The sequence below is a fragment of the Gobio gobio genome (genome assembly GCF_949357685.1).
Source record: "Gobio gobio genome assembly, chromosome: 10".
In the NCBI taxonomy this organism is placed as follows: domain Eukaryota; kingdom Metazoa; phylum Chordata; class Actinopteri; order Cypriniformes; family Gobionidae; genus Gobio; species Gobio gobio.
In genome coordinates, this window is record NC_137116.1 from 29,638,027 (window position 1) to 29,704,504 (window position 66,478).

Genomic DNA, 66,478 nt, shown 5'->3' on the forward strand with positions numbered 1-66,478 from the left:
GGAGGCCTGTCGAGGAGAGACACTAGATCGGGAAACCATACTCGGCCCGGCCACCGTGGGGCTATCAAAGTAAGGCGCACTTGGTCCCTGCAGACTATCTCCAAAACTCTCGGGAGCAGAGCGATCGGGGGGAAACGCATAGAGATGTAGTCTCAGCCAAGTCTGTACCATCGCATCCAACCCCAGGAGAGCTGGATGCATGAGGGAGAACCAGAGTGGACAGTGAGACGTCTCTCACTTTCAGCACCCGAAGATCCAAAATGGATTTTTTTGGATGGCACGGTGGAAGGAGCTGGTTTTTTTATGTTTGGGGCTGCCCCCTTTGCTCGGCAGCCCCAGAGATATGTGAGCGGCGGGGGAGGAGTTTCTGGAATGCAACCGTCTGCTTAGCTGCCTTAGATTTTTGTGCACTGTACACTCTCAGAAATTGGTTTCTCCTATGATCTCGCCACCTCTGTGTGGAGATCAGGGGAAAACGGTGCGCCCCGACGTTGAGGTTGTGACCAAGATGGCAGGAAGCGTTCATCTAGTTTGCTTTTAGAATGAACGTCCTGCCTATCTGCTGGCCAATCAATGTGTTATTTTCAACCACTCTGGTCACAACCTCAACCAGCTCTTCATATGCATGAGACTGAGGTGGCGAATCCTCAGTCTCTCTCACACTCACAGTCTCCAGCTCCTCAGAACTGGAGAACTGCACCACTGGTGCCTCAATCGGCGACGGGATCGGAAAGGAAAGGCAAGGCACTTCACTTCCTGCCCTCGAGCGCTGACCGTGCATGCTCCTCACCCAAACAAGCTACACAAAGAGAATGTGGGTGCACACACACTCTAAACTGCTGCTTGCTCACCATAACGGTACAATACAACACCAAACAAGACCGACAGATTCACATAAAGCGCTACTGAAGACACAGAAGCTAGCACGGCTTTGTTTTGGGCTGGCTTTATAGCTTCCTGGTTAGTGCTTCAAGCCTCTTGTGCTTTGTGCTAAGTGCTCGTGTGCTTATTAGCTAATGCCTTCCACATGTTTTTATAAACATGGTTGCACATGCACGCACTCAATAATTCTGAAATTAAAATATAATGACAAATTAATTTCATGTCTGTTTGTATATCAAAAGTTCATAGACCAAAAAGTTTAAATTTGAAAAAAGGAAAGAGGGTTTCGAAAAAGAAGTCCACATTTCACTCTGCTGCCACCTTTGAACCATTGCACCATGAAAAGAAGATTCAAGCTGTTTAACAAATTTTTTTTAAATCTAAAAGTAAGTTTATGCAAGTAAAATAAATATATATATATATTGATGGCCAATAAAATCTTGGCCAATTTTTCCAGTAGTGAGGATGTGAGATTATAAAGACTTTATTATTTTATCAAATATTTTTTGATTTTGTGTTTGAAAAATAACAGATTTGAGGGTTAGATCCACTTCCCTTGAACCAGTACCAGATAGGACAAAGGTTTACATAATCGTCCTTCAGGAATATCAGTTAAAGCAATACGATAAGGTTCAGATTGATGATAAGATTAAACATGCAACTCGATAAACTGATATGCAAAAATTAAAGCCACAATATGTAATTTTCCACCGCTAGAATTCGCTTATTCAAAAAGGCGTAGCTTGATGACACCTAGATTTCGCAGAGCTTTTATTATGCCGCAGATGCCGGTCATGCGTATGTGGGGTAACACATCATGTACCCCGTTAGCTTTCCTGTAGCTCATACAATAGAGAGTGGCGCTAGCAACACCAAGGTCATGGGTTCGATTCCCAGGGAAAGCAAGAACTAACAATGTAAATGTGTACCTTGAATGCAATGTAAGTCGCTTTGGATAAAAGCGTCTACTAAATGCATAAATGTAAACACAGCGCTGTTTTATCATATTAGATACATTATTTGTGTGCTAAAAGTTGTTATAATGCTACTCTGTGCATTTACACACTGCAGTAAGCTAGATCGATATTAACATGGTAAAACATGATAAATCAAGAAAACAAGATTTAAAGGGTTAATTCAGTGATTTAGCATTAAGCTTTGTATTTAAACTGGGTCATTTATGTAGTAGAAATGTAAAATTATTTTTGAATTTGGTGCCTTCTAGACTGAGAAAAGACAGAAAATGTATTTTTGTCTCATGCTGATGAAAGACAACAACTCCCAGAATGCACTTGCTTCGCTGCCCTACGAGGCCACTCCGTACACCGTCGTTTTGATCTTCATAGTAATGCAATAATTTTCATTTGCAGTTAGAGAATAAACACTACAATTAAAAACTGAGCGTGTCTTTTCACTAAAGTGTGAGTGAGCCGAACGAAAGTCACGGCACAGACGCAGCAGTGTCAGATTTCATTCATCACGAAGAGCAGAGCAGAGCTGAGGTAAGCGCCAGTCTGGCACGTTTTCTGATCGCATATGGAAGCTAAACTATCACAGGAATTCATTGAAAAGTTGAAACACTCACTTTGCTCTGCATTGCTCCGTTATGAATGTCCGTGCGGTTAAATTTTTGCTGTTGTTATCGCCTGTGTCTTACATTCTGTGCGTGAGATCTCTCCTCTGTGGGCGGGTTGATAACATGCAGAACAGCTCTATCTAGTGGCTGTAGTCTTTAGCCTCTGGCCAAAAAATCCTCCGATGACGCAAAATGACGATATTTGCATCATCGGAGGATTTTTTCCAGAAATAAAATGCATAATTCTCTAGTCTCAGGGGGATATGAGGGGGAAAAGTACCATAATTTGAATATACTACCGGGTTTCTACTGATACAAAGCCTAATGCTAAATCACTGAAGTTACCCTTTAAACAATAAGACTGTGTTGAGCTATATAACAATGACTTTTCTGTCGATGAATGTATCCAAACAGTCCCTCACCTGTCTAATAAAACACATAATATATTAAAGAAAAAAATCTTACATATTGTGCCTTTTAAGCTTGCAAACAAATCAATTACCCCTTAAAAAAACTGTATGCTTCTGTTGCATTCCTGGGTCTGTTTGGACCCAGACATAAGCTTATAAAACAAAACTTAATATGTTTTCAGCTAAAATCATATTGTAACTTCTCATTAATGAGTGAATGCACAATTTAGTTTTTACCATGCTATTGTTTAATTTACCTCATTTTAATAAAAAAAAGTGAAGTGAAGTTATTTGAAGTTTAAAAGGTCTGCTAATGGATTCCTTCCAAACACCTGCGATACAGATCACATGTTGCACACTGTAGTGAACTACTGCATACTTGTGCTCTCTGTTCCTCCAGTTTTGCTAGATCGTTTCTGCCTATTTCTGCTTTCTCTCTTTGTTGTTGTCATTTATTGATTTTTTAAATCTATTTGGTTTATATTGCGATAAAGACTGTTTTCTTAATACTTTTTACATTTACATTTATTTAGCAAACACTTTCATTTGAAGGCCACGTACTTACAATTGAGGAATGTTACAAACAAAAGTGATAATTTCAAGCTTCTTATAAATCTGAACTATTGCTAAAATAATTATATTAGCTTACTTTTAGATTATATTCAACCTATTATATTAAACCTATTAAACCTTATATTAAACCTTCTGCTAAGAGACATGTCATATCAATAATTCAATTAAAATTATTGTCCATTTAAAAGTTTGTGGTCAGTTAAAATTCGAAGAAATTAATACAATTTTGTTCAGCAAGGATGTATTAAATTGGTCAAAAGTGACAGTAAATAGTATACATTTACGGAACATTTATTTTTCTAATAAATGCTGTTCTTTTCAACTTTATATTCATCAAAGAATCCTGAAAAAAGTATAACGGTTTACAAAAGAGCAGCATATTAGAATGATTTCTGAAGGATCATGTGACACTGAAAACTGGAGTAATGCTGCTGAAAATTCAGCTTCGCCACCACAGGAATAAATTACATTTTATAATATATTAAAATAGAAAACATTTATTGTATTTTTCCCTGTATTTTTTTTACAGACTCCAAACATTTGAATAGTGGACAATATGATAAGATACAAATGTGACTAATTTGTCTCCTGATTTCATAGCCAAACAAAACCTACAAGTTTCATTAGTGTTAAGAATCGTAACGTACCTTTTTCAGCACTGATGAATCTCCTCCGGAGGTCTTGATTGAATGTCTTTTAATAGATCATTTACCAATAAACGGAATTGATTTTACTGCAAGAATTTTTATTTTTTTTTGCAAATTATTATTATACTTTATTATTATTAGAGCAAGCACTGGAGGGACAGAATTTTGTTATGTCACACATTGTGTACAAATACGATCCATCCCACTGAAAAATGAAAATAAAATTGTAGTTGTTTTGCAGTTGTGCAGATCATAATTTTATGCACTTTTTATTAATGATAGTCATCGGGTGTTATCAGGTTTTGGTGGGTGTGTTTTGTTCTTTCGAAGTTCCATAGTGTCTGTAACACACCTATGGTTTAGTCTGCCCAACTAGTTAATGATCAGTGAGCTGGATTGGCTTTTGTCCATTCTGGTTGGTGGTGGAAACATCAGGCCAGATAAGACTCTGGTCATCATCAGTATCACTAATGTTCATCCAATGAGAGTGAGAAAGCCTTTCATTTCCTCCTGTCTTTCCCTACACTATCAGCAGAGGCAGAGCAGGGATTGCTCTGCTACCTGAAGCTACTGACGTCCTCCTGCCTTCATCTCTCCACTGGAACTAACACTCCACATGCACAGAAGAGCAAAGACTTGAGCAAAGAAGAGAAATGCATTTCCGGAGAAAGAGCTGGACATGGTCCGTTACATTGTTGTCAGTTGCTGTTTGCGTGGTAAGTCTTCACTTGACGTATTTTGTCTAAATGATGGAATCATCCTACAAAATATCTGAAACGGCTGTTTTACATGTTGAAATAGCAAAGTGAAGAGTTTTGGCTTCGACAAGTCTTTATATGCAGGATGTAAAGCATTTCATAATAAAGAGATATTAAAATATTTATGGAATTTTGACCATACAATATCTTCTGTCAGCATGTGAAGAATGAATATTGTCTATAAATGAAAAATACACATTCATGTCTACACTCTCAGGAAAAAAAGGTACAGTGGAGGTACAATTTTGTTCCTTGAAGAACAAAACGTATAACTGTACCTTTAAAGGTACACAATTGGTCCTTAGGGTACAATTAAACCATTGGCAGGCAAGTTCGGTCCTAGTGAGTCACTGTCCTGCAGAGTTTGACTCCAACCCTAAAAAGATATCTATAGAAGCTCTTATTGAGAATTAACAGAGGTTTAGATGTTGGTTTTATTGAAAATATTTGGTCACCATTGCGGTGATGAGTATTTTCTTTAGTTGGGCAATTTGACTTGATTTGATTTGTATGCGAGTTTGTGGTTTTTGTTACAGTGTTAACAAAACACAAAATCAGTTCAAATCAAAATAAGCCATAAACAAAAATTGTCATGAAGAAGAATGGTTGACTAAACTCATCGCTGACTAAAAATATCAATAAATAATATTCACCAACAATACTTTCTTGCCACAGATCGGGCATTCTGAGTTTTGATTTTTAAATACATTCTAGGGAGAAAAAAGTTTAGACGCACACAGATATCAAGAATCAGCATATGAATCTCAACAATGGTGACATACTTAATGCTGCAATGCATGCTGGGAGCCATGAGTTTTATACTGTGGTGGATTATAGGGTTGGAGCTAAACTCTGCAGGACATCAGCTCTCTAGGACCGAACTTGCCTACCCCTGACTTAGAGGTACAACAATGTACCCTTAAGGGTACCATACCACCCCAGTGACGGACACTTTTTTGTACTCTTTTTTTTGAGAGTGTATGTTTTTGCTGAAGCCCTTACGAAAATTAACCATGGTTTTACTATTGTAAAAGTAGTAACCATGTTTTTTTTAACTATTTGATTATCATTTATATAACCACAGTTTTACCACAAATACCATGGTTAAACTACAGGGAGTGCAGAATTATTAGGCACGTTGATTTTCTGATCATATTTTTTTTCCAGGCACATTTGACCAATTCCAAACCACAGCAATCCTAATAACTACTATTGATTTAGTATTTAATAATGTATAAGTGATATATAATTGTTCATGAAGGCTGGAAATGAAAATCACCTTATATTCAGGTGTGCAGAATTATTAGGCATGTTTTCTTTTACAGATAAATTGAGCCAAAAAAGAGATTTAACTCAGACTGAAAAGTCAAAAAGTATTAAATGCCCATGAGAAGGATGCAATACTAATGCAATACTAGACATTGCAGTTAAGGCGTGACCATTGGACAGTGAAATGCTCGTTGGGTCAGCAGGATCTGACAAAAACATGTGGCGGAGAAAAGACACCTGTTAACTGCAAAAGAATTAAGAATTAAGGTGAAGAATTAAGGGTGAAACCATCAGGAACCCTTTAGTCTCCAGCGCCACCATTTTCCAGAGCTGCAACCTACCTGGAGTCTCCAGAAGTGCAAGGTGTCAGGATCTCAGAGACTTCAGTTAGGTAAAGAATCCTAAAAAATGACCCCCACTAGATAAGAATCACAAGCTGAAGTGTTGTAAAATACATGAAGAAGGTTTTTTTATAGGCTTTATGGACAGATAGGTTGAGAGTGACTCTTGAAGGACCAGCACCACATCCTCTAGTACCACTGTTTGAAGAATTCATCTTCCAGAATCTGGCAGTACGTTTTGGGAGTTCATTTTTAGTCCATCCTGAAGTCCGTTTTGCAGAGATGGACTAAAAATGAAAATCAACGTGCCTAATAATTCTGCACTCCCTGTATGGTTAGAGTAGCAAAGCCATGGTTAATCTGTGGTTTGGGTTTTATTTGTAGTAAAACCTTGGTTCATTTTCGTAAGGGTGGATTTTGGTTGTCATTAAATTCAGAACATTTCAGCAAAATCAGTTGACGTTATGCTTTTTCCAAAGATACCCATCCAGACTTTGCCACCTCTAGCTTTATTATAAAATGTCTGGCTATAATTGTGGTAGAGAATATGTTTGGTTGATTGGTCAGAGGCATTAGCAAAAGATTAAACTAAATAATGTATGCTTGCTTAACTCATTTATTTGTATATTTGTTTGTTATTTTTGTGAATCACTTTAAATTTATTTGTGGCTCTAATTTTGTGAATATGAAACACATATTACCTCATTTGATAACATCCACACTTTTTCTCGCTGTGGAATGCGTGTGAGCCAGAGTGTAGAAAAAATCTGAAAATTATTTGTTACAAATTGTAAAGAAAACATTTAATTTTCTTTTCATTTTGTAAAACATATATTTCCACAAAATGTTAAGCAAAACTGTTTCCAACAATGATAAAAATAAGAAATGTTTCTTGAGCAGCAAATCAGCATATTAGAATGATTTCTGAAGGATCATGTGACACTGAAAACTGGAGAAATGATGCTGAAGCTTTGCCATCACAGGAATAAATTATATTTTTAAATATTTATTTATTTTAAATTGTAATAATATTCCACAGTATTACAGTAATTTTGATCAAATAAATGCAGCATTAGAGACTTCTTTCAAAAACATTGAAAAATCTTACGGTCCCCAAAGCTTTGATGTAAATGCAGGCAAACTGAATCTGAACTCAGGAGGAAGAATCCTTATTGTTGAGTTCTGAGTGCTAAAGAGTCAGTAATACAGATCTATTGTTTAAGACACTTGACTAAACTATAGAGATGGTTGCATCCGTATCTATGTTACATCTCTGTCTATTGCAGGTTCTCACTGGAGCTCAGCATGAACCGGGCTACTGCTTATTTTATGAGGACTGTGGCTTAAACCCTGCTGTGGAGGGGGCTCTTATTCCCCCTAGGGTACCCTGTAAGGACTACAGAAAAGCCGTGAATGTGACCGGAGACCATTATGAACTTTTCAAATCTGTGTGCCCAATGTTTGCCAACGGTGATGGTGAAACACTCGGCTGCTGCTCCATCAGGCAGCTCACAGCTCTACAGGGCAGCTTGACACTATCCAAAGCCGTGTTGATCCGGTGCCCATCCTGCGCCGACAACTTTGCACATCTCCACTGCGCCACCACCTGCAGTCCCAACCAAAGTCAGATGTTAACAATCACCAAAACCGCGAATATCACGCAACCCGGTGGCAGTGTCAAGGAAGCTGTGGTAGGTTACGAGGCTTACATATCCACCAACTTCTCAGATGCTTCGTTTAAATCCTGCAGAAACGTTCGAATCCCAGCCACCGGAGGGTTCGCTATTGCCACTATGTGCGGCCGCTATGGTTCGACTCTGTGTACACCGCAACGCTGGTATGATTTCCAGGGTGACTCGAGCAATGGATTGGCTCCTCTGGATATTAATTTCAAGCTCTTGCCAGAAGGCCAGACAGCTGGACTCCCACCAGGAGCATTTCCGTTTGCCGGAAGAGCATTGAATTGCAACGAGATGACACCTACAGGTGGTGAGGCCTGTTCATGTCAGGATTGTGAACAATCCTGTCCAGCTGTACCACCGCCACCGCCTTTACCAAAACCATTCATGATTGGTAGACTAGATGGTGTCCTTGTCATCTGCATCATAGTCTGCGCCTGCATCCTTTCCCTTTTTATGTGTTACGCCGTTTTCGAGTGCACTACCTACTACCTAAAGTCAAGGAGCGTTCGGAAGGGCAAGAGCAGCAAGGACCAAAACGAAAATGAGATTGAACATAAAGTCAGTCCTAAAGATGTTACGTGCTCTGACAAAGCCAGTCTCGCCACTCAGGACTTCCTAGGATCTCTTTTCCAGACCTGGGGAACCCTAATGGCACGATATCCTCTGATTGTGCTTCCGGTCTGCTTTGTGGTTGTATTAGTATTCACAGTAGGAATCAAAGACATAAAACTGACCACAGATCCTGTCCAGCTCTGGTCAGCACCCGAAAGTCGTGCCATGCGTGAGAAAACCTTTCACGATGCACATTTCGATCCATTTTATCGCACCAATCAGCTGATCTTGACCGCTCCAGACCGGCCCGGCCACTACTATGACTCCTTACTCTTTGGCGAACAGAACTTCAGTGGCATCATCTCTAAAGGTAATACTTCCTATTGTTTCACTTGTTGGTCAAAATAATTAGTTAGATGGCTCAAAATCAATCAATCAAAAAAAAAAGTATTATTATAAATATGGTTGGCACGATTAACTCATCGTGAAATGCCAAAAGTATTACGGCATACTATTTAGATCTAATCCCACTGCGTTAAAGTTATGGACGTAACGGAAGTAGCGACAGGTCTTTTCTTCCGTACTGTAATGTACAATTGATTATCGAAAAAGAAAAAAAATGTAAGATGGGTTCTATCTTGGCTCTATCCATCAGTTGTTGATTTAATGGAGATAGATCTGAATGCGAGCTTGCAGTCCATTGAAAGAAAGGGTTTAAGCTGGCTACATGACTGTAGAAGTCCAGCCAGTCACCGGTGAGAAGTCTATTGTTTCACTGGAAAATGTTTTGCTTGTAGCTTTCTGTATATAATCCATTCATAATTTGAATAACCACTGTGAAGTTTGGATGTGTAGCCTCATGCAGTCCTATTCTGTTAGGTATGTTTTAAAGCATGGCAGCTGGTTTGAGCTGGTTTATGCTGGTCCTTAGTTGGTCCTGAGCTGGTTATAAACTGGCCCCAAGCTAGTTTCTTAGGACCAGCACTTAACCAGCTCATGACCAACTAAGGACCAGCTTAAACCAGCTGCCATGATTCAAAACATCCTAACCAGCATATGCTGTTTTTTTAACTGGGTAATCAGTGTTTTATGTTGCAATGCTTTAATTTTTGAGAATGTTCTGTTCCCCTGAATCGTAGGTTTCAGTCATTCAAATATAGGCCTGCTGAGTATGTTTCTTTCTCACAGATTTGATTATAGAGCTGTTGGAGCTTCAGCAGAGAATCCAGGCAATTGAATTCTGGTCAGATGATCTAAACCGAACTGCAAGCCTTAAAGATGTTTGCTATGCGCCACTCAATCCAGACAACCCCTCTTTAACAGACTGTGCAGTCAACAGTCTACCACAGTACTTCCAAAATAGCATCGACAACCTAAACGCCAAAGCAAACATGACAGAGCTCGGCGTGACTAAGGAGGTGGATTGGAGGGACCATTTCATCTACTGTGTAAAGTAAGTCACATATCCATATCTGTAGTTGTTATATTACCTTTTGAAAATTTCCAGAAGTTCCACTGAACAAGTTGTTGTTTCAAGCAATGGGACTTTTCATTGTTTAGATTGCTTGTCCGTGTTTGCATGCAGGGTATTTCTGCAGTTTATATCATCACTTCAGTAGGTGGCATCAAGTGACTCTTTATGAGTCAGTCATTTAATCATTTGCTCACTGATTGATTCAAATACATGATTCATTCAGGAACAAAATAACAACTGGTTCAATTCAGAATTCTGTAGCATACTCTTCTCTTAAACTAATATACATACTACTAATACAATATAAAATATTTTACAGTAATATAACTAATATATGCTAGTCTTTATGGCATACTCACATACTCTGAGTCATGGGCGTCGGAACCATTGTATGTGGGTGGGACCAGTGACCAATGATTTTGGATTTTTATGACCAATGATATTGGACCCACTCACTTTAATCGTCTCTAATTCAGTGCATGTCTGTTCACCTATCCCTAACCGATAAACACTTATTATTACACACATTAGACAATTTATTTCCATTTTTCTAATATTTTCTCTATTTTTATTGCAAATTTCCGATCTGATATGTGATGGGAAAAGGGAGTAGAGCAAGTTCGGCAAAAGGCAGTTTAGTAAACAAGGCAGTATATTTGTACTTAATGTAAATGGCATCTATTCCAGTAAAGATTTTCTGAGAGAGGACCCACCCACATTTTTTTTGCTTCTGACAACCATGCTCTGAGTAGGTACTTCTTTTGAATAAAAGCTGTGTATGAATGTAATCTGGAAATACTACTTTCCTCATATCGTCATTGTCATCTGACCTACCAGCATTAGTTGCGTCGCTACATGACCATTCACAAATCCTCTTCCATGGCCTCATGGCATAGCAAATTATCCATAGGATGCGCATGTCAGGAGCATCTGGGTACTTTGTGCATACTGTTTTATAAATACTTGGAATTTGAACATAATCCTCTTTTCATATACTGGGAAGCATGCATATTCGTTGAAGCCAGTGACTGGCTCCTATATAGCATACTACTACTATAATCTAAAAGAAAAAAGAAATATTAAGAGTACTATGCTATTTCGAATGAAGTCTTTATGAGAGAGTCATTGAATCATTCACTCAACCAATTTTATCATTAAAAATCACTGAATCATTCAGGAATGAAACAGCAGCTATTGAGCTTCGTTTTAGAACTATTTTTGTTCTTGGCGCAAAAATAGACAAAGTAACTGGCAATATTGTATCTAAAATGTACGTTTATACAAACAATATCACAGATAACATAATTGCCTTCTGCTTGCCCACAGCTCTCCATTATCATTTAAAGACATCACAGCTCTTGGCATGAGTTGCATGGCAGACTATGGAGGCCCTGTCTTCCCCTTTCTGGCTGTAGGAGGATATGAGAGTAAGGCACAAAACTATCTGCTAGCACCTCATCTTTGTCTTTAAAGATTTACTGAGCTGACTTTCAGCTTTCCATTCCATTTTCAGATGAGGGATACACCATTGCTGAGGCCCTGATCCTCACCTTCTCCCTGAACAATTACGCACGATCTGACGTTAAATTTAAGGTGGTTGAACAGTGGGAAAGCATGTTCCTTAAAATTGTCCAGGAATATCAGAAAAACCCTAACACGAACTTCACATTTGCCTACATGGCTGAGGTGAGATTCTGGTTGACCATAATGCTGTATAGATCAAAGATGTTCAGCGTTTAACACTGTCATAATCGAATGGTCTGGTGCTCCGCAGAGGTCTCTGGAGGATGAGATTAACAGAACGACTGCAGAGGATATCCCCATATTCATGATAAGCTATGCTGTCATCTTCCTCTACATTGCTGTGGCTCTTGGGGAATATTCATCCTGCAAGCGTATCCTGGTGAGTGAGTAACGGAGTGCTTAATGGCTTACTGGGAATTTCCTTATTTCTCGTAACAGGGAATAAAGGAAGAAGCATTTCTTTTCGCAAGTCCAAATAAAGGCCTAATGGAAACTCCAGCACTGTTCTGAGCAATTGAAATGATACATTCTGGATATCAAAAATAAAATTTATATAGATGTATATTTTATATAATATTTTATTTTTATACAATAGATAATATTATTTAAAATTAATGTATATATATATATATATATATATATATATATATATCCTATCCTATATAATATATATATCTCCTAAGTCATATACTAATTTTTTGGTATTCTATTCCACATTTGTTTCTCAGTTTATATAGTATGGAGTTTGGAAAAAATAATTAATAATAATTGTAAAAGCTTATGTTTAAAATAGATTTAGATTACACTAGCATGTCACACCTCAGGACATGTCGACTTCCCAAAAGTATTGCATATGAACTATCTATTGGCCTAGTTTGACAAGTAAATCTATTTTTTTGCTGCTTCAACAAACCATGGTTGTATGATTGTTTTCTTAGGTGGACTCAAAGTTCTTGGTCGGACTGGGTGGTATTCTGGTCGTCGGCTGCTCTGTCTTAGCCTCAATGGGTTTCTATGCCTGGATTGGGTTACCGTCCTCACTGGTCATTCTGCAGGTGGTGCCCTTCCTCGTGCTTGCTGTGGGAGCTGATAACATCTTCATTCTTGTTCTAGAATATCAGGTATGTTGAGTTTATTGAGTAATTCTTGTTTCTTCATTCTGTTTTTCTTTGTTGCTTATCTTTCTAATATTGTTTCTAGGGTGAGCTTTAAATGGTCACTCTAATCACTTTTTTTCACAGTTCGTAGCTTTATACAGTATCAAATGTTGGGTTTAAACAAACAAGACATGTATACTTTTATTTCGCAAGGATGCATTGCATTAAAATAAATGTTCAAATAAAGTATGTTCTTTTGAACAGTTTCCACAAAAAATAAGCAGTACAACAGTTTTAAACTGTGATGATAATATAAAATATTTCTTGAGCATTAAATCAGCATATTAGAATGATTTTTCAAGGATCATGTGACACTGAAGACTGGAGTTCACAGGAATAAATTACATTTTACATTTACAAAACAGTTATTTTGAATTTTAATAATATTTCACAATATGTCTTTTACTGTTTTTGAGCAAATAAACGCAGCCTTTGTGAGCATGAAACAAAATCTTTTTTTTGTTTTATGTAGTAACCCCAACATTTTGAATGGTAGTATATATCTATCTATCCATCCATCCATCCATATACACATACATATACACTGTAAACCTGAATAAGTTTGCGAAAATATTGAGCTAATTAGTTACAAAATCAACATTTTTAAGTTAAATACAAAGTTTAAGTAAGTAGAACTAGCAGATTTTTATTTTGTACTTATTTTAATTGCTCTTAATTCGAACTATTTGAGTAAGCAAATTCATACATTTAACTTTATCGTGTAATCTCAATTTAAATATTTTAAAAAGTGGAAACATGGCTAGCTTTTGCTAACTAATTCAGTGAATGCTAACTTGCTCATTGGTAACACAATGCTTTGATAGCATTAGCATAGCTGAATAAGTATAGCAATATAGAACATTCAACATGTTCTCAAACTAAGCTCATGCTCCACTCAACCCCCTCAAAAAACCCAACATAACAGAAACTCTTGTGAATTAGCATAGCAAAACATTAAACACTACTTAACTTAACATTAGTCTTGCACAAAAAAACTACTCTCCCTTTTGAGCACCATGGTAAACCATGCTGGGAGATAGAAATACCAGCCCAGTTTGAGTTAAATTTAAGTTTGTCTAAATTAAAAGAAACAAGTTCATAAAACTCAAAACAATGAAAAATCAGATTACTTAAAATTTATCAATTTGGTGAACTCAAAAGAAAAAGAAAGTTCTAAATACTCATAAAAGTTAATTTGATTGAATTAATTTGTTTAACTCAAGTTTACTCTCAAACCAATTCATTATTTTGAGCATTAGGGTTTATATACATACAAATGCATACACATACATGCATAGATATTACTTTATGTCTCCACTACTGACTTTAACTTTATAAAACATGCTTTCTTTCTGTCTTCTCCATGTCAAATCTTAATCAGAGAGATATGCGCAGACCAGGAGAGCAGAGGGAGGAACAGATCGGGAGAGTTCTTGGAAATGTGGCTCCCAGCATGCTGCTTTGCAGTTTGTCTGAATCTGTTTGTTTCTTCCTGGGTGAGAATCTCCCACTGATCTTAAACTTTACCCCATAAAACACAAGTAAAAATATTTACAATTGTGGATATAAATGAGGAACATGTATTATATTGCCTGACCTTTACTCACTTGTGGATGTCAGTGAAAAATAAAGCATGAGATATGTACCACCCTAATTAAAGACAGATATGATTGATGTATAGTGGCAATAATGTAGCTCCAGAATGAGTCATATATAATGCAGTCAATGGGTTCAGATTAATTCCATCTATGAGTAAACATCTACAGCTGACTAAAAACACCCTCCTTGTTTTTTTGCAGGTGCTTTGAGCACTATGCCGGCCGTGAAGTCGTTTGCTCTATATGCGGCATTGGCTGTGCTCATGGACTTCATTCTACAGATGACTGCCTTTGTGGCTCTGCTCTCACTTGACGCTCGACGACAAGATTCAAACCGTTGTGAGATAGCTTGCTGCGTTACTGTGACAACTCCACGCCCATCCAAACCCAACCAGGGCATCCTGCTCCCATTAATGAAAAAATACTACGCCCCTGCACTGCTCAACCCTGTCAGCAGGGTAATAGTGGTACGTTCCTACTTTACAGTATTATGGTTTCTTTAACTACAGGCATTTTATGACTTTTATTACAATTGCTACTTTTCAAATGTCTTTTATTTATTGATTCAATGGATTTACTTTTATCCCAGTTCTAGACTTTCAGACATGAAATATGAAAATCCATCATAAAGCTATAAAATAATACATTTTAAAAGCTATAGTAATAAAAACAAAAAAGCATTTACATTTTTTATTGTGTTAACTTTTATGGTAACACTTGAAGCCTTTGTGTATAATGCATTATAAGGGTATTCATAATGTTCTTTTTTAATGCATTAAACCTTTTCATTAAAAAATGCATTATAATTATAATATTTGCAGATTCATTGTCATGTGTTTTAATGCTAAAGGTGTAACAATGAATATGTACATATTATACTGTATTATAACTTGGTTACAGTTATTCATGAGACCATACAAGGCAAAATTAATGCATTCAACATACTTTTATAATGAATTATGTATATATAAAGGCTTTAACTGTTACCATTTATATACATTTGACTAATTCCTCCACTGTCCTCCAACAATTTTGCCACTAATAAAGTTATTTAAAAGCTTTCATTTTCTTAAAATAATCATTCATTTAATTTTAGTTTATAAGATAATATGAAATCAACCTTAACATAATAAAGGAATCAGATATTTTATTACAGTATACAAAAGTAAAAGTATGTGTATGTGACTAAAAGTGCCCATTGTTGAATCCCCCAACCATGCTAGAATTTCAGGCATATCTTTCTAAAAAATGTGTGTGATTTTCTGTCCTTTACATGATTTTATATAATAAAATGAGTAATAGGTTAATATTTTGGCCTTGTTCTCTTAGATGGTGGTGTTCCTTGTGATGTTCTGTGCCTCTGTGTTCCTCTTGTTCCATGTAAAAGTGGGCTTAGATCAGGAACTGGCCATGCCATCTGTAAGTACCGAATTTTATTTAACACTCTTGTAGCCTGCTAATAAAAATGTATGCTAAATTATGCCAAAATGCCAATTAAAAACCTTTCAGTTATTCAATAATAAGTTACAGTGTTTTCTCTCTCTTCCTCTGTGTGTAAATATTACCAGGACTCCTACATGTTGAACTACTTCGCATACCTCAATAAGTATTTTGAGGTCGGTGTGCCAACATATTTTATCACGACCAAAGGGTTCAATTTCACCAGTGCAGAGGGCCTAAATGCAGTGTGTTCTAGTGTGGGATGTGACCAGTTCTCTTTTACCCAGAAGATCCGATATGCCACTGAGTACCCTGAACGGTGAGTACTATATATCTCCCCTATCATCTCAAGATATGTCTTTTCGCTTTCAATAAACTAAAAATGTAATTTCGTGTTCTGGTAGCACTTCTCTACTCTTTACCTCATTTTGCATCACATCAGACCTTGAACTTACATTATCGATCCTGAAAGTCCACAGTGACACGGTCCTGTCAAGATACCAGCGTTTATGTTTGAGAGTTATACAATGAAATGACAATGACAAAAAAGCTTTTATTACTCCTGCCTCTTAGTCATCTTTGAATACAGTCTTTCTAAATATATTGGTAGAATAGTGACAAAGAATTGTATAATATTGGTAAACAGCCAGATAAATTATGAGCTATATGGTGTCATATTATGAACTGCAATGCAAAAGTTTGGGGTTGGAAAGATTTTTCAACATTTTTGAAAAAAGTCTCTTTGCTTACCAAGGCTGCGGTTATTTGACAGTAAAACATAACAGCTTTTTAAAAGTTTTCTATTTGAATATATTTTCAAAAGTAATTTATTTCTGTGATGTTAAAGCTGAATTTTCCAGATCATTTCTCCAGTCTTCAGTGTCACATGATTCATGCAGAAATCATTCTAATATACTGATTTGCTGCTCAAGAAACATTTCTTATTATTATCAATGTTGAACACAGTTGTGCTGCTTCATACTTCTTAATAGGAAGTATAGCATTTATTTGAAATTGTAAACATTTTTGTAACATCAATAAGTAACAATAAGGGCCCTATCATACACCCGGCACAATGCTACGCCAGGTGCGATGCAAGTGTTTTTTGCTAGTTTCAGGCCGAAGCAGTTATCATTTTCACGCTCAGTGACACAATGTTTAAATAGTAAATGCACTCATGCCCATCTGTTCACCCATGGGCGTGCTGGTCTGAAAACGAGGTGTGTTCAGGTGCATTGTTGGCGCTTCGCTATTTTAAGGCAACAGAAAACGACTGCGCCATTGACCAACAAAAACCTGGTCTAAAGTCAATAGCAAAATGCAGTAGCATCTTATTTTTGGCATAATTTATAACTTAAAGTGGTTTAAATATCCTCTCTGGAGAAATGTTCAGTCTTTCCGCTTTCAAATTCCGCCATGTAAATAGCGAATCCGCCATGGTGCAAGCGCAACTGGCTTTTAAAGGGAATGGGAGATGAGACTCTGATTGGTTTATTGCAGGTTAAGCCCAAAACACACCCATGACTCATTAATAGACTAGGTAAGACCCTTTTGGACCATGCGCCTGGCGCACTGACTGTTTCCGCCGTTAAACCAGCAAAAGTGGATTCGGATACGCCCTAAGTGCACCTGTGCCATGCGCTCAGATCGTTAAAATAGAGGCCTTAAAGTCTTAAGTGACATCCTTTCTGCATAAAAGTAATAATTTCTTTAAGAAAATGTACTGACCCCAAACCTTTAAACTGTAGTGTATATTTATACATGTCATATGTGAGAAAGTCTTCTCACAATAATATCATCAATTATTTGCTTGCAGACACCACTTCATTTGATATTTTGTCTTAAAACAAATAAATGTATAAATTTTTCGAGTTCAATATCACAAAATCACAATCTTGCTGATTGCTCTAGATCTTATTTGGCTATCCCAGCATCCTCCTGGGTGGATGACTATATTGACTGGCTGAACCCTGGATCCAAATGTTGTCGTCTCTATACGACCGGCCAAAACATAGGAGCATTTTGTCCTGCCAATGAGAGTAAGTCCTTATGTATAAATGATGAGTTAACTATTAAAGCCTTGTTCTTTGCTATGTAGATGGTTCAATGCAACATTTAGAGAACTAAATAAAAACATTTGTTTGACAGCGGGTATTTTTACGTGTACCAAGAAGTGTATGAAAACCCCCGAAGATGGGGTTCTGCGGCCTAGTGTTGAAGAGTTTAACAGATTCCTGCCAGACTTTCTGAGCAACAGACCTGACCTACAGTGTCCAAAAGGGTAAGAAAAGCTACTACATCTGGTAATCTAAAGAACTGAATACAAGACTTTTTTTTTAGAATAAAACATGTCCATGATCAGCTAAATAGTGTATTAACTAAAACATTTTTATTTCATTTCCAGTGGTTTGGGAGCGTATGATAAAGCTGTGATTAGAGACAAAGAAACTGGGGAAGTTATAGGTGAGATACATCATTTTTGTACATGTTACATTTTTCATTCACCTTCTATAGCAGTGGTTCTTAACCAAGGGTTCAGGGGGCCTCAGCAAACTTCCATTGGGGCTTCAAGATGACTAAAATGATTTAAAATGAGACAAAGCAAAAATATATTTCTAATTTTAATTCACCCTCTCAACAACCGTTTTTCTTTGAAGAACCAAGATTCCATGGTTTTAGAAAACCTGGACATATGAAGTAGCGTCATTTTAATAGTGTGATTTCTAGACCTGGAAATGGCTATGGTTATAATAAAACATTAAAACTAAATTGGCATTTTTAAAATGAATATATATTTTCCTAGTTATGCCAAGCTCTAAAATATTTTATCGGGTAGAAATTGTGAATAAAAATTTTATGTGCCCTTAAAGGCACAATACTGTGTGTAAGATTTTTAGATTAAAATCCAAAAACCACTAGAACAGTGTTACTTACATTATCGGGCACACAACTGAAGATGTGTCGCACTGGTAGCACCATGAGATCTGTGCCAAATTTCACCCCACACAAGATGACATCCCCATTCAATTGTTGTGCTGAAAGTTAGGGATCTTTAACAACCAGTCCTATTAAAAATCCCAAACGTTTCCAACCATTTTCCAACATCAATTTTAACCAGTGTTACGGACTGTGTCCTTGCATCACCTGTCGTCATATTCGTGCTACCCTTGATTTCCGTAGAAACCATGGAAACACCAAAGACGCTTTAGTATAGTATGCATTTTATTAGAGAGGCGAGCAACTGTTTGGATATACATTTATCAACAGAAAACTAATCATTGTTATACAGGGCAACACGGTTAGTCTTAAGGCCAAAGGTCTTACGTACGTACGCGAAGGTCAGCGTACAGTGCTCGTGATGTGAATTTCGTCATCAGAAGAGTATGCACATACTGAACGCGCACCGCTGGATTTTTGTACTGTACTTTATACATGCAGGTTTGCACATGCTCATTTAATTTTTTTGCAGTATTAACGTGGGTTGTAACTCGTGGCTCGAGATTGCTCAAAACTGCGCATGCATCGAACGCCTGTGTACGCGTACGAGTCAAAAGAAGTATACTTTTCAAGGCTGTGCGTTCGACTGTGCACATACTCACTTGTGCGTAAAAAATACTTATACTTTCAGCTTTATTGTTTGAATGGTTTGTTTTCTTGATTCACCGCAAGTGACGTTTTTACCATGCCTCAGAGACAACACTATTTTGTCAAGTGGATAACATAGCCTAATCAGAGAGTTTTCTGCATCATGCAATACATTTTTAAAAAATGTATTGCATGTCATTTAGTCATCCTGCTTTTATTAATATGATATTCTAATATCGATCTAGATTACTGCAAAGTGCAACAAGTCTCTCATACCAGCCACAGTGCGAACGCACAGAGTAACGTTATAACATAACTTTCAACACACTCATATGTAGTTAGTCTGATCGTTTTAACCATGTAAAACACCACTGCGTTACCCCACATACGCAGCAAAAAGATCGGAAGCGGCCGACTACAGCATAAGCATAATAAAAGCTCAGAGACCGGTGTTTCGCGCAGGTCTCTCTCATTAGCATTCTCTCAAAAGGGCTCTCGGTGCGTCCTGCTTCATACCACCGTAATGTTAATAAAACTTTAATACATTCACTCATTCATGAACATGATTTCTGTCAGATTCCTTTCCATTGGCTGTGGAGGTGAAGAGTCAAGACTACAACTCCCATGATAACATGCTCATTCGCGTCGTCATCATCAAGCTACGCATCTGTTTGAATAAGCGACCTCTAGCGGTGAAACTTACATACTGCACCTTTAATTTTGATCCGGTAAATCACAAACAACTGGAAAAGTCATGGGGCCTTCAAATATTGTTGTGGACATTGGGGGGCTTGGTTTCAAAATTATTGAGAATCACTGTTCTATGGAGCTAAGTCATACCGTCAGTCTGTTGGCTTAATCACAATTGGTTCCCTCAGAAATTAAGATCAGCAGTCTTCGATTTATGAGTAAATTTTTTTACTGCTATTACTGTTAGAGGCTTTAATGAATTACTGAATTACTCACTGTCAGGACTTCAAACGTGATTCTTTTTAAAAGCTAAGTTGCTAAAAAGTCGCTATGCTACAATGGCTGCTGTTGTCTCGGTTCGTTAAGCACGTCCACTCACATCAGTATGGTAGTTGTAGTCCTTATTTGGTGAATTGTTCAAAATATTTGCAATGTCTGCAATTTATGTTATAGAATAAAATGTGACAAAGCCACAGACCCTATTTTACTCATAAACTGAAAACCGCTAATCATTAAAATGCTAATTCTCTTCCAGGTTTTAAGGCCTACAAACAGCTCATTTTTTAGACATTTAAGTTTCAATCCACTCACAATTCATCATGACATCTCTATATTTTCAGCTTCTCGGTTCATGGCCTACCACACTCCTCTGGTCAACTCGCAGGAGTTCACAGCTGCGCTGCAGAAGGCCAGAGAACTGGCGCATAATATCACGCTGGCCATGAGGAAAATCCCCGGGACCGCTCCTGACTTTGAGGTCTTCCCTTACACGTAGGTGTCGTCTTCTAATCCTCCCTTATCTTTCTGGATTCTCATCCTCACCCTTGCTGTTTCTTCTCCGGGATAAGATAAGAAACAATAACCAGTAAAAGTAATATCATTGAATGATAACACGACCTTGAGCTATTTCATAAATTGCGACACTATATCACGAATCCTTGAGCTACTTAATACATTTCGTGCAATTGCAGGATAGAATCTGGTGTGTAGCAGGGATGTCACACATCTATTTTAAAGGGTCATGAAACCCTAAAACATGTTTTTTTGAGATGTTATCAGTTATGTACAGATGACACATCAATGAAAACAACAATATATGCGGAAATTCTTGAATGGTGGATCACTTGGTGCCCAAAAGAAGCGTACTTAATCGTAATAAAAATGTGCAATTGTAGAGTACTTCAGATCTTCAAAGTTTATTTTAATAACTCTACTTGATTTTAATATAATATTAATTAAATAAAAGGCCTCTTAAGTTTACTTTAAAGAGATTACATTTTCATGACTGTTTCTTAACACACTTAAATCAAGCTGGAAAGATGAATGTGTATTTAAACTGGGTAATTTATGTAGTAGAAATGTGAAATTATTTTAGAAGTTGGTGCCTTCTAGACTGAGAAAAGCCAGAAAATGTATTTTTGGCTCATGTGGATGAAAGACAACAACTCCCAGAATGCACTTGATTCGCTGCCCTACGAGGCCACTCCCAAGCCGGTTACATCACTTGCCCACCGCAGCACCGCCCCACCGTCGTTTTCATTTTTATTGTAATAAAATCATTTAGTTCAGTTAGAGAACAGACACTACAATTAAAATCTGAACGTGTCTGCTCAATACAGTGTGAGCTGAACGAGAGTCACAGCACAAACACAGCAAGAGTCAGATTTCATTCATCACGAGAGCGAAGAGCTGACAGACGGAGATGATCGAGGAAGATTTGGTTTCAAAGCGCCTATTTAAGGGAGTTTGTCATGGTACCGATTTGTTGTTGTGTTTTTCATTAAGAATTATAAGCTACTGAACCCACAATTCAAGCAACCCGCCCCCGAATTGGCGCTAATTCTAAACCGAAACTAAAATGAGCAAGGCCGCTTGCCATTCATTCATGGCCGCAGTCATTCATTCACGGTCGCACAGTCATTCTCGGTGCGTGTCCCATCTGGCGCGTTTTCTGTTCATGCCTATGGAAGCTTAACTTTCATAGGAATTCATTGAAAACACTCTCGTTGCTCCGCCCGCTCTGTTATCAATGCCCGAGCGGCTGTGCTCATTTTACATTCTGTGAGTGAGATCCCACCCCTATGGGCGGGTTGAAAACATGCGGAACTAGCTCCTACTACTGGCTGTAGTCTCTAGCCTCTGGCCAAAAAAGCCTCAGATGGCACAAAATTACGATTTTTTTTCCAGACAAAAAATTACAGAAATGTCTCGTCTCAGGGGGACATGAGGGAGGAAAGCACGGTCATTCGAATATTCTACTGGGTTTCTACTGATACAAAGCTTAATGCTAATCGGTGAAGTATCCCTTTAATCAATGTCATTCAACGCTCTGTTCTTTATGGGGGATTTACGCTGCCCTCACAGTTAAAAAAAATGGGAGTTTGTCCCTAGAAGCTGCTGCTGTTCCCAGTCTTGGCTTTTCATGGAGCTCATGAAAAGGATGGGGAATTTAGAACAGAGCCATATCGCCAAATGTAAATTTAGCTAAATATGCCAATAAAAAGTTAATTAAAAGTTTGTCTATGGTGTTTTTGACTTAAGTGGACCTGACTGAAGTACACTTTTAAAAAATGCACTTTGTAATAATGACAAATTAAAAGCTTAACTTTAAAGTACAATTGTTTATGATTTTGTTGTGCTTTAAAGAAGTACAGTACACTTATTTTGATAGGATTACAAACATAAATGAAAGCACGTTAAGTTCTTGATTTTAATTTTAACTGTAGTGTTATTCAATATTACATTTAAAGTAAATATATTTTAAATGTACTAAATTGCAACCTTATTATTACAAATGTGTATTTATAAAATACATGACATACATGTTTCAGTAGAAATGACATTAAAATATATTTTAGTTAGCATAAATGCTTGTCAGTACATTCGGCAGTACAGTTTAACCATATTTCTGAGACAATACAAGTCATTATTAAATACATATAAAGATGTTCTACTTAAGTCTTACTTAAGTGTAATTTAATATACATTTAAACTATGTTGCCATTAAGTAAATAACATGCAATTAAGTGTTAACTTGACTATATTCTTTTGAAGTATATCCATAATAGCAGCTTTTTTTTAAAGTATGCTAAATTGTACTTCTTTTTCACAAGGGTGTCCAAGATGAAATATGGCCAAAGACACAAAAAAAAAACGTAACAACTAAAATAATTATTTATACAAGTAAAAGACATGCTAGTCTAACCGTCGAGTTTTCATTAATTGCACAGGAAAACCGAGGTTCAAACTTCTCTGTGCCCTGACTCTGTGATCTTTCATTTCGCAGTGTGACGTACGTGTATTACGAACAGTACCTGACCATCGTGAATGAAGGTCTGTTCAACATCGCCATGTGTCTTCTCCCCACATTCGTTGTGTGTTGTATCCTGCTCGGCATGGACTTGAAATCAGGCTTTCTGAACCTGCTCACCATAGTGATGATCACTGTGGATACAGTTGGTGTCATGACGTTGTGGGGCATTGATTTCAACGCTGTGTCGCTTATTAACCTTGTGACGGTGAGTGTGTCAGAGAAACGCATATGCAAGTTTGTATTTCATAAAAGCAATGACTGTGTCATGAGCGATACCTGACATTAATAATGGATGGTTTGTTTTGCAGGCTGTAGGTATATCGGTGGAGTTTGTATCCCATATAACACGCTCATTTGCTCTCAGCGTTGGCCACACAAAGGTGGAAAGAGCAAAGGAAGCCACAGCTAACATGGGCAGTGCTGTGAGTACCAGAACAACAAAGATGCTAGACTTCATGAATTTTTAAGACCTGCTCAGCTATGCTATTGCAGTCTAGTTGTGGCGCCAATACATATGTCTATGTTCTCTTTCCTAGGTGTTTGCTGGAGTTGCAATGACCAACCTACCTGGAATCGTGGTTTTGGCATTTGCTAAAGCACAGCTCATCCAGATCTTCTTCTTCAGACTCAATCTGGTCATCACTCTACTCGGCATGGCCCACGGCCTCATATTTCTGCCTGTGCTGCTCAGTTACTTCGGTATGTTGCAAACATGACTGCAAGCGCAGAATTACATACTCAGTATTTATGTCAGTGGTGCTTAGTCTAGTTCAAAGAGACTAGTTCTAATTCTAAACAAAGGCTATGTTCAGACTCCCCTGCCTTCAAGAGGTGCGGTAGCAACTGATGCTTAGAGACGAGGGTCTTTAGCATCCTTGTAAATGCGCCCGCCTCCCATGTTGGAGATGGCGGTTCGAATCATGCTCAGAGCGGGTTGAGTAGGACCAGTTCCATTTGGTGCCGTGACCCGGATGGGAGTGAGGTTTAGGGTTGAGTGTAACAGAGGCCAGCTAGTAAGAGCTGAGACTCCCCTGGCCTCAAGGGGCCTGAAGTGATTAGTTCACTTCAAAATGAAAATTTCCGGATAATTTACTCACCCCCCCATCTCATCCAAGATGGTCATGTCTTTCTTTCTTCAATCGAAAAGAAATTAGGTTTTTTGAGGAAAATATTCCAGGATTTTTCTCCACATAATGGACTTCAATGGCAAACAACGGGTTAAAGGTCCAAATCAGTGCAGTTTCAGAAGGCTCTGCATGATCCCAGCCGAGGAATAGGGTCTTATCTAGCAAAAAAAAAAAAAAAAAAGTATATACTTTTTAACCACAACTGCTCAACTTCGGTGTTATGCTTCTTAACGACAAATAACGTCATCACGTTGCAAAGGTCACGTCCGTGACGTAGGTGGAAGTACCGACCCAGTGTTAAAACGAACGTGCAAAAGACTAAATCAAACGCCCTTTTTTTTCTTTTTCTTTTTTATGTAAGTTTAGTTTTTATGCAATTAGTTACTTTTTAGCGAGTAACGCAATATTGTAATGCTTTACATTTAAAAATAACTTTCCCCAACCCTGAGTACATACAGTGCTAGAGTGCTAGAGTACATACAAATAAAACAATTTTATGAAAACTAAATAGTGCAAATAAAGTATGCAAGAAAATAGAAAATACATAGTGTAACTGACAAAGAAATTTAAAAGGGATGTTAAAAAAATATATATAAATGATAGAAAAAATTATACCGTCTAAGCTATGCAGTACACTAGTATTCAATTCCAACTACCTGAATCAACCAAACAATTTTGTGTGCTTCTTTGTGTTAGAATTTGGAAACAGAGAAAATAATTTTATATAAATACTGTCAACACTTTACAATAAGGTCTCTTTGTTAACATTAGTTAACGTATTAACTAACATTAACTAACAATGAGCGATAGAGTAATTATTAATCTTTTTTAATGTTAGTTAATAAAAATGCAGTCGGCCATTGGTTTTTCATATTAATTCACAGTGCATTAACTAATCTTCACAAATACTTTTGATTTTAATAATGTATTAGTAAATGTTGAAGTTAAAATTAACTAAGATTATTTAAATGCTGTAGAAGTATTGTACATTTTTACTTCGTTAACTAAAGTAGTTAACTAATGAAGCCTTATTGTAAAGTGTTATCAATACTGTTATAAATCAAATATAAGTAACAACCAAACAACATCTGGTGTGTTGTGTTAGCAAACACACAGATAGGTTCATATTAAAATTAGCTGATGATAGTGTTAGTTTGCTGATTAAGGATGAGAATTGTCATGGTCCAATGGTGAATGATTTTATGACATGGTGTGACAGTGCCTTTTTGCAAGTAAACATAAAAAAGACCAGCGGTATGGGAATTGGTTTTGGATCTAGTCCTTCACTCCTCAACCAACTAGAGTGAAATGTTAGCAGTTACAGGTATCGTGGGCTTGTCATTGATAATAAGTTGGGTTTTGATACTCATGTTCAAGCAGTATGCAAAAACTCTACTCTCTACTTTTATAATGACCATATATATAATCCTATATTGAATATTGCTTCTCTATATGATGTTGGTATGGTAATGTAAAATATCTAACTATTTCAATTACTTTATTAAAGTAATGAAACTGATTACTTTTTGATTACTTTTATAAATGTCTAACTGATGTTTAATTTAAACCAGGCAGAGTTAACCTCTAAAAACAGATTGTTAAATGTAAGAGGAAACACACAATTCTAGATTCTAATGTAGTAAAAACATGTTTTTACAAATCTGCATACTATCCTTTTTACCAGTACACTCTAAAAAAACTGGTGCTATATGGCACTAAATGTGGGTCTTGGCTCGTAATCATAGGGGAACCACTTTTGGTGCTATGTAGTTATATGGTAGCGGTGCTATATGTAGCACCTCAGTCATCCCAAAGAATCAGTGAAGAACCGCTGAAGAACCACTGAAGCACCAAGATTTGGTGCTAGACAGCACTTAAAGTGGTTCCTCTATGATTACGATCCAAAGAACCACTTTTAGTGCTATATAGCACCATTTTTTAAGAGTGCATGTGTGTGTAAAGGGAAAACATTATACCATATAAGGGATAATATTGATTTCTCACTAAAAGCAAGAATAGATTCTATACTCACTGGCAACACAAACAGACAGGGCGTAGCTGTCATAACAGTATTTGTTATACAAGTTATATTCCACCTAAAATATTGTTTAGACTCAATGACCAATCGTTGTGTTAGTATTTAAAGATGCACTATTTTAAAAAAAATCAGTAAAATAAAAAAAACACTAGGCCAGTGTCATATATTTTGTTCAGTTGAGTACTCACAATATCCCAAATGTTTCCAACTATTTGTAAATCGTGAGAAATTGCCATTTTAACCGTGGAACCGGGACGTGAGGGAGTTGCCTGTCAATTGCGTCATATCTGCGTTACCCTCGGTTTCCTCAGATTTTGCAGAAACGCTTTACTCTTACTGCAGTGTGAACAAGTGTCATAGTAGCCGCCGAGCAAACGCACAGAGTAACGTCATAACATCATTTTCAACACACTCAGATGTGTCTATTATGGTAAACATGAAACATTATGGTCTATTATGGTAAGCTGCGTTACCTCATAATCGTGACCGGAAAACCGGAAGTAGCATCAGCGACTGTGTCAAAATAAAAGTCCCACCGGTCTTCTCATTAACAATCGCTCCAGCGGCCTTGCTCAGCTCCACAACAATCGGTCCTGCTCTGCTTCATACTACAGTAACGTTAATAATCGCATCCATGAATGTGATTTCTGCTTCCTATCCCGATTCTTTTCCACCGGCTGTGAGGTGAAGACCACGTGTCCCAAGATTCTGCGCTCAAACGTGGCGTCAACAAACTACGCCTTTGTTTTGAACAGGCGACCTCTAGAGGACAGAAAAGTTACATAGTGCACCTTTAAATAGCTATTTTTTGCAAGTCAAAACAGGACAAACTAATAGAGAGATTTGTCCACTAGGTGATGCTCGACACCCATCATAGGAGATGCTTCCTCAGGTCCGACATTGAAACTTTAGATGTCGATAGCATTTTAATAGTTGGCGAACATATTTTGCACTGAACTGTTATATTTGCGCCCTTTTTTAATTCCTGGATTAAATGATTTTTACATTTACAGCACTGGAACACATTTTTATCACTCGCCATTGTGGCAACTCTCAGGTTGTAGCCTAAAGCTTTCAGCGGCAATGTGGATTGATGTAATTGGCAGATATGGTGCACAGCAAATTCAAATAAGAGAACTAATAAAAACATCAGAATAGCATCACTTTACAAAACGGCCTTTAAATGCCAGGAGGCATCGTGCACATCAAAAACAGGAAAAGCAACAAATGAATATTATTCAACATATCCCAACTTTTTACAGAAAATATTCAGATGTAACTCCCTTTGAAATCCTTAATATTTTCATAAGTGACTGTAATTTAATTACATATTTACACTTTTTTTTAAGGTGTCATTGTTATAGTGTAATAAATACTGAGTAATATTAATGCTATTACTATAGGGTTAGGGTTTGGTTTAGGGTTTGTTGCATGTTACCAGCATAATTTACTGTTATTACTATGGTAAATGTAACATGTAACAAGGACACTGTAAAATAAAGTGTTACCCATTTATTTTGTAATTAAATTACGTAACTCCATTTGAACTTTTTTAGAACAGGTTTGGATTCAACAAAATTGAACAGTTTTATTCTGTGTTGCTCAGGTCCTGGTGTGAACAACGCGGTTCTGCTGCAGATTCAAGAGAAAACAGCCAAGGAGATGGAGCTCAAAAACAAAGCCACATATGACAATGTTAGCTTCGAAAACCACGAAAAGAGGAACGGCAAAATCCCCGTCGAGCCTTCATGTCCGGTAAAGGTCGACATCATCTCCAACAACACCCAAGAACCCCCCGGATTGGATGTTGCCAGGTTGTAGCCTAAGAGCTCTTCCTTCCCTGTTCATTTACCTATCACACTGAATTGGCAGACATGAAAGATTGCCATTACATAAACTACTGCATGTGAGCATTTGAGGGAAAATCAACCAACCACACTGAAACTTTCTAAGCAGAATCTCATCATGCTATCGCCTTCTGAAGATGTTCATGAGAGCACAACGATCTTTCGTCATCATCTTGCCCAGGTCAAACCTGAGACAAAGTGATATCGGATACAAATGAGGAGCTCAATTCCACCGTTTTAGAAATAAGGAAATTACTACAATAGTTCAGAATTATTTTACTTTTTTTATTGTGTAATATTTGTTGAATGTTATATTTAATTTTGTTGTTGTTTAGGTTTTATATTGTCATTTTTGCATGACGGTAATTGTCTTGTTCATGATAGAAACAACTCTGAAAAGAGGACAATGGGAAATGTAGCTCAAATAACACTCCAGTTTAAAGAGCGTCTGCTCGTGTATTATATGCATTATTATTAAATGCACTGTGTGTATTTCTACATTCTGCAAAAACTCGTTGAATTTTCAATATATTTCAACTTTGCATTCAAAGTTTACATTTACTGTTAAAGTAACTATAAAGCACTTTTACGGCAGTTTATGGACTGTATGATTGTAGGCTAACCAATTACAGAGGCAATCAAGGAACCCCCTTTTTTAAGGATATTTATTACAGAGTAAATATCTAAAAACATGATTTATTTCTGTTGCTGGAAATTATATGGATGAAATAATAAACGATACTGTTATATTGCCCTTCTCACGAATACAAAATTATCTATCGAGTATTAAAATGTTTAAGCTTGTCATCAAATAAAGCAAATATCCCACGAATCTGTGGTTTACCGAGAATTTAGACCGTTGTTAGGCACGCAGAGCGGTTAGTCCATAAAAATATTTTTGGTGTAGGCCTACGTTTATAGAGTAATTTACAATGGCTTTGAACGCGGCTCAACCAATCAGAATCAAGGACCAGAACTATCCGTTTTATAAATGATTTTAATGCGAGTCATCATATATCAAAAGTTCACATTTACAGGCACATATCAATCATAACATTCTAAACATTTGCGCGGTGGAAAAAGTTGTTTTATACAGCCACACTACAGAGTAGCCTACTCATACTGCATCGACTAGAAGGAATTTAACACATTCTAATCCAACATAAAAGGATATCCAACCTTAACAATGAAAACCATTAGAATTAATGACAAAAAAATAAAATACATAACAGGTAGCCTAATAGCTACGGCAATTGCGCAAAGCACCTGCCATAAAAATGTGCAATCTGCAACTTATGTTCACACATACACAATCGCACGTACCCAAAGACTTTAACCCAGAAATGCGCCGTTCTCTGGCCAATACAGCTGCATAAGGGAAATCTCTCTCACACACACGCACTCATTCACTGGTGCAGAGTTCACTGAAGTCAAAGGGGATATTTGGAGGAAAACAAGGGCCTCTCTTAATATGTATTATATCTTCCAAGTATTAATTAGCATAGCGCTATCAGCAATAAAATAAACGTCCCAAACACACAAGTCTATAAAGATAAACCTGTAAAGACTTCAAGGGATATAGGCTACAGTGATTTCCTTGTTTTATCAAGTGAAAAAACACAGAGCCCTCTGCCATCTTGTGGACATTTGTGGTGTTGTGCAGTAGTATCGCTACATCTACATTAGGGCAACTCTGGAATACTCAAACTATTCATACGTAGCTCAAGACAAGAGCACATATGAGCTTGTTATTTTCTATATACATAATTATTCAGTTGAATGACTAAATTCCACTTTAAGACTGGATAATATCTGGTGATCAGACAAGCAGACTGATGAAGAACCTGATAGATGACTTATGAAAGACAGCAGACATTGATCTGTTGATGACCATGTAGAACTGTAAAACAGAAGCATCTACTTCCCTCAAAATATTCCCTCAAATAGTTAAGACCTAAACACTGTTCATGAGGGTGGCGATGCAGAGCAGGAGAAGATCTGACCTAAAATCAGTAACTCCGAATACTCTGGTAGACGTCCCGTCTAGGGGTCAGCACATAAGAGACCGCTGTTCACGAGCCTTCAAACTTGTTCTTTTCTTCCTCCTAACAGAGACACTGAGACAAAATAAAAATGTGTTATTAAAATTATATGTGTTTTTTTGTATTTACAGTGGATCGGAAATTGCTTTTGCTTTACTTTTTTGACTAAATTGGTTTACTAAATTGAATGAAAAGTTGATGAACTGAAAAATTATGAATTTCAAGATGTCATAAACCCCCCCCCCCCCCTTTTTTTATGAGAATACAGTTTTTGAATGAATGTCACATTAATTTAATGTTAAATCGTTTATTAATTTTACTTTTTAACCCCACAAACTGCAGCACAAAATGAAACGAAACAAAATGTAAAACAAAGTCCAACAAAAAAGGCAACAAAACACAGCATTACACTTGCACCTTGTGAAAGGTTTGTTTGGTTCAAACCTTTTCGGTTGGGGTACTTTTGGATCCCCCCCCAAAAAAACGAAAAAAAAATTCAACAGAACACAGCATTGCACTTGCATCTTGTGAAGGGTTCTTTTGGTTAATACCTTTTAGGTTGCAAAAAAATCCAAACAATATGTAAAACAAAAAAGTAAAATGCTAAACAAAACAAAAATGCAGCATTGCACTTGCACCTTGTGAAAGGTTTGTTTGGTTTCATATCTTTTCCATTGGGGTACTTTTGGACCCCACAATATGCAAAACAAAAAAAACGACAACAAAACAAATCCAAACAAAAAAGTGCACAGCATTGCACTTACACCTTGAGAAGGGTTCTTTTGGTTCATACCTTTCGTTTGCAAAAAAAAAATGCAAACAATATGCAAAACAAAACTAAAAAGTAAAATGCTAAACAAAATGTTAAACAAAAAACTCAGCATTGCACTTGCACCTTATGAAAGATTTGCAAAATCTTGAGGACTTGAGGTACTTTTGGACCCCACAATATGCAAAACAAAATAAAGAAACAAAATAAAATTCTAAACTAACAGCAACAAAACACAGCCTTACACTTGCAACTTGTGAAAGGTTTGTTTGGTTCGTACCTTTTCGGTTAAAAAAAATATGCAAACAATATGCAAAACAAAAAAGTAAAATGCTAAACAAAAATCAACAAAACAGCATTGCACTTGCACCTTGTGAAGGGTTCTTTTGGTTCATACCTTTTCGGTTGCAAACAATATGTAAAACAAAAAAGTAAAATGCTAAACAAAACAAAACAAAAATGCAGCATTGCACTTGCACCTTGTGAAAGGTTTGTTTGGTTCATACCTTTTCGGTTGGGGTACTTTTGGACCCCACAATATGCAAAACAAAATAAAAACAACAACAAAACAAATCCAAACAAAAAAGTGAAATTCTAAACAAAATGCAACAAACATAGCATTGCACTTGCACCTTGGGAAGGGTTCTTTTGGTTTATATCTTTCGGTTGCAAAAAAAATGCTAACAATATGCAAAACAAAACTAAAAAGTAAAAATTCTAAACAAAATGTTAAACAAAAAAATGCAGCTTGGCACTTGCACCTTGTGAAAGATTTGTTTGGTTTCATACCTTTTCCGTTTGGGAACTTTTGGACCCCACAATATGCAAAACAAAATAAAATTCTAAACAAAATGCAATAAACACAGCATTGCACTTGCACCTGCACCTTGGGAAGGGTTCTTTTGGTTCATATCTTTCGGTTGCAAAAAAAATGCTAACAATATGCAAAACAAAACAAAAAAGTAAAATGCTAAACAAAACAAAACAAAAACGCAGCATTGCACTTGCACCTTGTGAAAGGTTTGTTTGGTTCATACCTTTTCGGTTGGGGTACTTTTGGACCCCACAATATGCAAAACAAAATAAAAAACAACAACAACAACAACCAAACAAAAATCCAAACAAAAAAAGTGAAATTCTAAACAAAATGCAACAAACACAGCATTGCACTTACACCTTGTGAAGGGTTCTTTTGGTTCATACCTTTCGGTTGCAAAAAAAAAAGGAAACAATATGCAAAACAAAACTAAAAAATAAATTGCTAAACAAAATGTAAAACTAAACAAAAAACGCAGCATTGCAATTGCAACTGGTGAAGGGTTTGTTTGGTTTCATACCTTTTCCATCGGGGTACTTTTGGACCCCACAGTATGCAAAACAAAATAAAGAAACAAAATAAAATGCTAAACAAAATGCAACAAAACACACCATTACACTTGCACCTTCTGAAAGGTTTGTTTGGTTCATACCTTTTCGGTTGGGGTACTTTTGGACCCCACAATATAAAAAATAAAATAAATAAATAAAATTCAACAAAACACAGCATTGCACTTGCAACTTGTGAAGGGTTTGTTTGGTTCATACCTTTTCGGTTGCAAAAAAAATGCAAACAATATGCAAAACAAAACAAGTTAAATGCTAAACAAAACAAAACAAAAACGCAGCATTGCACTTGCACCTTGTGAAAGGTTTGTTTGGTTCATACACCTTTTCGGTTGGTTTACTTTGGGACACCACAAAATGCAGAAAAAACTAAAACTTTAAATGCTAAACAAAATGTTACGAAATGCAGCATTGCACTTCCACTTTGTGAAATGTTTGTTTGGTTCATACCTTTTCGGGTGGGGTACTTTTGGACCCCACAATGTGCAAAACAAAATAAAGAAACAAAATAAAATGCTAAACAAAATGCTACGAAATGCAGCATTGCACTTGCACTTTCTGAAATGTTTGTTTGGTTCATACCTTTTCGGTTGGGTACTTTTGAACCCCACAATATGCAAAACAAAATAAAAAACAACAACAACAACAAAACAAAAATCCAAACAAAAAAGTGAAATTCTAAACAAAATGCAACAAACACAGCATTGCACTTACACCTTCTGAAAGGTTTGTTTGGTTCATACCTTTTCGGTTGGGGTACTTTTGGACCCCACAATATAAAAAATAAAATAAATAAATAAAATTCAACAAAACACAGCATTGCACTTGCAACTTGTGAAGGGTTTGTTTGGTTCATACCTTTTCGGTTGCAAAAAAAATGCAAACAATATGCAAAACAAAACAAGTTAAATGCTAAACAAAACAAAACAAAAACGCAGCATTGCACTTGCACCTTGTGAAAGGTTTGTTTGGTTCATACACCTTTTCGGTTGGTTTACTTTGGGACACCACAAAATGCAGAAAAAACTAAAACTTTAAATGCTAAACAAAATGTTACGAAATGCAGCATTGCACTTCCACTTTGTGAAATGTTTGTTTGGTTCATACCTTTTCGGTTGGGGTACTTTTGGACCCCACAATGTGCAAAACAAAATAAAGAAACAAAATAAAATGCTAAACAAAATGCTACGAAATGCAGCATTGCACTTGCACTTTCTGAAATGTTTGTTTGGTTCATACCTTTTCGGTTGGGTACTTTTGAACCCCACAATATGCAAAACAAAATAAAAAACAACAACAACAACAAAACAAAAATCCAAACAAAAAAGTGAAATTCTAAACAAAATGCAACAAACACAGCATTGCACTTACACCTTGTGAAGGGTTCTTTTGGTTGCAAAAAAATGCAAACAATATGTAAAACAAAACTAAAAAGTAAAATGCTAAACAAAATGTAAAACTAAACAAAAAACACAGCATTGCAATTGCAACTGGTGAAGGGTTTGTTTGGTTTCATACCTTTTCCATTGGGGTACTTTTGGACCCCACAGTATGCAAAACAAAATAAAGAAACAAAATAAAATGCTAAACAAAATGCAACAAAACACAGCATTACACTTGCACCTTGTGAAAGGTTTGTTTGGTTCATACCTTTTCGGTTGGGGTACTTTTGGACCCCACAATATAAAAAATAAAATAATAAATAAAATTCAACAAAACACAGCATTGCACTTGCAACTTGTGAAGGGTTTGTTTGGTTCATACCTTTTCGGTTGCAAAAAAAAGGCAAACAATATGCAAAACAAAACAAGTTAAATGCTAAACAAAACAAAAACGCAGCATTGCACTTGCACCTTGTGAAAGGTTTGTTTGGTTCATACACCTTTTCGGTTGGTTTACTTTGGGACACCACAAAATGCAGAAAAAAATAAAACTTTAAATGCTAAACAAAATGTTACGAAATGCAGCATTGCACCTCCACTTTGTGAAATGTTTGTTTGGTTCATACCTTTTCGGTTGGGGTACTTTTGGACCCCACAATGTGCAAAACGAAATAAAGAAACAAAATAAAATGCTAAACAAAATGCTACGAAATGCAGCATTGCACTTGCACTTTCTGAAATGTTTGTTTAGTTCATACCTTTTCGTTTGGGGTACTTTTGAACCCCACAATATGCAAAGCAAAATAAAGAAACAAAATAAAATGCTGAACAAAATGCAACAAAACAAAAAAAATAAGTAAAATTCTAAACAAAACACAGCATTGCACTTGCAACTTGTAAAGGGTTTGTTTGGTTCATACTTTGAGTGCAAAACAATATGCAAAACAAAACAAAAAGTGTCAAATGCTAAACAAAAACACAACAAAACAGCATTGCTTGTCTGGTTCATACCTTTTCGGTTGCGTAACCATGCATTTCCAAAGAACAGCATAGAGGGCTAACAGAAAGCCTATGAACACTGCTGCAGCGATCGCACCTGCAAACACACCAAACACCTGTTAAACCGCTGTCTGTAGTCTTGAAAACATTAGTCTTGAAAACATTTGTCTGAAGAGGCATATAATCTTCTGCACAGAGACGAGATAACACTGATATAGAGCATGACAGAATGAGAGGCCGCAGTCTCACTGTCTGCAATCCAAAATCACCTGTCATTCTAGTGAAAAATGCAACTTGGACACATTGGTACTGTTATTAAACATCTCCATATCATATAATCAGTTTATAAAACATCACAGCTGCTTTATACTGATCTTAGGCATGTAACAGGTCAAATGTCTCATTAAATTGTAAAGAACAGTCAATTAGTTTTCATTAGTGTTTTTCATTCCAGAATCAAGACATAAACACTGTGTTTAAAGAGATATATGCTCTAATGAAGAAGGGGGGGGGAGGAAAATTCCAGTGATGACATGGAAACCTGTTTGAGCCTGTGAGAAACTGAAAAGGAAAATCAGCCTTGAGCAATGATTTAACACTCCATATTCACTTTTTCTTCCACACACTTATTTTTAAATTTGGGGGAAAAAAAAATTATACATAAGAGGTGTAACGATACACCAATGCCACTGTTCGGTTCATATCATGTTTTTGGAGCCACGGTTTGGTTCTGTTTGCTGTGGAGTCATGGTTCATGGCAGGGCAACAGCAATAATAACACTAGATTCACTTTTAACTTAATAACAACAGCAATAATTTAGCTTATTGACTTTATATTTTTTAACTTTATACATTGGCTTCATGTTTTCTTTAGAGCAGTTAGCATACCCGACTAGTCAGAAATAATCTACTTTTTTTTACCATTAAACATGTTTGAAAAAAACAAGCACATTTATTTAATAAAACATTATGACACACAATTTTCCACTTAAGCCTACTTAACAAACACATAAATTGTATGAATATGACTAATACTGATGATAGTTAAAGCTATTAAATAGCAGTTTTTGTTAATACAATAAAGTCCACCACACTAATTTAAAAATAAACAAAATAAAGTGAAAATAAAGTGGCATTTTGGGATAATAGAAACAACAGTTACCATGGCGAATACACAATAGCCTCCATCAAAAACTGTTAATTAAACATGAAAACTGCTCCTGATTATCAGAATGAACATCATACCTGCATGCAAATCCTTCCCAGCTAACACACGTTGAACCAGTTACGTGATTTATTAGTACTTTGCTTTTATTTAATGACTTACGAATTTACATCCTAACGTTGCATGCTCAGTTTCTCTTGAGCTTTAAACGGTCCATGGCCTGAAATTTTCATTTTATGAGGTTTTTTAACATTAATATGAGTTCCCCTAGCCTGTATATGGTCCACAAGTGGCTAGAAATTTTGATAGGTGTAAACCGAGTTCTGAGTGTCCTGCTCTGCCTTTGAGAAAATGAGAGCTCAGACGAGCCGATCTGGAATCTTCCTTGTATGTCGTCATACGTTATACAGTGGTTACCTCCCCTTCCTCTGTTTTGCCCGCCCAGAGAATTTGGAGAAAATGGATTCGGTTTATCAGTCGCGATGTCAGCACAGGCTTTACAAACAGACTTTTACCATATGGATTCGACAGCACCGCCACAAACAGTGAGTAACAGTGTTCATTAATGCCCGATCTGTGATCAGTGATTTCTGATGTGTAGCTAATCATTCAAGTTCACACAGACTTTCTTTATAAATCATTTAATACTGTCAGTCCCGCCGCTGGCCATCTTGATGCCCTAAGCGTAATGCATCAGTGAATCAAGCCAGTGACTAAAACGATCAACTTCACATGGTTTCTCTTAGTAGCATGAAACAAATTTAAATTTTGATTAGCGATCAAAGAACACTCTCTTTATAATGTTCGGAGCTGTCAAATCACACGTTGCGAGTGTATCTGCACACTTATCCAAACTCCCGTTATAATGAATGACGCTGTTATGCTGCACAACAAAGCTCTTACTGTATTCCTGTCGATTTCCTGTTTGCTGTTAGTTGTCGTGAAAGCATTTTGTGAGAGAAAACACGCTGCAATGACAGGATCACTGCATTCACGTGATCTACAGACTGTCTGTGTACTCAATGCTCATCACTACAGCTTTTCATGTGATGAGAAAAGATCTAAAAATAATGCTATAATCAACACTTTGAAGATTCGTTCATCTCGACAGCGGTGATGGTAAAAAATCGTAGTAAAACTATCTCTCTCTGGCCCACATAATCTAATACTCATTTCAAATGCAAAGATGTCAGCCAATCACAACAGTGGGCGTTTTCACTGAAGTCTCAACACGCCCCTTCAAACAGAGCATTCAAGCCAGAGGGCTAATATCAGTATAGAAAAAAATGCTTTTATTTCTAAATTATGAAATTTTTTGATGTAAAAACCATACTAACAATATAAGTACACCTCAGGAAACATTATAAAATAATAAAAAAAATCCAAGCCATGAGACCTTTAAATATGAAGTGATATACAGTGTGCACTGCTGCATGCGCGTGTTTAACTAAAGAGTGACTACGAGCACAGTATAACGGCTGACAGGACAGGAAAGCAGGTGAGAGAGCTTTTTTTAATTTCGTAACAAGCTACAAAAATGATGATGTTGCTGGGAGCATTTTGCCTACCTGGCTAAATAGGGAAACTGTCTCTCTTTGTCCTTCGACTATTCAGCTTGAGCAATCACCCAAGTCAAGTGACATGCACTTGGAAGACAAAAGTTAGTGTTTAGTAAATAATATTATTAATATAATATTTAGTCAAAATACAGCTCTTATTGGTTGTTAAAAGTGTACTAATTTCCATTTAACACTAGAACCACCAGAGGTCGATGTATACCTAAAACCGCCAGCGGGTAAAATTTACCCATGCAACATGAGAGTATCGTGGTTCGAACCGTGGGTGGTGTATCGCGGCTTTTCTGTTCAGTTTGAATATCGTTACACCCCTAATATAAATATATATTATACATACACTCACCTAGAGGATTATTAGGAACATCATACTAATACTGTGTTTGACCCCCTTTCGCCTTCAGAACTGCCCCTACGTGCCATTGATTCAACAAGGTGCTGAAAGCATTCTTTAGAAATGTTGGCCCATATTAATAGGATAGCATCTTGCAGTTGATGCAGATTTGTGGGATGCACATCCAGGGCACGAAGCTCCCGTTCCACCACATCTCAAAGATGCTCTATTGAGTTGAGATCTGGTGACTGTGGGGGCCATTTTAGTACAGTGAACTCATTGTCATGTTCAAGAAACCAACTTGAAATGATTCGAGCTTTGTGACATGGTGCATTATCCTGCTGGAAGTAGCCATCAGAGGATGGGTACATGGTGGTCATAAAGGGATGGACATGGTCAGAAACAATGCTCAGGTAGGCCGTGGCATTTAAACGATGCCCAATTGGCACTAAGGGGCCTAAAGTGTGCCAAGAAAACATCCCCCACACCATTACACCACCACCACCAACCTGCACAGTGGTAACAAGGCATGATGGATCCATGTTCTCATTCTGTTTACGCCAAATTCTGACTCTACCATCTGAATGTTTCAACAGAAATCGAGACTCATCAGACCAGGCAACATTTTTCCAGTCTTCAACTGTCCAATTTTGGTGAGCTCGTGCAAATTGTAGCTTCTTTTCCTATTTGTAGTAGAGATGAGTGGTACCCGGTGGGGTCTTCTGCTGTTGTTGCCCATCCGCCTCAAGGTTGTGCGTGTTGTGGCTTCACAAATGCTTTGCTGCATACCTCGGTTGTAACGAGTGGTTATTTCAGTCAAAGTTGCTCTTCTATCAGCTTGAATCAGTCGGCCCATTCTCCTCTGACCTCTAGCATTAACAAGGCATTTTCGCCCACAGGACTGCCGCATACTGGGTGTTTTTCCCTTTTCACACCATTCTTTGTAAACCCTAGAAATGGTTGTGCGTGAAAATCCCAGTAACTGAGCAGATTGTGAAATACTCAGACCGGCCCGTCTGGCCCCAACAACCATGCCACGCTCAAAATTGCTTAAATCACCTTACTTTCCCATTCTGACATTCAGTTTGGAGTTCAGGAGATTGTCTTGACCAGGACCACACCCCTAAATGCATTGAAGCAACTGCCATGTGATTGGTTGATTAGATAATTGCATTAATGAGAAATTGAACAGGTGTTCCTAATAATCCTTTAGGTGAGTGTATGTATATATATATATAAACCCTAACCCTAATATACTCTGCTAGGACACCTGAACTAACTTAATTTATGTGCTGTATATTACACCAGCCCCACTGACACCAGCTGGTAAACAGAAAACTCAAATCATATTAGTTCTGAGAAAAGTTCTAGCAACATTTTAGTTGGTTTAATCTAATGTAATGCAATGAATATAGAAATGTTTAAGTCTGACTAAGAAGTCCAAATACTTTTTGGGACAACCTATGTATGAATAATATTTTCATAAACATCTTGCAAACAAATGAGGTTATATCCTCGTTTCAAATTATCAGCTTAGCCTCTGACACTCTGCCCTTGTCCAAAAATTCCACGTGTTTAATAATGATTCAGCGGCATCAACCCACACAAACACACAGTGTTTTCATGTTTTATGGGGACTTTCCATGGACATAATGATTTTTATACTGTACAAACTGTACCCATCACACAAAACCATAGCATTTTTACATTTTCAAATATCATTCCTTAGTATGATTTATAAGCTGCTTTCATCATGGGGACCAACAAATGTCCACATGGACATGGATTTTGGATATTGCCATCTTTCTGAGGACATTTTTTCCCCATAATGTAGGGCTTACCAGGCCACACACACCCTTAATTTTCCCTAGAACTGCTGTGTATACACAGTATGGTGGTTTTAGAGAATTCATTGAGTTTGATATTTCTACACATAAACTAACCCCTTGTTGTATCTTCCAGGCAAAAGGTCATACAAGTTGTGAAATCAAATGATTAATTTTCACACTTGAATTTCTTCTCGGAACATGAAGTGAAAAACAAAAACCGTCATCCATAGGAAAAAGAGCACTTACAAAGGAGAGGTCACAGATAAATCATGTTCTCAAAGGTTTTGTTTTGACAGGACTTGTTTTGGAGGTATATGCCATATGATAGTCGCACACAAAACAGTTTTAAGTCATAAAAAAAAACCTCCAGACAGTTTGGTCAGTTTAGTGATTAATGTCTGATTGATAAAAAAAGACATGACAAAATGTATAAATGTACTTATTTAGTAAACAAATAGATAATGAACAAGGAAGGACTGATGAAAAACGATCAAAGACTGACTGAATGAGAGTGAGGGAGGGAGACAACAGCAATAAAATAGGAAGGGCAGGTCAGAAGTATTAATAAAAAAACTGACTCCAAAACATTTGAATGGTAGTGTGGCTGAAAAGGTGGTCACTTTTGCACTCTATTGTGGCCAAAGGAAATCAGAGAGTGAAACTGTACCTGGTATGATTCCACTCTCTCTGTTCATGGGGGTCTCAGCGAGAGGGGGTGGTCTGGCAGTTACTGAGCCTGCAGAGACAATGAAGATTATGTGAAAGCATGAATGTAGACGTCATTAGCATAATGTAATTAACTGTTTAATGCATTACCATTTCTATCAGAGATGGAGGGGAGCCATGAAGACACCGGTGAAACTATCTGGAGAGAGAAAACAACAGGCTATTCAGTGAGATAATAATGGGTGGGACTTGATTTTACCTTTCAAGAATTAACTGAATGGGAAAAGTGGGTGTTAAATACCGTAATAGAGGTGGCGAGGGAGGGGTTAAATAAATAAGCATAAGGTGACAGGGTGCAACATCACACCAGAGCAAGTTTTCAGATACAGATGTCATTGTCGATATTACTTACTCACTCAAGCAGCCTATATTTCTCAGCCATGATTCCTTTATTCTGTAAGAGGAAGTGTCTGATAATGGAGAAAAAGCGGCAAGTATAATCATGTGATTCCAAAATGGCAGCTCCCATGAGTGGGGACCTGCCCCATCATGTAGAATAAAACTGCTTTTTCTAGGCCACTGATATGGTTGGAGTATCCATCAAATACAAGTGTACATCATTTTAAACATTTGTCAAAAGTAACTACAGAGCCTATCCATTCACTGATATGTTAGCATGAAAAAGAAGTTACGATAGTCTTTTCTTCCCTATTGCAAAGTATCCGAGTAGGGCTACGTCTACATCATAGACTTTAAAAAAATATGGACGACGCACATTCACTCTCTTCCATTATAGAAAGCTGCCAATGTCCCAAAATGGCTGCATTATCAAGGCCCCGCCCACACTCCCGCAGAATAAGTTAGTACAGTTTACTGCAGAACAACTTATGTCGGAATGAATTAAACAGTTATGGAAATCTCAAGCTCCAATCTTCTCTCGAAAATACCGAAAAAAAAGTATGTTGGTGCCTCAGTGACTACTTCACTCAGAAAAGCTGTCAATCTCAGCTGTCAATCATGACGTTGTTTTTATAGCATCAAATAACTAACTAAAACCAAACGTATTTTAAAAAATTACCATTTGAACTTAAATCAGCATGATAAAAACTACCTAAAACAGAAACTAACTTTGGAATAAAAAAAAAAAGTGTATTAATTAATTAAATTTCTCTCACATCCCATTCAATTACATGGAGAGGTTGGGGATTATGAGCTATACTGAGACCAACCACCTGGGGGCGATCAAAATGCTTTGGCTTCACTTTTCAGGACTTGTGCGGCACACTTGGGCTGCGTCCGAAAGCCTAGACAGCTGACTCGATGCCTCGCTGCCTTATCAGACAATGGCTTGTATTAGTTTCTAATACAAGCCATTTCTACTTATCAGAGAATGGAATGCACAGGATTGTGGGATATCAAAGGCAGCGAAGAATATAAATATACTGCCTTCAAAAGTTGATCAGATGAAGGTATCTCAGGAGACAGGAAGTGAAGCTAACATTAGATTCGGACGTGCCTTGATGCCTTCCTGCCTTAATGTGTCCTCCGAAGACAGCATTTTGCAGGTTTCGGAGGCAGCCTTGGTCTGCATTAAAGGGATACTTCACCGATTAGCATTAAGCTTTGTATCAGTAGAAACCCGGTAGCATATTCAAATGACCATGCTTCCCATGTCCCCCTGAGACGAGAGATTTCTGTATTTTGTGTCTGGAAAAACTCAGATGACGCAAAAATTGTCATTTAGCGTCATCGGAGGCTTTTTTGGCCAAAGGCTAGAGACTACAGCCAGTATAGGAACTAGTTCTGCATGTTTTCAACCCGCCCATAGGGGGTGGGATCTCACTCACAGAATGTACAAATAGTGTCAGCCATCGTTTTTTTTTTAAGCTAACAGACTCATGGTCTGTGGAGAATATGGATGTGACGGTGAGGACATTTTCCTACCGGTTAATCGACCGCTAAAACCGGTATCACCGGCGGGGGCTTTTCAAATTGCCATTTTAAACCGAAAGTAAAATGCGCACGGCCACTCCTCAGGTCCACAACACACCCTGCTGGAGCTCAGCTCCGTCTCCTTCAGCACGAAATATTGTTATCAGACTTTAATTATTGTTCGTCTCCTGACAAATACAGGCTACATGGAATTATCAGACATCATAATGCATTAATCGCTGCGTTCTCGGTTCACAGCCATCAAGGAAAAACCGTCACAGTGAGTTCCCATGGAAATCCCAAAACGGCTAGAGCAGCGGTCGGGAACCTATGGCTCGCCTGGTCTCTCACACTTTACCAACATTTCTAACATTTACTAACATGATCGATAAAAAGATTAGACACACACATCAACAGAGATCTGTTCTCTGCAGAAAAAAGCAACCAATTACAATTCCCTTGTTGTCATTAGGCCTACCACTGTTGACATTTTATTTTTAAAAAAAAATGCTTTTTAATAATAATTTTATATACATTTTTACTGTGGCTCTTTTGGAAAAATGCATTTACCAAAAATTAAAAAAAAAATGGCTCTTTGGTCAAAAAAAGTTCCCAACCCTTTTCAGGGACAGACGAAAAAAAAAAAAAAAAAAAAGTCAAAGCTCATCTTTAGGGGGGTATTGTCAAATAATCTACCGCCCACTGACTTGGTTTTGAAAGCTATTTATTATAAATTTTTTGGCCTTCAAACTTATTAAAAATGCACATGTGTAGATCAGAGAAACCAAAATGCTCCCGGGGGAACATTACCCCAAACCACCCTAACTACCTCAAATTTGGGACCTCACTGATTTTAAAAACCCTGCCTATGGCCCTAAGTGAACTGTAAAGTATTTATCTTTGTTTGAATAACTACTCAACCCTACCTTACACATTAATACTGTAAAAAGAGCCCCTTTGGTGTAAATTGCGATTTTGAATGACCATTCACTGTAAATAAGGGCTCCCCCTCCCAACAAAAGCCAATTTAACCACTGTTCATAACGGAGCGGTGCGGAGCAAAGCGAGTGTTTTCAATGAATTCCTATGAAAGTTAAGCTTCCATAGGCATGAACTGAAAACGCGGCAGACTGGACATGGCGGTTTTATTGGTGTTGTCACGGTGAATGACTGTGCGGCTGTGAATAAATGACAGTGCAGCCGTGACTGTGCGGCCGTGTTCATTTTAGTTTTGGTTTAGAATTAGTGCCAATTCGGGGGCATGTTGCTTGAATTGTGGGTTCATTAGCCTATTATTCTTAATGAAAAACACAACAACAAAACGGTACCATGACAAACTCCCTCAAATAGGCGCTTTTACATTTCGCTTTGAAACCAAATCTTCTGCGATCATCTTGTCTGTGAGCTCTTCGCTCTCGTGATGAATGAAATCTGTGTTTGTGCTGTGACTCGCGTTCAGCTCACACTTTATTGAGCAGACACGTTCAGTTTTTAATTGTAGTGTCTGTTCTCTAACTGAACTAAATGATTTTATTACAATAAAAATTAAAACGACGGTGGGGGCGGGGCTGCGGTGGGCAAGTGATCTAACCGGTAGGTGTGGCTTGGGAGTGGCCTCATAGGGCAGCAAAGCAAATGCATTCTGGGAGTTGTCTTTCATCCACATGGGCCAAAAATACATTTTCTGGCTTTTCTCAGTCTAGAAGGCACCACCTTCTAAAATAATTTCACATTTCTACTACATAAATGACCCAATTTAAATACACATTCATCGTTCCAGCGGTGAAATATCCCTTTAATCCGAAAACGGCGTATTCGTTTCAAAACACTATCCGTCCCTATCCGTTTTCCAAAAGTTTCTCATCGACACTGAAACGTCGAAAAACACTCAATTGACCTTACTGCGCATTTCCAAAACCTCATAAAACTCGGAACAAGACAAAGTTCTCACGCAATTATTCTGGCAGGATCATTTTATTTAGCAAAATATCTCACAATTCACAGATGTGTCCAGGTCACACTCACTCACCATTATATCTTTGGTCTAAAACGCAACTGCTCTCACGTTTTTTTCTGCAGGACAGCAAATGCGAGTACATTTTCTGTGATATGAAGAGTGTGCAAAGTAACACATTTTAGCAACTGTGTGAAAGTGAATAGCATATAAGAGGCACAAAAGCAGTATAAACATGAACACACATCACATGACTAAACATACATCATTTTCAAATACCTTCTTTTTCACAGTCCCCACTACAACATTTTCAAATTTATCCACTTTGGAGAGCGTTTTCAAAAAGCTTTGTACACTGTTTCAGTGTGGACGTGTGGACTTAAGGCCAAAATGGAGAGAAAAAAGTATTCAAGCAAAAACATATTACTGTGGACAAGGCTTGAAATGGATTTTCAAATAAGAAAAAAATTAGGGCGGGACTTGATTTTGTCCATCAGGAATTGATTGGATAGTTGTCATTTGCCATTGCTGCAAGCTCATATGAGTGACAGGTTGTCCCACCCTTGTGCTGAAAAAAATGTCATCAGAGAAGAGATGTAAAGATTACGAGGGCATGTGAATAATAAAAAAAAAGATGTAGCCTACATAGACAAATTATTTATTATAAATACTGCAACATTCCATGAATAAATTAAAAAAGAACTGTCCATTTTGATTTCATGGTGACTTTAAAGGACAAAGAGAGAGGAGGGGGGCATGTCCCAGCACTGTTTAACAGAGATAAGAAACTATGCCATGACTGAAAGTTTCCAAAACATGCTGGAAGACAGGAAATGAGAGAGAGAGCGAGAGAGAGAGAGTGAGAGAGACTGCTTCCCAATAAGTAGTCTTGCTCCTCAAAACAATAGTTGATCTGTGTTTAAATGCAGTCATTGGTCTTGCAAAATGTAACTTATTTCACTGAATACTAACAAAAAAACACAAAATGCTATTCTGTAACACTGACCTATTTTGTATATTTGCAACAAAACAGTAGTTTCCTTAAAAAGATAATGTCTTTAAAAAGCTTTAAACAGGTGGAGCATTTATAACACATGTACTGCAAAAGAGAGTTTAGTATTGCATTGCATTCTTTGTCGACGCGTTTGTTTGTACCTGTGTGAGATTGTGGTCCTGTGGTTCTTCATGAAGAGAGCTGTTGTTGTTTCTCACCTCCGTCCACATGTTTCAGCGTGTTTGTGTGTGTCTTCCCGTGATCATCACGAGGTGCCCAGTGTGAAGCGAGCGAATGTCTGAGACTCAAACAATACAATGTAAAATCGCTCTTAGTTTGCTCTTAAAGTGGCCAGTGTACGTAAATCTGGTGGGCGGGGCAACAATCCGTCTCTACTGTTAAACTTATCTATAGACCTTATTCAGAGCAGCGCCATGACAGGTATGAAAGTGAAGCTGTGTGCCTGTGGACCTAACATATTTTGAATGGCATTCGCTGTAAAAAGCTGTTTAATCTCTTAGATCACAAGCAACAGCATTTTAGTGATCGTAGTGATCTTGGCTCACTTTCGAGGCTACAGTCATTCATTGAATAAAACTATTGTTGCTAAGAGGACCGATGGCCAATTGCATGCAGCAAAGTTTCAGAAGTGACATCTAAATATACATGCCACTCAGCAAGAGACAGAAATATCCTTCTAACCAGAATAGAGGTGTCGCATCTGTAGAGGACATTGATACATTTCTCTGACAACATACACAGTTTTAAGTCTGATATTCTTATGAGACATTCTTATGAAAATATTATTACACACCTTTTTCTTATGAAATATAAGACATTCTTATGAAAATATTATTACACATCTTTTTACATTACATATTGTCCCAAAACACATTCATTTGCAAAATAAATGCCTAAAATGGGAATGGCGTTTACATACATATTGCATATTGCATGTCTTTTAATTTTTCTCAATAAAGGGGTGGTGTCCTCCACAGAACAGAGGATATAGCATATAACAAAAAATAACAAAAACAATAATGACCGGAAAAAAAATCTTAATTCACAAAACCTTTTTTTCTGGTTCTCAGGAAGAAGACATGTTAAAATACTAGTAACGCATTAAAACAATGTAAAGGCAGACTAATAGATTAATAGACAATTTGTAGCAAAATATTTTTGAAATTCCAATTATTGGCAAATGACTTGTTAATTAATAATCATAAATTTCTCACTATACACTGCTATGGTGGAGCAGTTGCTTAGCCTATCTGCACTAGAGCACCCTCAGTGAATTCAGAAGCACCCTCAGTGATTTGATTCTGGAACCGGGCCTGGCTACACATCAATAGCTAACACAGTTATTGATACATTTCTCTAATGTGCACTGGAATAAATTAAAAATATACACATGGGTTTGTTGATGGACATAAACTTGTTAATGCTGATGGTGAGGAATCAGGTGCAATGTCTCATAATGTACCTCAAAATGACTAGCGCATCACTGAGAAACGTCCTGCTCAAGTCATCCTTGTGATAGAGTTTCGGATTGAATAACGACTCGGTTATTAACATAACCTCGGTTCCCTAAGAGAAGGGAGCGCGTATTGCGTAGCCAATATGCTAGGGGGACTCCTAGTTCCTCGAGAATTGAAGCAAATTTTATCCTTAAAATTATCCATGTAAAACACAATGCAGCTGCACAGCAGACCTAGCAGAGCGGATGAGCGAGCTGATTGGCTGTGCTGCAGCAACAAACTTATGGCGAGGCGACTGAGCGGGGGGACCAGGTGGATTCAGCCTTCGATTCTGGCCCCTTTATGGGCTCGCATTTCCCCAGGGACTGACCTGTCACCTTGATGTGATGTGCCGCTATTGCGGCCACATATACTTTAAACGTGGAGGGGGAGCGACCCCTTTCCAACAGCTCTTGCAGGAAATAAAGCACTTCTGCCACCTCACTTGACTGTGGGTTCAGGTTTCGTGCATTACACCAATCTGAGAAGACTGACCATTTCATAGCATAAAGCCGCCTGGTTGCGGGGGCTCTAGCCTCTGAAATAGTGATTAGTATCCTTTCGGGAAGGTTCCCTGATAGCCGTTAATAGGCCATACATACAGGGCCCATAGATCGTGTCTGGGATGCCAGATTTTCCCTTTCGCTTGTGTTAGGAGGTCCTTCCTCAGCAGCAGTATCGGCCATGGGGCTGTTTCCAGCATCTGAGTCAGTTCTGAGTACCATATCTGACTCCTCCACAGCGGGGCAATCAAAAGTACTCAACATTTGTCCTCCCTGATCCTTCTGATTATCTGAGATATCATTGTGACCGGAGGGAACGCATACAGAGGGAGTCTGGGCCAAGCGTGGGCCAGCGCATCTCTGTGTTTGGAGAAAAATATTGGGCAATGAGTATTATCTTCTGAGGCGAACAGGTCTACCTTCGCCTCGCCGAAGATACTCCATGTCAACTGAATCGTTTGAGGGTGGAGTGACCATTCCCCTGGGGGAACGTTGTCCCTGGATAGCATATCCGGCCCCTGATTCAGGATACCTGGCACATGAGCTGCTCTTAGCAAGCTCAGGTTGCGCCTCGCCCATAGAAGGAGGTGCTTCGCCATACGATACAGGCCGTATGATTTCAGGCCACCTTGGCGATTTATGTAAGCCACCACTGCCATGATGTCCGTTCGGACCAGCACGTGGTGCCCTTTTAAATACGGAAGGAAAGTTCTCAGCGATATAATGACCGCTTTCATCTCTAGTTTATGTGCAGCCTCTTCTCCGCTGAATGCCAGTGGCCGGAGAGTGGCTTGCCCTGGTGCAGGGCAACCTAGGTTGGATGCATCTGTCGAGACCACCTTCCGTCTCGTAATTGAGCCTATGTTCACGCCTGATTGGAACCAGTCGTCGCTAACCAAGGAGCCAGAGCTCTGATACAGCTGTGGTTCACTTTGATACGTAATCAGCCTGACCGCCACGCCCCTGCTGCGACGCGGCCCTTTAACCAACGCTGGAGGGGGCGCATGTGCAATACGCCCAGCTCTAGCACTGACGATGCTGAGGCCATCTGACCTAACATCCTCTGAAACATTTTGAGAGGAGTGTAGGTGCCAGCTTTGAACAACGCTGCCAGACTCTGTATGGCGCACGCTCTGACATAAGCCACGCTTTCATTTGTGTTGAGTCTATACGTATCCCCAGAAAGACAACATTTTGGGTTGGAGATAGAGCATTCTTCTCCATATTGATCCTGAGCCCCAAACATTCTAAATGGTTGAGGAGCCAGGATCTGTGTGTCATCAACTGAGTCTCTGATTGGGCTATGACAAGCCAATCATCGAGGTTGAAACCTTTAGTTTCAGGGGTGCTAGTGCTGGGTCCATGCATTTTGTGAAAAGATGTGATGTCTCGACCACAACGCAAAAGCACGGGGGTCTGCGAGCGAACTGCAACGAGTAGCCTCGGCTTATAATGTTCAAAACCCATTCTGATATGCCCGGGACGGCCCGCCATGCCTGGGCGTAAGCAGCTAGGGGTCGAATTATGTTCAGGGATGGCCCCTCTTGTGTGAGGGGGCCAGTGGCCTGAATCATGGCGCTCGTGGCTCGGGACACACTGGGGATATTTATAATGTTCTGCAGCATGCACGGTGTGGTGGGCCTGGGCATTACATCTATGGCACTTATAGTGCGGGACAGCGGGTGCGGGTGTGTGTAGTGCTTATGTACGGTGGTGCAAACTGTGCAGTTGGCACCTTGCCTTCATAGAAAAAGCTATTTTTATTATTTATTTGGGTCGCCGTGAGAATGGTGGTCGGGTGCAGGCGAGCGTGTTTGTTTTCGGGCTTGTTGGCTGCAGATTCTTTGTTTCCAGTCACCTGGCTGTAGGGGGCTGCGAGACAGATGTCGGGAGAGAGCGGTGGTGGTCCAGCCGCAGCGGGACTTAACCACCCTCTCTTTCTTGCAGAAGCTAGGACGGCTTCGGCGGTTCGGGGGTCGGCACAATCTTGGGCCGAGGACCCCGTCGCTCAGGCAGTCTGTTGCGGCTTGCAGAGCAATAGCGCTGTCTGTTCCTCGAGGCAGAGCGGGGCTGTGTGCTCGCCGGTGCCGCCTTCGGCTGCTAGGGAGGCGGAGCCTTCGCCTGGCGACCTGAAGCAGAGCTGGACCTCTTGGGGAGGAAGTGCTTCATCACCTGAGAAGCCTTCTGTGCCTCAGTAAATCGAATAGGCCGGCAGTGGTGATGGGGGAATCCAGAAAAGTGGCCTTGTCCGACTCCTTCATTTCTGTCAGGTTCAGCCAAAGATGGCGCTCGAGCACGGTCAGGCTGGCCATCGACTTCCCGATCGCTTGGGCGGTGGCTTTAGTCGCTCGCAGGGCTAAATCCATGGCTTTGCTGATGTCCTTAAAAGCCTCTGGGTTGGGGACCGACTCATCCAGCGAACGAAGAAGTTTCGCCTGGAACACCTGCAGAACTGCCATGGTGTGTAGCGCCGACACAGCCTGGCCGGCGGAGGCGTACGCTTGACCGGCGAGGGCTGACGTGGTGCGGTAGGGCTTGGAGGGGTGTGACGCCTTAGCCTGCCATCCCCTGGAGGAGGGCGGACAAAGGTGTGCAGCGACCGCTTCCTCAAGCGGTGGGAAACTCTCGTATCCTCTTTCCTTCGCGCCCTCTAGCGAGGCGAGTGCTGGGGAAAAGGAGGATTTGGCGAGAGCGGAAAATGGCGCCTTCCAGGCCTTCGTCAGTTCATCATGAACTTCTGGGAAGAAGGGGGCGGGCTTTTGTGGTGAGGAATGGCGGCGACGTTCATCGAGTCTGCTGCGTGCTGGCTCCTGGGGCTGGGACCACTCAAGCCCAAGGTCTCCCACGGCCCTCGTGAGCATGTGGTCCAGTTCAGCATCCACACTTGCCCTGACGCTTGTGGTGGCCTGCATCGAAGCAGTAGACTACGAGACAGAGTCCGACCATCGGACAACGGCGGCTGAAGGCGGATGATTCCGACGTCCTCAGAAGTGCTCGGGTTCCGCTGAGATGCTCTTCGACGGCGGCTTCAGGTCCAGAGATCAGTGAAGTGGTGAGTCGCTGAAGGAGATTTTAACTGAGTTCCTTTGGCATGACACGGTCTTTTATAGACACGTTATATAAATTCAGGCGGACTGTTTGGGCGGGAGTATGGTAGCAACCTCATTGGTCCCCATGCTCAGTCGCCTCGCCATAGGTTCGTGCAGTTGCCGCAACACAGCCAATTAGCTCGCTTATACGCTCTGCTAGGTCTGTAGTGCAGCTGCACTGCGTTTTACATGGATAATTTTAAGGATAAAATTTGCTTCAATTCTCGAGGAACTAGGAGTCCCCCTAGCGTATTGGCTATGCAATATGAGTGATTCTCTCGAAAGGGAACTAGTTCTTCCAATGTTTCCCAAAAGCATTGTTAGCCAACTGGTCGCAAGTTCTGTCGTTATCAACATAGTTCAACAAGTCTGTGTTTCCCAAAACCATAGTTCCAACTAAAATTCGCAAACAGCATCGTAAACTTGTGTGGTTGCAATGACAGCTTTCGACCTGTGCATGACATGTGGACTTAATAAATCCTTATCTTGAGCAAAATAAGCAAGCTGACATTTAGTACAATCTATATCTTTTATTTAGAATACATACAAATGTCAATTATGTCTTTAAGTTTGCCAAGAGATTTTAAGCACCTTTTTTGAAGAGTGCACATGTGCTAGAATGAGCCTATGATTGAATCTGGAAATAAAGCAAAATAACTGAGAAAAATAAGAATTAGTTCTCAGATGCCATGTTCATAATTTATAGCAAAAAATCTAGCTTGAATTCGATCTCAAACTAATTAATTAAAAGCAGTTATTACTCCACCACCTGCGTGACATCATTAACCAAAGTGGTTGAACGACAGATTTGCGAGACTACGGTTTCGGGAAACAGTTGTGACTAGATAGTTGATTTCTTCAACGATGCAACGTTCTATGGTAATTAAGCAGCGATTAACATTGTTGTACAGGAAACGCACCCCTGATTGATATAGTAAAATCAATGCCATCATTGCTGTCTTTACTGTGTGTACAATCGCTGAGCATTAGGAAGCCTCCGGAGCTGAAGTTCAGTTATGGTAATGGTGTAATGGGGGGCATTTAGCTTCCGGCTTTAATTGGTAGACCAATCATAGCAGACTGGGCTATCTGGCCAATCAGAGCAGAGTAGGCTTGTGGAATGGAGGGATTTAGAGAGACTGATTCATCTGTCAAGTCATTTGAGAATCATTAAAAATGTGTTGATGTGCAATGTATTGTGAGAAAATTAAAGTGTTTTTTGACCTTTGATACATGTCAATCTGTTGTAGGAGACTTCCAAAACAAAATTAGAAACCTTTAAAATGGCATAATAGGGGAACTTTAGATAACAGCAACTCACTGACGAGATGTATGCAAGATGTATATCTTGTATGAGATGTAAGATATCTATCCCTCACAGCCTCGCTTTCATTCCCGTTAAAAACGAACAATGTCACTTCTGTGAATAAGGTCTATAGTCTCCACCTTCTTTTGCAATGAGAAGTAAGCTATTATCTGTGAATGTGTGAGAGAAAATAAAATAAAATAAATACATTTGAAAATTGAATGTGGAACAAAGAAATCCATTTGAAAGGTGCAGCGGAGAGAAATATGTTCCGGGAATATCGGTCTGTTCATCACATAAATCTATCTTGTGACTTTCTTATGACTTTTTTTTTTTTTTTTTATCTTTTTGGGTATTGACAGATATGGTGTATGGAAGAGAGTAGGCCTATGATGAATGGAAGAGAACTGCATGAAAAGTCTTAAATTCCTCTATTGTATTCTAAAAAATTACACAAGTGTGAGTAAATAATGGCAGATGCTTTATTTTTGGGTAGAATATACCCAAAAGCACATTAAATACTCTGAGATACAATTGTAATGGTTCATATTGTGTTACACTGCCATCTAGTAGCAGGACCCCTCCATTGCATATTGTATAAAACTGTTGTAATTAAAGGATTATTTCCCTTCAAAATTAAAATTTCACAATTTTACTCACCCCAATCTCATCCAAAATGTTCATGTCTTTCTTTCTTCAGTCGAAAAGAAATTAAGTTTTTTGAGGAAAACATTCCAGGATTTTTCTCCACATAATTGTTTTCTTATTTGCAACCGGTTGAAGGTCCAAATCAATGCAGTTTCAAAGAGCTTTGAAGGGCTTCAGAAGGCTCTGCACAATCCCGGCTGAGGAATTGGGTCTTATCTAGCGAAACCATCAGTCATTTTCTTAAAATAAAAACAAAAACATTTATATACTTTTTAGCCTCAAATGCACAACTTTGGTGTTGTTCTTCTTCACAGCGTATGACGTGATCATGTCGGAAAGGTCACGCGTGATGTATGTGGAAGAACCAAAAAACTCCATCTCATGTTCTCCACCAACTTTAAAATTGTCCGACATTGTTATTTTACCGTTATTTTTGTAAAAGGCATTTGATTTAGTCTTTGTACGTTCGGTTTAACTCTGGGTCGGTACTTCCACGTACGTCCCGCGCGTAACCTTTCCGATGTGATGACGTCATACATCATGCAAAAGCGAAACACACAAGAAGTCGCGCATTTGAGGTTAAAAAGTATATAAATGTTTGTTTGTTTGTTTTTTTAAATGACCGATGGTTTCGCTAGATACGACCCTATTCCTCGTCTGGGATCATGCCGAGCCCTCTGAAGGAATTTGAAGCCCTTTGAAACTGCATTGATTTGGACTTTCAACCCATTGGTTGCCATTGAGATTATGTGGAGAAAATCCTTGAATGTTTTCCTCAAAAAACTTAATTTATTTTTGACTGAAGAAATTCAATTCAATTCAAATTTTATTTGTATAGCACTTTTCACGATACATAGAGTTTCAAAGCAGCTTCACAGAAAATGCATTCGTCTACATTACAATTTAAATTGATTTGTACATGTTATGCATTTCAGAAATGCACATATACAAAGCACACAGATTAGCTAACAATCTATTATTAATCAATATAATAACTATGGCACAGAAATAAGTGAAATAAGAATACATGTTGTTAATAAAAGAAAGACATGAACATCTTGGATTAGATGGGGGTGAGTTATCAGGAAATTTTCATTTTGAAGTGAACTCCTTTAAAGCTTGCTCTTAAAGAAAACAACTATTACTAACATTAAATACTACAGTTACAAAATATTTATATATTAAATAAATATATCATAAATCATTTATGATAGATTTTGAAGCTATCGACATTTTGTTACTTCAAATTTAACTTACATTTTTGTTTAATATATTTTTTCCCCATAATAATTAGTTTGAGATCAAACAATAATTAACCCCCTGCAGTATGATTATGGACCCCCTGCTGAAGTCTCCTGATGTTTTTTTTCTTGACACTAGAACATAATTTTGGTTCTGCAATTTGATACAAAAATGATTCACACAGACATCAGACAAATGATTCTGACACACTGTCTACACATTCATGCAGAGGGTGATTTATTTTTGCAAGTGGCCCATTACATCAATTTACTTCATAAACACAGTTCTGCTTTTGATGGTCTGACATCAGAGAAAAGCAGAAATGGAAGAGTGAGCAACGGCCCATGGCCATATGGCTTTCACTTTCAGTGACGTAATCATACACACATATAGCTATTATTATGCATACCCAAAATTACCTGTTCTCCAATGCTGAAGATTGCAATTTGCGTTTGCAAATGCCTGCACTTGAATGTCTTGGGCAACAAAGCATGTTAACATTGAAGCCTCTTTTTCCATTTGTTCAGATGTTAAACAATGTGTCATAAAAATGAAAGGAGTTAAAGCTCACAGAATGTACAGAGTAATGTTAGCACAGTGTGTATGGGCCAGAGAAATGTTTCTGAATGGGTCAAGATTTTAAAATCTGGAATGACTAGTTTGAAGCTTGAACAGGCGTTGGTCTCATCAATCATATCTATTGAGTGTGTCCCTTCTCTTGCAAAAAAAAGTGCAGTTGAATAGTGTTTTTATCATGGCTGTGGCTGATATGATTTTCATAATATAGTTTTTCCTTTTCACTATTAAATGACAACCTTAGAATAAAATAAAATTATTTTCCTTCACTTGTTCCAAACCTTCTTGAGTAACACATCAACAACAAGATGTGAAGCAATGCTACCAACACTGCCTTTGTCTCATGAAGATCTGCTCTAACATTTGGTAGGTTATAGCCACATCCGCTATGAGTAGTTGCCTGCTGTGACCACAAAAGCAAGCCTACTATTTGATGTTTTATAAACAAGGTAGAAGCACGTTCAGATAATTGACACAGGTGGAGAGCACTCAGCTAATCAACAATAGAGGTATATATACACGCAGCAGTACTACCTCCGTTCTCTTACGAGAGGTTCTCTCGTATTGCGTAAGTTCCTTACGCTACGGGAAAGTATTCTTTCTTCGAGATTTCTGAAAAACCCAAAATTATCCTTAATTTTGTAACATTGTCAACGCAGTGCGGCAGCCTGGCAGACCATAGCAGGCTATTCCAGCGTGCTATTGGCTGCTCTGCTGGCAACTGCAGCAGCCTATCGGTGAGCCCGCGTGACGTGGCGACCAATGAGGGCGCTTCGCGCCCACCTGGCTTCATTTGCCTACAGGTGGGGCGTGGCCACGTGTATATAAGCAGGGCTCACGGGCTGCATATTCGATTTTCTTTTCTTCAGCGAAGCCCTTCGCATCGCTGGATCTGGAACCCGCCGCCGTGACCGCGCAGACAAGCAAGCAGAGGACAGCGCCTGAGGAAGCCGGCAGCATCGCGCCACCTTCAGCCTTCCGTGCCTGCTCTGCTATCCGGCAGCCCCATATCCTTTTACGCTCAAAGTGTTGTCGCCGCTGCGTCACACTTTTCACAAAAAGAGCCGAGCGTTGATACAAATGTCTCGTTCCACCTGCGGCTCGTGTCACGCGCAGCTCAGCTCCGGGGACCGCCATGTGATCTGCGCTCTCTGCCTGGGCCGTGATCACGCCGCCGCACTCCACGCTGGCGGATGCCAAGAGTGCGAAGAACTGACGATGTCGACCCTGCGGGCTCGACTCGTCCTGTTCGAAGATGATATCCCTCCAGTCCCTGCCACGCCGCGCAAGAAGAAGCGCCGCTCGCAGCGGACTCCGGAGCTCGCAGAGAGAAGCTCGCCGGAACCTTTCCCGCCCGCTTCACTCTCGCCTTCCCCGCCCCCACCCCAGGCCGCCATTTCTGTTGCCGCCTCCGGGGATGAGGCGGATGCGGCCGCAGAACGCGCCGACAGCTGCTCCATCATGGCTTCCGACAGCGAGGACTGGTCTTCCGCATCCTCTTCAGTCCGGGGCTCCGGACGCTCTCGAGCGGGTGAGGACGCCGAACTCTTGCGCCTTCTCACCCGGGCTGTCGAGCAGCTAGGCCTCGAATGGGCCCCGCCCAAGGTGGCAGCGCCGAACCGACTTGACGGATGCTTCCTAAACAGTCGCCGCCGTGCGCCCACCTCCAGGACTGCACCCTTTTTGCCGGAGCTTCACGAGGAGCTCGCAAAGTCCTGGAATGCGCCATTCTCCGCGAGGGTCTCGTCTCAGGCTTCTTCGACGCTCTCACAAGTTGACGGCGCGGCCGAGAAAGGCTACAACGCTATCCCTCCGGTGGAAGAGGCGGTCGCAGCGCACCTTTGCCCGCCTTCTGGTTGGCGCTCAAAGGCTGCCCTCCCGTCTAAGGCCTGCAGAGTGACGTCATCGCTGATCGGCCGCGCTTTCGCTGCCTCCGGTCAAGCTGCGTCCGCTCTGCACTCTATGGCCGTGCTGCAAATCCTCCAAGCTATCTCCTCCGCGACATGGACGAGAAATGCTGTGAGTTAATCACGGATTTGCGAAGCGCGACGGATCTCTCCCTTCGCGCCACCAAGACCGCAGCACAGGCCCTCGGACGCTCTATGGCCTCCCTCACGGTAGCTGAGCGCCACCTCTGGCTCACGCTCGCGGACATGCGAGAAACAGAGCGCGCGGCCTTCCTAAACGCCCCGCTCTCTCCGTCTGGGCTTTTCGGACCAGCGGTCAAGGGGATCGTCGACCGTTTCTCCGAAGTGCAGAAAACGACGCAGGCCATGAACCTTTTCCTGCCTCGACGCCCCGGCGCTAGCAATAGCTCCGCTGCTCGCCGTCCTCGTGACCAGCCAGCAACGAGCTCCGCGCAGCGCCCAGCGCGGCCCCCTTCGTCTCAGAGAAGACCGAGCGGCCGCCCCAGATCGCGCTCTTCCAGCCGTGGTAAGCCGCCTCCACCTCGGGGCCCCCGGCCTAGGATCACGCTGAAGCCCGAGCCTCCAAAGTCCTCCTAGCAAGAGGCGAGAAACGACGGTTAAGTCCCGCCGCGGCCGGACCACCGTCAAAACTCTTTTTCCTGTCAGCCCCCACCACTGTGGCTGCTGCAGATGGATTTCACGCAGCCAACGAGCCGGCAAAAATGCCTTCTCGCCTGTCAACAACCGCCGTTTTTACGGCGAACCAGAGAAATCACAAAAGTTGTATTATTTCTGGTCGCACGGCTCGCGCCGTATGTGTTTCAAATGCAGTAAATGTGCCCACTTTTCTGTGTTAACCCCTGCACACAAGCACTATAAACCCTGTGTCCCCCACTCACATAAAGCGGCCACCGGCCGCTCGAGTGCTAGAGTTAGGTCACGTGTCCGCTTGTTTGCGTCCACGACTAACCACCACACGCGCTGTCACACAGCCACTCTTAACCGGTCATGTTCCACGCGTAAGAGTTGTGCCCGCTCAAACGCGCTCACACATTTTCGCGAACATTATGCCTCAGGCGCCACGCGCCACGCCACACACCATTTATTTTCCGCCCAGGGTGGCCGGAGCGATGAGTGTAGGGCCGCACACAAGCCACTCCCCGCTCGAAGCGGCAGAGATGCAGTGTGTAGGGCGGCCAGCCATCGCGAGCGATCGGCTGGCCCACAGCACAGAGAGCGCGCGCACTGCGCCCGCCCCTCCTATACGGGCCGTCAAACCCGCGAAGCGCGGCGTTTCGAGCCCGGAGGCCGTTCTATCCCGTGTGGCGCACGCGAGAGCGTGGGAAGCCATTCCAGGTGTATCAGAATGGGTGCTGAAAACAGTGAAGCACGGCTACACTCTGCAGTTCGCTCGCCGCCCTCCGCGCTTCTGTGCGCGTACAGAGACGAGAGTGAGCGAGGAAGTAGCACATCTACTTCGAGCAGAAATAGCCACGCTGCTGTGCAAAGGGGCTATAGAACCGGTTCCCCACTCTATGAGCGAGTCAGGCTTTTACAGCCGGTATTTTCTCGTGCCAAAAAGGGATGGGTCGCTCAGACCGATTCTGGATCTGAGGCGTCTGAACAAAGCTCTTATGAAAAGATCGTTCAAGATGCTCACGACCAAGCAGATCCTCGCGCATATTCGCCCGAGAGACTGGCTAATCTCCCTAGATTTGAAAGATGCATATTTTCAAATCAAGATAACGCCGCGTCACAGGCCATTCTTACGATTCGCCTTCGACGGCCAGGCTTATCAATACACCGTCCTTCCGTTCGGCCTGTCACTAGCACCCCGTACATTTACGAAGTGCATGGACGCGGCCCTCGCTCCTCTGAGAAATCGAGGGATGCGAGTATTGAACTATCTGGACGATTGGCTCATCCTGGCGCAGTCGGAGGCCGAGCTCCTCGCCCACAGGGCAATGCTGCTCAGCCATCTGGACAGCCTAGGGCTCACGGTCAATTGGACCAAGAGCTCATTAGTGCCCACGCAATCAACCTCATTTCTGGGTTTGAATCTGGACACTGTGGCAATGTCAGCCCGCCTGTCACCCCATCGCGCGCGCCAAGTTCGGCGCATGGCTGCGTATTTTCGGCCAGGCAAAATCGCACCTCTCAAGCTGTTTCAGAGGATGCTGGGACGTATGGCCTCAGCTGCAGCTGTGCTCCAGCTGGGCTTAATGCGCATGCGCCCGCTGCAATGCTGGTTAAACGCCCGAGTGCCTCACAGGGCCTGGGCGTCCGGTGGCTTCAGGATCAGAGTGACTCAGGGCTGCGTGTCAGCCCTAGAGCCCTGGTTAGTAGCCGACTGGTACCAGAGGGGAGTGACGATGGGAGCCATCTCACACCGCAAGGTCATCTCGACGGACGCCTCCACCACGGGTTGGGGCGCCGTTTTCGAGGGCAGATCAGCCTCGGGCCTTTGGTCGAGCGAGGAAAAACTCCTACACATAAACTGTTTGGAGATGATAGCGGTAGAGAACGCGCTCAAGCAGTTTCTCCCGCTTATACGAGGACACCATGTGTTAGTCCGGTCGGACAACACCACAGTGGTGTCCTACGTGAACCGGCAGGGCGGTGTCAGGTCCAGAGGTCTGGGCAATCTGACAGAACGCCTGCTCGTGTGGGCACACAGCTCGCTGCGCTCGTTGAGAGCTGCGCACGTGCCGGGCCACCTCAATGTGGGCCCGGACAAGCTGTCCAGGGGCCTCATTCTCCCAGGAGAATGGTCCCTGCACCCCCAGACAGTCCAGCTGGTATGGCGCCTGTTCGGCAGAGCGGAGCTCGACCTCTTTGCAACAAAAGAGAACGCCCGCTGCCCGACGTTTCTGTCCAAAAGCGAGGATGCGCTGTCCCAAACTTGGCCCAGCCTCCCGCTGTATGCTTTCCCGCCGATCTCCCTATTGCCCCAGGTCATAGCGAAAATCAGGGAAACGCGCCGTCCGGTGCTCCTTATAGCACCGCGCTGGGAGAACCAGATTTGGTACCCAGAGCTGGTGAAGCTGTCGCACTCACCCCCCTGGCCAGTTCCGCTGAGAGCAGACCTTCTCTCTCAAGCAGGAGGCTCAGTTTGGCATCCCCATCCAGAGCGATGGTCTCTGCATGTATGGGTGACCAACGGATACCCGTTGACCTGCCCGAAGGGGTTATGAACACGATTTCACACTCTAGAGCCCCCTCGACGAGGCGGTTATATAGTTCTAAGTGGTCGGTGTTCACTGAATGGTGTGTTTCCAAGGGATTGGACCCACAGCAATGTGGGGTCCAGCGGGTGCTCTCCTTCCTCCAAGAGCTTTTGGAATTGGGCAGGTCCCCTTCCACGCTCAAAGTGTATGTGGCGGCTATAGCAGCGTTCGCTCAGACGACGCTAGGTAGCACGCTAGGAAGGAACGAGCTCATCGTCCGTTTCCTCAGAGGAGCCAGACGGATGAATCCCCCGCGGCCCCCGTCGGTTCCTATATGGGATCTGGCCTTGGTCCTAGAGGCCCTGAAGGCTCATCCCTTTGAACCGCTCGAGACTGTGGAACCAAGGTTCCTTTCGCTGAAAACCACGTTTCTGATAGCTCTGGCTTCAGTGAAACGCGTGGGGGATCTACACGCGCTCTCAGTGAGCCCGGCGTGTATGGAGTTCGGTCCTAATGACTCTAAGGTCATTCTCAGACCGAGGCATGGTTATGTCCCCAAAGCGATCGGCACTCCCTTCAGGGCGCAGATTATCTCCCTCTCGGCTCTGCCAGCATCCGATGAGGGGGACGGTGGCAATTTCCTCTGCCCTGTCAGGGCATTGAGGGTTTATGTCACACGCTCCGCCGCCTTCAGGCGTTCTGAGCAGCTATTTGTTTCGTTTGGTGGGCGCACTAAAGGTCTCGCCTCCTCGAAACAGACCCTGTCCAGGTGGATAGTGGACGCGATTGCAACTGCATACGCTTCCAAACACCTGCAGTGCCCGCTAGGTGTCAGAGCACACTCCACCAGAGGCATGGCCTCTTCGTGGGCTTGGGCCAGAGGGATTTCCATCCACGATATCTGTATGGCGGCAGGCTGGGCCTCCCCGTCTACGTTCGTGAGATTTTACAATCTGGAAGTTCCTGCCTTACAGGCGAAAGTGTTATCAGTTCAATAGGGCCGTTGGTTCTGCCCAGTGATTCTGCGCAGACATAGCTCACATACTGGTAGTAAGTTCGGTACTAGGCTCATGTGAATTTGAAGGAGACCGGCGGTGCCGTTCCCTCATTTACGAGACGAGCTGTTGTGAGTTTGAAGGTGACCGGCGGTGCCGTTACCTCACTCATATAACAAGATATTGTGAATTTGAAGGCGACCGGCGTTGCCGCTCCCTCATTCATGAGACAAGGTGTGGTGAATTTGAAGGAGACCGGCAGGTGCCGTTCCCTCATTCATGGGACAGGGTGTTGTAACCACCCGTCGTAAACCACCCGTCAGTTCGAATGAAGTGTCTGTATATGTGGTGGCCCGTTTTTTCTTTACCGGCCACCCTGCCCGAGCAGTGTTATGGTCCCCGGTTCCCTGGGATACATATGCTGTATGCGAGGCGCGCACGGCGTTGACAATATGTTCCCGTAGCGTAAGGAACTTACGCAATACGAGAGAACCTCTCGTAAGAGAACGATACTCGGTTACTTAACGTAACCTCGGTTCTCTCTAGAAGAGGGAACGAGTATTGCGTTCCTTGCCGTGCGCCCCGCTGGCTTTTACGCTTCAGAACTAAGAAAACCGAATATGCAGCCCGTGAGCCCTGCTTATATACACGTGGCCACGCCCCACCTGTAGGCAAATGAAGCCAGGTGGGCGCGAAGCGCCCTCATTGGTCGCCACGTCACGCGGGCTCACCGATAGGCTGCTGCAGTTGCCAGCAGAGCAGCCAATAGCACGCTGGAATAGCCTGCTATGGTCTGCCAGGCTGCCGCACTGCGTTGACAATGTTACAAAATTAAGGATAATTTTGGGTTTTTCAGAAATCTCGAAGAAAGAATACTTTCCCGTAGCGTAAGGAACTTACGCAATACTCGTTCCCTCTTCTAGAGAGAACCGAGGTTACGTTAAGTAACCGAGTATCGTTTGTTGACAGTTCTCAGCAACCCTTCCACCACCCCTTCGCCACACCTTTTAACTCTAAAACCACTTACATATACGGGGGGTACTCTGGGTTCGGGCCTAATTCCGAGCTCGAAGCCCCCCCCCCCGGACAGCACGCCAAATACGCATTGAATTACTCTCTATAAATTATATGTAAGTGCGAACTCGTGAACTTGTACGTATTTAAACATATTTAAACCCTTGGCACCATAGATATGTATACGTAGATGCCACATTTGATCTCATTGTCTCTCACAGTAAAAATCTAATCGTTTTCCAAGATGCCACAACATTACTGGTTCTAAAAATCATAGAGATTTAAATTCCTGAAGAATTGGGATAACCTTTCACAGCTGAGAATGTATTGGTTTCTGTTTTTATATGTATTAGCTTTTAAACTATGGTAACTTCTATGTCATGTTAGCTAACCCATCGTCTTGTTGAATTGTGTCTTAGTTTGGCAAAAGCATCTGCTGAAGTCTTTTGCAGTTATAAATATTCATTTAGGCTATGCATACACTGTTATCCCTGAAATTGTTTTAATTCAAATTATTTAGGTACAATAAACATAAACTCCAACAGATTTGTTCAATGACTAAATGTTTTTCGTTTGTTGTACGATTTGCATGATTTTTTTCATTCTATTTAATTGTTTAGATTAAATGTACTTAAAGAAGCCTATTTTAGTCGGTTGTCAATACAACGCAATACAAGGAAGATGCTGATTGGCTCTTTGAACTGAAGTCAGGCATGGATGCAGCTGCACGCATTTTTATCAACGTTTGCTTCAGTATAGGCCTTGTAACTTTACATTTTGGTCTCAAACAGCTAATACATTATTAATCCCTAATAAATTAGATGTATAACAGTTAGCCAGTAAAACAAAATGTAAGTTTAGGCTGTGTTTACACTCAAAAAATTATTTTACAATACTGTTGACTTTATTTAAACAATTTATTTTGTTTAAGGTTTTCATTTTGAAATAACTAAATAAATCAACAGAAGATAAAAGAAGACATTAAATCTCTGAAGATCTCAGCAGAGGAGGATTAAACAACTCCACCAACAGCATTACCAGCTTCACACATCACTAACCAGACTGGCTTTATTTCTGTCTGACCATGATGGAGATAAGTGTTTGTTTTAGTTGAGCCTTGGCTCTTTAACATTAGTTTTTTCTTTTCTTTGGCTGCTTTAACTGTGTGTTTAAAAAAACACTTTAGTTATGCCAAGACAAGCCAAAGAGAAAATGTGATCAGGTGACTTTGACTTACTGTATTGATGATGACGACATCATCATGTAGAAGCTGAATCACTAATCTCAATCACACTAAAATGTTCTGTTTATAGAGGTAATGTGTTATCAATTTTGTGTTTACGTGATGTTATTAATGTTATTCTATAACACGAGATCCAGCACTGTTATGGTAATTGAATAATATTCAAGATTTTAAAACCATGTAGTGCTCAAAAGGTTTAAATCTACGGCATTACTTAAACACATGCAGACATCAAGAATCTGCGTATGAATCTCAACAATGGTGACAATGAAAAGCTTCATGCTGCAGTGCATGCTGGGTACCACCAATCAAAACTCCCCCATGGGTCCCAGCATGCATTGCGGCAAGAGCCCAACTAAAACGAACACTCATCTGCATCATGGTGACCTAAAATTTAAGTTAGTTTGTTAGTTCAATTAACTAAAAGTTTTTAATTAAATGCTGTTGAAATCTTAAGTACATTAAACTGGAAATGTTTTGTTTTTTCAACAAGACAAAATTAACTTTTTTAGGGCAACGAGTTTCCATAAATTGTTTAAGTTCAATCAACCTGTATAAGCTTACAGTGTAACTAGGTTGCAGATGCACAGTCGAGTGTTGATGGACCAGCTTTGACCGTTCCAATATGGCCGATGGCTTGCACATAATGGAACATAGAAACAGCTGCTAATGAGGCCTATACACTGGCCAGCCCAAAAAAAAAGGTCGCTGTTGGGATTTGAATAGGCACATGCTTAAGAGTAATCACATTATTTCTATCAAGAGGTGCATCAATTTTTGGTGCAAGAGTCAATAACTCTGTAAAGTCTACTCCAGCACATCCCAAAGACTTTCAATGACTTTAAGATCAGAGCTGCCAATTCATGTTTGAAAATGATTCTTCATGCGCTCACCCAACCATTCTTTCACAATTTGAGCCTGATTAATCTTGACATTGTCATCCTGGAATATGGTCATGATGTGTCTCCGACATGGTTGTTTAGGAAATGAAAAGCTACACACTCCATCAATTAGGGTTAGAAGAATTGTTGCCACACATATAACATGCCAGGTACATAATCACTGCAATAATGACCCAATCATAGACTTATAAATATTTGCCTCTTTAAATCCAAAAATCTACTTTTTTCTTTTGGTCAGGCAGTGTATATCTATGCTTGGCACTGATGTATGAATCAAAATATTTACTACATATAAGAAGCACCAGGTGGCAGTAACACATCACTTCATGTGTCATCCACCTGAATGCCGGGCCTCTACGCTATCAACAAAGTACAAGCAAACTATAACAATATAGAGGGTATGAATTGACGTCACTTTCACACCGGAAAACGCCCCCTCAGTCGGACTGAGTGGCAAAAGAGCTGCTGCATGACTGGAGTTAATAGGGGAATCTGCGAAAAAGCGGGTAAAACAAATTATGTGTTTAAGGTGGGATTGGCGAGGGTGGGCCTGAGCATCCAATCGATTTTAAACCATTCATTAGCGATAAGAAGCGAAAGGAACTTGTGCGCTGTTTTCTCTGCACTACACCCAAAGCACGCAAAGAGAGCCACATCTAGACGGTTCTCTTTTGCGTCTACCTTGCTGCATCTATTCCTGCACTTCCCGTCATTGGCAGTGTAGCCGAAGGACTCCAGTGAAGACTCCTCTGGAAGTTTCTCTACTTCCGCTAGTTCTTCTGCTGCACACTGCTGTGCTCTCTGAGGTGTTTCCCTTCTGCGCAAGAAGTGAGCAAAACGCTCAAACAGTCTAAATACACTGCTAAACAGCTCCATTATGGACACTGAATGCTGCAAGCGAATTCAATATTTTTAGTTGATATCTGCAGACTCTCGAAAGTCTTTCGATCTATTCACTCCTAACACACCAACAGCAGACCAGAGCTGCAATTTAGAGCTGCCTGAATGGAATCTCCACTATGTCAGAACTCTGAACTATGAGCAGCTCCGGAAGCAGCACACATTCACACTAGTGGCACCAAATTAAATACTTACTGTTTCCAAACAAGTTTCCCAAACACTCCTCCTCCCCCTCCCTGAATATTAAAACTCATCTGTTTAAAAAGTAACTTCTTCAGTCAATTAATATTTTTACATTAAAACTGTTATAATTAAAACATTAATCTCCTAACATAATTTATGCAGTGTTGGGTATTTCTCTAAGTAATTAATTACTAGCTACCGTACATCTTTAATAGTGTAACTAGATTGCTACTAATTACTCTCTCTAAAAAGTATTACATTACTTATTAAAAATTATTTTCTAAGTCCCATATCAACCACGATCAGTTGAAAAATGCAAAGATAGACATGCGGCACTCAGCACCGTCGCTCACTATACACAGAGTATGTGCGATCACGAATCAAAAGCGAAAGTAAATGCGAGCCCCCTGATTTGCGCAAATTAGGCAACATATAATAGCCAGTCTCCAAATATCAAAGCTATCTTATGCTGGGCTGTGTAGTTGTAACCACCTCTTAGCTCTGGTCTCTGTTTTGCTCTCTGTTTGCACTTTGAATATTGAGAGAGTAATTAGATTATGGTTGCACTTATTGTTTGCATTTAATAAGACTAAGAAAAAAACGGATATTTATTTTTGTTACGGATACGGTTTTTACTTCTATGTTCAATTTGTGGAAAGGAGTTGAATTATGAGGTCAAAAGCCTCAGTCAAAAGTTCTGGAAGCTCATGATTCATGTACAGTAATGTCTGAAATCATACAGGAGAGAAGCCAGTCAGTTGAGCTTGTGGCAAAACCTTTTACAGTGCTTGAGTATTGTTGTCTTTCGATGCATTTGATAGTTCATACTCAGAAAGTACAACTGAAATGACATTCATTACAAGATGATTAGTTAAAACATTTCAAAATGCACCTGAAGACTATTTTTCAGGCAGTTGTAAGGCAGTACACATTTATTATGTAAGTTGTTTAAACAAATAATTTTTCACTGAAAATGTATACATCCAACATTATCTATAGCCAATTTAAGTTTGGAAACAATATGTTGTATTTATAATGTCACACTTACTATTTATCTAACGGTTTAATTGTTTTTTCATAAATAAAAATATATAGATGGATTTTAGGAAGGGGTCCCTCATAAAAGGTTTATCTATTTGGAGGCCCTTGGCATTATAAAGTTTGAAAACCCCTGGGATGCAGGACTGGGTAAGAGCATCTCCAAAACTGCAGCTCTTGTGGGGTGTTCCCGGTCTGCAGTGGTCAGTACCTATCAAAAGTGGTCCAAGGAAGAAACAGTGGTGAACCGGTGACAGGGTCATGGGCGGCCAAGGCTCATTGATGCACGTGGGGAGTGAAGGCTGGCTCGTGTGGTCTGATCAAACAGACGAGCTACTGTAGCTCAAATTGCTCTTAGTTAATGCTGGTTCTGATAGAAAGGTGTCAGAATACACAGTGCATCGCAGTTTATTGTGTATGGGGCTGCATACCAGTCAGGGTGCCCATGCCGACCCCTGTCCACCGCTAAAAACGTTTTATGCTGCTTTTTTGACAGCAGTTTTATCAAACACAATCAGCCAACAGATGTTATGATTAGTGTAATTTAATGAGCTATTGTTAAATAGTTAGAAAGTATAGCTTGCCTTATAACGTCTAAACATTTGTCACTGCAAAAGGTTAATCTAAAATTTTTTACAAAAAAGTGTTAACAAATAACTATTTGTCTTTGAGTGTAATGTTTATGTAAGTTTCAACAGGATTTCAGACCTCTAAAAAGACAGCAAGTTGAGTGCATCAGTCA

General features: G+C 40.1%; 2 protein-coding genes across 2 annotated transcripts; one reads left to right on the forward strand and one right to left on the reverse strand.

The window, feature by feature from the left end:
- Positions 1 to 4,467: 4,467 nt before the first annotated feature.
- npc1l1 (NPC1-like 1) lies at positions 4,468 to 29,313 on the forward strand (the record flags this gene model as incomplete). The annotated part of the gene is made up of 19 exons (XM_079826320.1): positions 4,468 to 4,575; positions 7,743 to 9,060; positions 9,879 to 10,143; positions 11,491 to 11,591; positions 11,678 to 11,850; positions 11,939 to 12,067; positions 12,627 to 12,809; positions 14,227 to 14,341; positions 14,645 to 14,910; positions 15,773 to 15,862; positions 16,012 to 16,202; positions 17,795 to 17,922; positions 18,032 to 18,164; positions 18,288 to 18,346; positions 20,779 to 20,929; positions 23,445 to 23,676; positions 23,780 to 23,893; positions 24,008 to 24,170; positions 28,243 to 29,313. 19 exons carry the CDS (start codon positions 4,468 to 4,470, stop codon positions 28,455 to 28,457), a joined length of 4,134 nt encoding a protein of 1,377 aa, XP_079682446.1. The 3' UTR covers positions 28,458 to 29,313.
- Positions 29,314 to 29,464: 151 nt separating this feature from the next.
- On the reverse strand, positions 29,465 to 45,884 carry LOC307132711 (uncharacterized protein). The gene is made up of 5 exons (XM_079827218.1): positions 45,668 to 45,884; positions 40,777 to 40,825; positions 40,628 to 40,696; positions 35,071 to 35,155; positions 29,465 to 30,600 (listed from the first exon to the last, which is right to left on the reverse strand). Exons 1-5 carry the CDS (start codon positions 45,734 to 45,736, stop codon positions 30,534 to 30,536), a joined length of 339 nt encoding a protein of 112 aa, XP_079683344.1. The 5' UTR covers positions 45,737 to 45,884; the 3' UTR covers positions 29,465 to 30,533.
- Positions 45,885 to 66,478: the final 20,594 nt, after the last annotated feature.

Bases quoted from the DNA above. Each gene is read 5' to 3' on its own strand.
- LOC307132711 (XM_079827218.1), bottom strand. From the start codon at position 45,736: ATGTGGACGGAGGTGAGAAACAACAACAGCTCTCTTCATGAAGAACCA. The intron at 40,826-45,667 runs GTACAAACAAAC...TTCTCTCTCCAG, and splicing joins AGGACCACAATCTCACACAG to ATAGTTTCACCGGTGTCTTC. The intron at 35,156-40,627 runs GTACAGTTTCAC...GTGTGTTTGCAG, and splicing joins AGAGAGTGGAATCATACCAG to GTGCGATCGCTGCAGCAGTG.